Below are 72089 nucleotides of genomic sequence, written 5' to 3'. Positions count from 1 at the left end.
TCACCGATTGCCCTTAAACCTCCATAAATTAAGGAACCCTTATGGCATCACAACAAATTGGCATATAAGGCAAAAAAAAAAAAAAAAAAACTATAATGAGAATTCAACATAAATCTGCACAAAAATCCACAATCAACAAAACATAAAGGTGTTCATAGATATAGATCCAAGCATAAATCTCATATAATTAACCCAAAAAAGAATACGACTCAACTATCGGTCATAAGGTCACTTAACTGCAACAATTTGTAATCCTTAAAATATGAACATTAAATGAAAAAAATATAGCATTAAATGCTTATTGCTTTCTTACGGATACATCGGCCAACTAGCTTAATTAGACCTGGCATTAATCGGCCAACAAGCATTAAATGCTTATTGCTTTCTTACGAATACATCGGCCAACTAGCTTAATCAGACCTGGCAAAATAAATACATACTAACCGAATACGGAATTTGTGTCGGGTTACCGGATAAATAACGCGTTTACACAGATTAGTCGTGGACAGAGTTTGAGCCCACTCAGTGTTTCAAGATTAGGTAAAAATTAAATCTAGTTATACTAAAATGCTTAAACGTTTCAAATCACCGATTGCCCTTAGACCTCCATAAACTGAAGAACCCTTATGGCATCACAACAAATTGTCAAATAAGGCCAAAAAAAGAAAAGAAAAACTCAATGGCTTTGACTAGAACAAGATTAAAGAAAGAGAATTCAACTTAAATCTGCACAAAAATCCACAATCGACAAAACATAAAGGTGTTCATAGACACATATCCAAGCATAAATCCCATATAATTAACCAAAGAAAATCATAAATTCTCACTTGTATACCTTTAGATCTGAGCTTTCTTGTAACACCGTGAGAGCACTAGAGCTTTAACGAGTGCAGTGCAGGTGCGGTATGATATCACGCGATCTAACAGGTCCAAAGGATTCGACTAGACTTCTAAGGCTAGAAAACCGTGGAACTATCAGAAAGGGGTCGTTGGATGCACTCTATTCCCTCAAAACCTCAACCCACTATACTACAACTAGCACAGGGAAGTAAAGGATCGATCCCACGAGGATGAAGGTGCTACGAAACTGCATTTGAGGATGTTTTGGAAAAGAAAGGGGTTGGCTGCTGCCACGCAAATTATGGGTTGAGTACTAAAACTACTGGGTCTGAGAGACTTAAACTACTTTACTCTACCTACTGGGTCTAAGAAACAAGAACGTACGGAACATCCATTACTTTAAGAAATAAAATATTTGGGAATTAAAGAAAACAACTGGAGTTAAGTAACTAGACAGACTTTCCTAATTTAGACAAACAAAGGAGAAACAAACAGTGGGGACCAATTTCCTTAAACGACCAGGGTCTGGAAAAGCAGCTGAAAAGCAGAAGTACATGCAGAAAAGTAAAAGGTCTTGCAGAAAGGTGCTAACATAAAGCAGATCTGATTCTAACTACCACCAAACATCATCTTCTTCAGGAATCAAATGAGAATAACAGAGAAAACAGAGCATTTAACATCATGAAAACAGAGTAAACTTCGGATCCAAACTAAAAACGAGAAATTAAAGTCGCAACTAACAGACCTACGCTACTGGACCTAAGAAATGGAGAAACAGAACGTAAATAGCCATGATCATGCAGAAACGTAAATAGAAACACCAGATCTGCCAAACTCCAACTCAAATCCAACATAACTCAACAAATCCAAACAACTCCATACAAAAATCCACAGCCTCCAGCAACCAATACACAAATCTCAGCTCCGAATATTCCAACAATAATTCAACAACGCAAAATAAAAACAACCGAACAAGCTCGACCGAACAAAATCCAACAAAAGCAAAGGTAAACTTCCATAAATGCAGAGATAGGTTCAAATCCAGTAGATCCAAGTCAACAACTAAGAGTTACGAAACTAAAACGAACAAGTACTTAAAACCGAAAACAAACTAAACAAAGCAAAATAAATATTGTTTCTTCGCCTTCACAAGGCGGTGTTACACAGCAGCAAAATAACGACGATGAACCACCACGGTAGCCGGAATCACCCCATCTCCAAGTGCGCAGCAAGTGAAATGAGAATTTTTGAAGTGTGGAACTAAGGAAAATCGAACTCTCCCTTCAAAAGTGAGCGAGGAGCCTTTTATATAGGTGAGGCTCTGATCCCTAGGGCATCCCTCTGGTAATTTGACGCTTTTGCCCTTGAATAAGACTCTTAAAAAGGAATCTGCTCATGCTCTATTCTGTTCCTGCCGCCAGCTTCTAATTCTCCCAGGTCCGGGCGACGACTTCTGATTTTCACTTCAATTCCATCTCTTTTGCATTTGCCTGGTCAGGTAACAGCAATTCCTGGGTCCGGCAGATTTACTACGCACCTGAACTTATATAACGCACATTAGCGCCCCAAATGCACAGATTTTTACCCTAAACCGATGCATGAAACGGGCCTTATCACACCGCCACCATGAGAAGAAGACATATTGAAATTGAAGTATAATAATTCATAAATGGTGAACAACTTAAGTAAATAATGAGATTATGAGCACAACAAGTAGACATGACATCAACACTTGAGCAAATTGGAGAAAATGAGGGCATAGAACAAAGAAAATTGAGATTGATAAGAGAAATATTTGTCAACACGGAATGAGGTGAGTAGAAATGAAGGCGAAGTAGATTATTTATAGATGTAAAATAGAGAGAAGCTTTTTTTAAAGAAAAAATAATAATTCAAATCTGGTCGGTCCACGGTTTCTGGCAGAAAACCGACAATTTACGGTTTTCATTAAATCTCGATCTTTTATATTTTCGTCCAATGAATAAGATGTGTTTTATAAATACTCCATTCTGCACTCGTTTTATAAGTATGATAATAAATAGTTAAAGTGGGAAAATGATAAAGTAAGAAGGAGAATAATGTTGAAGAGACTCTTATACAGAAAAGTGACCGAGACTCATAAAGTGGAACAGAGGTAGTACAAAATTTGAGAAATACTGAAAGTGGAAAAATGCAATTGTATTTATTTTGATCTTATCTTCTGGTTTTCTAATAACTATGATTTTTAATATGCACATGTTTTGAACATGAGGGAGACGTGTAGCTAATAAACTATTTTATAAGCATAAATTAATTAAATTAGTCTTATGCAATGCTCTAATCAAAACTAAAATTGAAAATAAAATTAAGAACTAACAAAAAATATATTGTATGTGTGTGTGCGCAGTGTGTGCGACTGTGAGTATGCACAATGTGTGCTGTGTTTATATAGTGAATATAAATTAACCCAAAAATTCACGATCAACAAATGATAAAGGTGTGTATAGGCATGGATCCAAGCACAATTTACATATAATTAACAAAAGGAAATCATAAATTCTAACTTGTATATCCTTAGATTTGAGCTTTCGTGAAACAACCTATTCCTTGTTATCTACTTGCACCACATTCTTCGTCCTTCTCTTCTTCTTTTGTTGTAAGCAAATATATTAAATTAAATTTAATTGCGTTTCTTTTTGTGCGGGATTTTAAAAATTGATATTTAAATGTCAAGTGATAAGAGAATAATAATGTAGGAAAATGAATTAAAAAAAGACCGAAAAAGAAAAAATAAAGTAAGAAAGAATAAAGTTTTTGCCAAATATAAAAACAAAACCGCCCCAAAAAAATACAACTCAACTATCAGCCATAAGGTCACTTAATTGCTACAATTCGTAAGCGTTGATATTAGAGCATTAAATGAGTATTGCCTTCTTACGGATACATTGCCAAACTTGCTTAATACGACCAGCCACAATAAATACAAACGGAATCTATACCAGGTTACCCGGGTAAATAACACTTTTAAACAACTAAAACGTGAAATGAGTTTAAACCCACTCAACGATTCAAAATTAGGGAAAAATTGAATCTAGTTACACGAGAACCCATAAACATTTCAAATCGCCGATTACCCTTAGACCTCTAGATCTGGGAACCGAACGAACCCTTTCACAACAAATTGGCATTTGAGACAAAAAAAAGGAAAAAAAACTCAATGGCATTAATTGGAACAAGATTAAACAAAGAGAATTCAACGAAAATCTACCCAAAAATTCACAATCAACAAAACATAATGGTGCATATAGACATGGATCCAAGCATAAATCACATGTAATAAACCAAAGTAATCATAAATTCTCACGTATATATCTTTAGATTTGAGCTAGGTAATCATAAATTCTCACGTATATATCTTTAGATTTGAGCTTTCTTGAAATACCTTTCTCCTTGTTATCTACTTGCACCACATCTTCTCTTCTTTTGCTGTAAGCACAATATATCAAATTAACATGAAAAGGCCATCTAAGGGCATCCACTATAGGGGCGGCGCGCCGGCCGCCCCGGAGGCGGCTTAGCCGCGGCGGTCTATAGGGGAGGACGCGTCCGCCCCGGGGGCGGACGAAAATGTTGGGGCGGAAGGGCCATCGCCCCGAAGTCGGCGAGGACGGGCCGGATGAGAGAGAAGCGCGGCGGCCGCCGCGCCTATCTATTGCGCGGCGAAACCGCCGCGGCGGTCGCCGGCTTTTACTTTTTTTTTTTAAATTCGAATTTGTAATTATTTTTTTGGGCTTATTTAAATACCCCACCAATTTGTTTTTCACTCCACTCCCAATTTCACAACCCTAGATTTTATAACAAATGCACGGGAGAGACGAAGATTCACCCGGCACGGAAGAATCGGGATACGGATACTATCCTTCTTCCCAGCCATCTCAGCTGTGGGGATCGAGTCCCACCCCCCGGGGATCGAGTCCCAGTCCCCCTCCATTCCAGTTGTGGTCACCGACATCCCCGCCATGGCAACAAAGCCAATATCGGGGTCAATCTTCTCATCAGAGGAATTTGGGCCGTTCGGCATTTGGAGATTATCGACCGACTATGGACTTGCCCAACCATCCGCGGCCGGATACCCCTTCTCACTCTTTCCAGCGCACCCAGACTCCTTTGTCTGATTTCGATAGGTTCACACTGGAGCAGATGATGGGGCTGATGAGTCCGGGCCTACCGGAGACCCCGCCGACGAGATCTTCCGGCGACGGCGGTGGTGGGAGAGGCGGCGGCGACGACGGTGGTGGGAGAGGCGGCGGCAACAAGCATGGTGGTGGGAGGGCCGGCGGCAACGGCGGTGGGGGGAGGGCCGGCGGCGACGGCGGTGGGGGGAGAGGCGGCGGCGGTGGGGGGGGCGGGCGGCGGCGACGGCGACGGGGATGGCAGCGGCAGCGGCGGTAGTAGTGAGTCGGGGCGGGCACTACACCAAAGACGAGTCGATTCCTGTGGCGAGGGCATGGGATGCCGTCACATCAGACCCCTGTGTTGGCACCGATCAGACCGAGATGGGCTTTTGGAAGCGCGTCTTGTTGACCTATAATGAGTTCAAGCCGAGAGGCGCCAAACCGCGTGACGCGGAACAGCTCCGGAAAAAGTTTGGGAGGATTCTGACACCCACCAGGAACGGGCATCTACGACAACAACCTTCTCAACGCTGAGAGTGGCCGCAACGAAGCCGACGTGAAGGCTCTGTCCGTGTCCCAATACAACGCGCTATATAAGCCTAAGTTCACCCAGTGGGAGGAGTTTCTCGTTCTCGAGAACTGCCCGAAATTCAAGTCCATCTGTGCAGAGGAGACTGAAGGTCACGGGGCGAAGCGCAATAGACGGAACAGAGCCGGGAACTACAGCAGCAACAACGGCGGACACTCAATCGACCTCAACGACGCCCAAACGGAGGAGCCCTCTGATACACACACTAGGCGTTCACGCCCTCCGGGGTAGAAGGCTAGTATCCGCAGCGCCCGAATGTCTGCAGGTTCCTCCCGCTACTCGGCGCCCGGGTTTGAATCGCGCAGCGCGCACGCGCCTTCTAGAGCTCAGTCCGTGGACCATGGGGCCCATGTGGTCTTGAACAGGAACCTGAATGTGCAGTTGATGAAACAACTGCAAGATAACTGCCGTTTCTACGAGTTGGCCACCGACCCACCATCACCAAGGCGATATACTATGAGCTCATGTGTAGGATCAGAGAGGATTTGGGGCTGACGGGTCCAGGGGCGCGCCGGGGGCGGCGGGGGCAGGGGCGGCGGCGGGGAGTGGGCGACGAAGAAGAGGCAGAGGATTCCGACTCCGCCACCGAGTAGATGGTGGCGGTGTTTTTATTTGTTTTTAAATGTTTTTTTTATAAAATGTTCGTTGTGTAATTTTCCGGTATCCATTAATACAACGAATATTTGGTCTCATCGCACTTTTTAATTTTATTATTATCTCGTTCTCTAATTATTTATAGTCCGATAATTTTAATTGTAATTGAATTAAAATATACAACAAATAAAATAAAGTAAAATTTGTCCACCAAAAAGCGTCCACTAATATTGCGAATACTTTTTTTTGTGGCTGTTGACAAATAAAATGGAGCTATGGATAAAAAAAAAGTTGTCCACCAAAAAGTGTCCGGTGAATGCTCTAACTTCAAATTCCACTGCTGTCGACTGTCGTGTAGTTTGTAGTAATTCGGAGAGATATGTGTGGTTAGGGATGTCAATCGGGCCAGCCCACCGGGTTTCGGGCCAACCCTATTCGGGTTGCGGGTTAATCGGGCTGTGATTTTTTCGGGTTATAAAAGTTCAACCCTAACCCTAAAAGCTCGGGTTTCGGGCTAGCCCAGCGGGCTAATCGGGTTGCTACCGATAAAATTAGCGCGCGTTCAATCCAATAAATAATGGTGAAAATTAGTTACATTTATAAAATGTAAAATATTTAATTATGATAAATTTGAGATATATGCTTAAACTCAAATATAAACATGATCAAATACTAATATTTTATATTTATGCAAAATAAAACATAAACATCAAAGAAATTTTAAAGCATGTTTTAGAAATTTAAATATATTTTTCAGTGAATTTGAAGTTTCTAATTTGTATATCCATTATTATGTTAATATATAATTTATATATTTAATATATAAAATTGAAAGTTATTTTTTTAGTAATCTATATATTATAAAATAATCAATGAAGTGTCGAATTAGAGTCAAACAAATAGCATGATAGAAATTTTATCGGGTTTTCGGGCCAGCCCATCGGGTTTTCGGGTCTGGCCCTAATGGGTTGCGGGTTAATCGGGTGCGGGCTAATCGGGCTGTAATTTTATCGGGCTAGAAATTTTCAGCCCTAACCCTATAAATTTGGCGGGCTATTCGGGTTGGCCCACGGGTTGCGGGCTACGTTGACGTCCCTATGTGTGGTTGGCAACAAATTGGCATTTCAGGTTTGTTTTGTAATGATGATAATGGCAGTTGTCGACTACCTATAATTACTGTCGGTTGAATATAATTTTAAATGATGTTACCACCCATATAATAGTATTCCAATAAAACTATAATTCACGCGATTTCTTTAAATCCTGATCTTTTATATCTTTCGTTCTATAAATAAGATGCGGTCTTATAAATAATAAAGTGAAGAAATTCCAAAAGTGAAAAAGTGCTAATGTATTTATTTTTATCATATCTTTTGGTTTTTTAGGGTACTTTTGTTGGGAATATACTGAAAATTCATGTTCCTGAGAATATCATAGAATGATTTTAAAAAATACTTAAATTAATTTCACGATATAACATTTGACAATAGATCAATAAAAAGATTCTAGGTATATTACTACATAATACGGAATACCTTTTATTGTTAGTCTTCTTTTTGTAAATAAGGGCATGCTACTCTTGTCATTCCATCAACTGTATTTGACCTCAAATCTTCTAACTAGTTATTCATATTCATGAGTTTGAATATTGCAAGAGCAATAATCTATCAAACTCTTTTATAGAAGGGATAAATCATCATAGTTTGGGTAATTCGGAGAGCTATGTGTAGCATGTCATTCTCATGTAAAACATCCAATAGACCAATGCACAAATAATGTGATCTTGTTCTCGTCAAAATTGAAGAGTTCTTAATGAGTATTGACTAGGGATCCAAGTAAATTTGGATAGACCTTATTGTAATAGACATCTGCTTAATCAAATAAAACCTGATTTAATTAAAGTATGTAAGGAGTATCTAGATTACATAATCTGGGCTTGTTTTCAATTTATTCATTTCCCATGGTTTTATATATTCCATGTCCATTAATTAATCGAACAAGCTACTAGATCAATTTAATTAATTTATTTTCAAAATAGCCATATAAATTGATTTTAAACTCGATCAAAAGATGATTAGGAAAGGAAATAGAAATAGGTAGATATTGCGTTGCAATTATGCCATGAGAATTGTAGGGAGTATTATTCTCTTTTGTATGAATGAAAGTACACCTATGTAATTACACTTCATCTATCGAAGCCAAAAAAAGATCGAAGCATATAGAAGATGACACTTTTGATAAGACACTTGAAATTTAAGGGTCTACGCGTAGGACTTAGGATATGAGATTTCCTTTTATTAACCTTACATAATCAATTATAATTAATTCATTTTCAATTCTACAACTAGGGTTCGACTAAATATACTGAAATATCGCACTTATCGTATCGAAAAAATGCCGAAAATATCGAATTTGCAGTATACCGTAAGTTGCGGTACGGTATGATACCTTACCAATAGATTTCGGTACGGTAAAGGTATAGATTTTCCTATACCGCGGTATCCGCAATATAACACATTTACGATATTTGCCAAAATTTCAATATATGTTGTATTTAAAATTTATATAAAAAATAGTTAATATGTTAAAATCTCTAACCCTACTTCCATATTTTAATTCAACCGCCCCCAACCCCAAACACACTCACGCAGAGATGCAAATCAAGTCCACTGTATAAATTTGATTGTGGTGTAGGTTTAATCTTTTGGATATTATTTAAATAGGTGAAATTTTATTTTAAATATTTGACTATAATAGAATTTTTTGGTATGAAACACAAATATAACGGTATGTCATACCTTATTTTGGTATACCGTACTCGGTATGTCATACCTTATTTCGGTATAACGTAAAAGTACGGTATACCGTAATACGATATGATAACAGAAATAATCACAATGCGGTAACCGAAAAATTTTGTAAGATAAATGTCATACCGCAATTTGCAGTTATGCGGTATGACATTCTCAATGCGCTATACCGCACCGTGCCACCTCTAACTGCAACATTGCGGAATGCCAACAAAATGTCCTCATAATTCTATATGCGCTCGCATTCACCAAATATGGGCCTACAAGCCCATACATATTAAACCTTCTAGCAGGAGTAATGTTTATATACTCCAATGATAGAATAATTTAAATAATTTATAAATTATATTTAGATAGTACTGAACTGTAAAAAAGATATTACTGTAATATTTAGATAATTTATATGTCGACTTTAAAACAAAAATTTATTCAAACACAAGAACAGTAAAATTATATAAATTACTAGGTCTGTTTTATGTAAGTACTAGTGTTAACACCTCTGCTACGCACAAGATAAAATATTTTTAAATAATGAAGATATATTAACTTAAAATAAAGAATATGGAGCAAAAAAAGTATAAAAATATATTTACAGTAAGAACTAATTAAAATAAGTATTTATAATATTATAAACAACAATAAAAAAATATTTGTACAATTATACTTCTCTCAACCCATTCTTAACAACATTTCATATTTTAGTAGATGATTATATACTATTTTAATATTTGATATGAGTGTAGTATAAAATAAAAGTTTTAACAAAAGAGAAAATGTGTGGATGAAATAGAATAAGACATACAAATAAAGAAAAATATAATACTACTATTTACAAAAGAATAAAAAAAGCAAACTATTTGAACGAATAAATAGTAGTAGTCAAATAAAAGTACACAACAACAATTAATGTTATGCAATATTGTTCTTTGTTTGATAATAATATTAATTTAGTACACATTTGGATTCAATATAAACATATTTCAAATTTTTGAGAAGTAAAAAGAATAGAAATACCCCCCCCCCTCTCGTCTCAGATAATTCGACCCAGTATTCCATTTCGGGTCGTCCCATCATAATTTGTCTCATTTCACTTTACCATTTTTGGTAGTGGACCCCATATCTCACTAACTCATTTCTACTCACATTTTATTATAAAACTAATACTTTAAAAGTAGGACCCACATTTCACCAACTTTTTCAACCCACTTTCCATTAGATTTCTTAAAACTCGTGTCAGGTCAAAGTGTCCCAAATTATTTGGGACGGAGGGAGTATATATTAGTAAATCTAAAAAGAGAAATAGGAGTAATCAAAGTTAATTCAATTCTAACATCAAGAAAGAGAAATATAAGTATATACTATGAATTCAATTCTAAATCTAAAAAGAGAAATATAAGTATATACTATGAATTTAATTACTTTAGTAAAAAGACTTAAAAAATATATTTCCCCTCGAGTAGAAGTAACACCAAGTGTAAGATCTAACATCAAGAAACTAACACATAGTAAATCAAAGTTAACTCAATATTAACTATATATAAACTTAATTACTTATTGGAAAAAATAATTTAAAATATATATATATTATACAAAATCCAATAAATTAAAAATTCAATTAAAAACTATATTTAATCAAGAAAGATGTACTACAATAAATTGATTACATAGTTTTACAATACTACTATTTGAAATCTAAATTATACTCCAAAATCCAACACATTAGAAGCCCACTAAATATTACACAAAAATTCCAAACAATATACAATAAATTCAAAAAAGCCCACTAAATATTAAACAAAAATTCCAAACAATATTGAAATATACTATCAAGAGAAATAAAGAAATATTAAATAACTTAATATTTAAATTTCATTTATTTAATAAAAAACTTCTAAAATAAATATCATAAATTACTATATTTCAATATTTTAAAAATTCTAAAGCAATGTTAATATTTCAAACCAATGTTAAGAATTAAAAAAAAAAACAAAAATGTACTTATCTTGTCTCATTCTAATGAATAAAACATTTTTACAATTTTAATTTATAATTTAAGTGGAGTAAAAATAATATAAAATTAATGACAAAAAAAAGATGTGTGACTAAAGATTAACGAATATGCGTTAATTAAAATAGAATAATTAAGTAGAAATAAGATATAATATCATTATTTACACTTAAAAATAAAAAATAATGTAAGGTCCCAATCTAAGTAGAGTGTTTCCTATTCAATAGGGAATTTAATTTTTTATTTTGCGAGTTTTTGCATAATTTAATTGAATCTGAAGAGGAAAGAAAGAAGAAAATTGAATATTAACAAAAAAACAGTTCCTAAAAAGAATTAAAGATGCAATGCTAAATACGAAATAAAATAAAGAATTAAATTGAACAAAATGTAAGTTAGTTTCATTTTAACATAATTTTGAAACTAATCAATAGTGTGGTGCACGTTTAAAAAGTTACTGGAACAATGATAGTAAAAGTATATTATTATGGTTTTATCAGTCTTCATCATCATCTTCTTCACACCCAGTCGTTTCTTGCTATTTCTGTGTAATTTAAGATTAATCTTCAATTAAATTGAGAAATCAGGCCAACTCATTAATTGCATAAGTGGCCCAAATTTGAGCCCAATTTCATTCTATTCCTCTAAAAATGATCCCTAACCCTAGAGAAAAGGAAAGCAGGCGGCGCACCATCTTCATCTCCTCTCCTTCCGTCGACTATACCTCCAGCCGGCACCACCAGGTCGACGTCAACTCACACCAGCGCGGCGAAATGCAGCACCCTTTCCCTCTCTCTCACTGTGCCCCCCCTTTCTTTCTCACGGCGGCTACTGCTCCTTCAGCCATGACCATCTCGCCGCTTCCTCCTCATCTCCGACATCTTTCTCTTGATCCCTCACTTTATCTCAACAGCCGTCTCAACAGCCGCCGCTGCTGCTTCCAGTACGCGCCGCCTTCGACCGCCTTAGTGCCCCGTCGCGCCGCCTGCCTCGCCGCTGCCCAGCGCCGTCTTTCCACATGCCCTCATTCTCTTTATTCCGCTTCCGCCGCCGTCGGCCCTCCTGCACCGCCACCGCCGCAGTACCTGCACAACAGCAGCGTCGCCGCTTCCTCTTCATCTCCGGCATCTCTCTCGTCGCCTCACCCGCCAACTGTCGCCGGATACCTGCTATACTGCAATCACAAAATCAGTCCATAAAATGCAGATTCTAGCCCATCTATTTAATAAAAGTGTTTTAAATTTTCTTCAAGAAATTTGCATTTGATTGGACTCAATTTACCTCAATAGGAGCTGCCTTTATTTTATCCAATGGTTGCTATTTCTTAAAATAACTAAAAGGATAAACAAAAATAGCTTTAAATTTTCCTTCCAAAAAGGGTAAAAATGTTTTTCCATTTAGATTAGGATAGAGGATAGATAGATTATGTGAGCACCACTGTAATCCATATTATCGTATATTCGTATTTATGTTTGGTGTATATATGTATTTTAATTTATATTTTATAAATTTTATTAAATTTAAAAATTTTAGTAAAATTCTTAAATGGATTGTACATTGCTAGCTGAAATAATATGTTAGAAACGGAATACATACATATACCATATGCGTGGGTAGTAATTGTTTGGGAGTTTAGCGTTTGAACAAAATTCAAATTTAAAATAAGGCCGAGAATCAACCAAATCGTCCAATATTGGCCAGAAAAATTGCTGGCAATTCTAAAATAACAATAATACCCCTTGTAGTGTAGCTATGTAAAAATTAAGTAAATAAAATTTTAAAACATTATGTATGTAATATTGAAATTTAAGATTCTTTTTAGATAGTATAATAAATTAATTTATTAAACTAGCTAAAAATTAATCTGATGATTAACTGGTATTCCCTCGTCTCATATAACATGTTTATATAGGGTTTAGGAGTATGTTTTTCTGATTTGTCGTGATTAAATTCACATCTTTCTAGAATAAAATTTATCTTTTCTGTAGTTAAATTAACCCCAATATGTTTGTATTTTATCACATCTTTCTAGAATAAAATTTATCTTTTCTGTAGTTAAATTAACCCCAATATGTTTGTATTCCACTCTGCATAATTTATTACACCGCCATTTCCACAAATTCAAGAAAGTGAAATAATAGATTAGTTCCCCAAGAAAGCACCACAGATTTCTGATATTTATCATTTTCCATAAAATTCATTACTATTATAAAAACAAAAGTAGTAGAATTCACATTTCTTAATTCTTATTGCCCAAGAAAGCAAGTCAAATTTGTGATATTTATCATTTTGCTCTATAATTTACTAACTAAACAGTAGATATATCATTTCATTTCTTCTTCTCATCTTGTATTTGAGCTCTCTCAATTCTCCGCCGTTTTCCCCCTTTTATCATACCTTCAATGGAGCGAGCGGTGCTCCTCCGCTCATTCTCCTCCTCATCCCCCGCCTCCACCGTGCTCGCCTCCACCAGATTCTTCTCCCGCTCCGCTCACCGCCTCGCGCGCCTCCCCAGACGACACCGTCTGCTCCCCGCCTCCCGCCGCTCCTCCCTCCTCGGGCGGCACATCGGTCTCATCTCACCGGCCTGCCGTCCTTCTATTCACCTGAAAGGACAGTTCTGCCCGCTCTCCGTCCGCGCCGTTGCTACCTCGTCCGCCCAGCCTTCGTCTGGTAACTCAGCGATTAATCCGTGAAACCTAAAGGAACTTTGATGTTCTAGCTGATTTTTTTGTTCAATTTTTGCAGATACTTTGGGAGCGGACGATGAAGTGGCGGAGAAGCTCGGCTTTGAGAAAGTAACGGAGGAATTTATTGACGAGTGTAAATCTAAAGCTGTGCTGTATAAGCACAAGAAGACTGGCGCTGAGATCATGTCTGTTTCCAATGACGACGAGAACAAAGTATTCGGCATTGTTTTCCGCACTCCTCCGTAAGCCTTCAATTCATGCCGTTATGACTTTGATATCTCATCCCTGCCGAGTGATTGTTCAGTTTAACGTTGTTAATTTATACTCCATATATCATGCGTTATAGGAAGTTTCCTATTATTTTATGTTTCAGTCCTCTACAAAAGTACTTTGGATTGTGTGTGAGAGCTCTTACTTAGTTACATGTACCGAACTGGAATTGGAAGAAAAACAAGCAGTATAACTTTTGCCTATAATATTTGTTTTAAGTTCGGATAAATACATCTGTATGTCGATAGAACATAGAAGAGTACTGGAATCTGATATTGTACACTGATCTTTTATGGTTGCTACTGAATGGTTGTGGCTCATTAGAGGTTAGGATAGTAGTATAATAGTGATGAACTTGTTTAATTTTGTCATCCAGTGATAGGATTATTGTCATTACATATCATGCAAAAGAGTGGAAATCCTGCCTCAACAAACTTGTAAGTCACAATATGCAATTGAGTCTTCACTTGTGGATGTTTGATCTTTTTTCATTACTTCCCCTGGACTTCCTTATTAACGAGAATCAATAATGTTACAAGAACTGGTTTCTTTTATTAATAAGTAATACTCCCTCCGTCCCACATTAGGAGTCCCGTTGACTTTTCTGCACTCGTTTTTATAAAAATGATAATAAATAGTTAAAGTGGAGAAATGGTAAAGTAAGAGAGAAATAATGTAGAGAAGAGTCTTCTAAGAAGTAGAATGAACAGAAAAGATACGTGTAAAACTCAATGATAGACTTTCATGATGAAGACAACAAATGCAGAATTATGCTGCAGTTAGTTACATCCAATGATTATCTGTTCTATCACATCTTGAGGACTTCATTAACAATAAGGAGGACAAATGATAGACTTTCATGATGAAGACAACAAATGCAGAATTATGCTGCAGTTAGTTACATCCAATGATTATCTGTTCTATCACATCTTGAGGACTTCATTAACAATAAGGAGGACCAGATGTTGTTGGGTTTACTATAAAGAAATAGAACAATTTTTGAGGTTAATGAAGAAATGTTGGAGGATGTGTGGTATGGTGGCTTGGTGCTTTTTGAATCATCAAAAGTTTGAGGGTCTATTATTATTATCTTTTTGTCCAGAGTTAGCTAGATACTGGAGCTGCATAATTAATATGACGCTCTCATTAGTTTGGGACTGACTATTCCCCTTGTTAGTTTTACTTCTTCTAATAACATTCCATCTTCCTTCCACCCCATAATAAAGGGAAACTATTGAGGAATGCTTTAGCAAGCAGTCTTTTAAATTACTTCTTCTCACCAAACTAATTTTCCATTTATCTTTGGAATTAATAAGGATTACTGAATTAGGTATCTATTTGTCAATTTGTTGATACAGAAAAGATTCGACCGGAATTCCTCACATTCTAGAGCACAGTGTGCTATGTGGTTCGAGAAAGTATCCGTTGAAAGAGCCTTTTGTTGAGTTGTTAAAAGGGAGCTTGCATACATTTCTGAATGCTTTCACATATCCTGATAGGACTTGCTACCCCGTTGCTTCCACAAATACAAAGGTCTGGCTCCTTTATCCAACTAAAGACACATAATAAGTTCCTCAAACTCAAAGGCCTATATAACGAACATATGGTTCCAATTTGCGTGCAGGATTTCTATAACTTAGTAGATGTGTACCTAGATGCAGTCTTTTTCCCCAAATGTGTTGAAGATGTTAAAACATTTCAACAAGAAGGTTGGCATTATGAACTGAATGACCCTTCAGAGGATATCACTTATAAAGGTCGGTGTTTACTTCTAATAATTTAACTATCCACTGTTACTGTTTGAGTACAATGTTCCTTGAATGATCACTCATACATAGCTTGCAGATCCATGGCATCCTGATTTTTTTATTTGATAATGGTATATTCCAGGTGTTGTTTTCAATGAGATGAAAGGTGTCTATTCTCAGCCGGATAGCATACTAGGCCGAGCTTCCCAACAGGTAAGCTTCCCGAGATCATGGATTCAATAGTCTGTGAATTTATTTTAGTGAAAGTTTGTGGACCATATTGTTAATTCAGCTTATGTGTCATATACTCACAGTAACTGATTTGTTTGATACTGATATTAGATGTACTTATATATTCTGTTCTTGACTATATATTATATTGATGGGCTTTTTTAACTGTGATTGTTTTTCTACAGGCCCTTTTTCCTGATAATACATATGGTGTTGATAGTGGCGGTGATCCGCAAGCTATTCCTAATTTAACCTTTGAGGAATTCAAGGTCGGTTTCCCATCAATTGGCATATAATGATAGTTTTGATGCTTATGTATATACTTGTATTTTAGTACAACTGCAAGCCTTTTGTATGAGATATGATTTCCTGGCTACATTGTATTTCAAATATGGAATAATAAATGACTGGAAGTTATATGTTGAAAGTAACCAGTCTTTGCTCTCCTGTCATTCTGTTGTAGGATTTTTTATGAAACGTATGTATGCATCAGATCTTTATTTTCTTCTGTTAAATTCTGGAGTCTTTGCCATTATCCTTTCACATTTGGAATATTTGAAATCTCAAGAAATCTTTTTACATCATATTCTGTTTATGACTTTAGGTTGAAATTGATGTAGTGTACGTGGGCCTTAGTCCTTACCCAATGCTTGTTTATTGATATTAACTGTGCACTACTCTTATGGAAATTCTACTGGTACTCAGTCATTTAGTATTATGCATATTATTATAATACACCATCAACTTTCATTATATCTAGAATTTTTCTGGCTACAGAACAAATATGATTGCCTAATATTTTGCTCTAATCCAAAGGGTTTCTTTATTTTTTGACTATGTACAGGAGTTCCACCGTAAATACTATCATCCTAGCAATGCCAGGATATGGTTTTATGGAGATGATGATGCAAATGAAAGGCTACGCATTTTAAGCGGTATGTAATTATCACTGTGTGATTATTGGTGTTTTACTATTCAATCGTTTATGGAAACCTTACATAAAACTTATTACGCCTCATCTTTCCCCCCCATACTTTTGCAGAATATCTAGACATGTTTGAAGCGAACTCAGCTCCTGAGGAATCAAAAGTGAACTATCAGAAACTGTTTGCAGAACCGGTTAGAATTGTTGAGAAATATCCTGCTACTGATGGGGATGACATGAAAAAGAAGCACATGGTGTGCCTTAATTGGCTCCTCTCAGAAAAGCCTCTAGACTTAGAAACAGAGCTAGCCCTGGGATTTTTGGACCATTTAATGACTGGAACTCCTGCTTCTCCTTTGAGAAAAATCCTGCTAGAGAGTGGTCTAGGGGATGCAATTGTTGGTGGGGGTATTGAAGATGAGCTTCTTCAGCCTCAGTTTAGTCTTGGGCTGAAAGGTGTATCAGAAGATGATATTCATAAAGTAGAAGAATTAATCTTGAATACACTAAGAAAGCTGGCAGATGAAGGCTTCCCTTCTGAAGCTGTAGAAGCATCAATGAATACAATTGAGTTCTCTCTAAGAGAAAACAATACTGGATCATTTCCTCGTGGCCTAGCGCTCATGCTTCGCTCCATGGTAAGTAGGAATTTGTTTTCTATTATTATTCTTCATCCTTCAAGTTGGAAATAGTCTTATAAGTTTTTTTATCTGACAGGGGAAGTGGATTTATGACATGGATCCGTTTGTGCCATTAAAGTATCAAGAACCTTTACAGGCATTGAAAGTTAGAATAGCTGAGGAAGGCTCAAAAGCAATATTTGCTCCCTTAATAGAAAAATTCATTTTGAATAACCCACATCGTGTAACTATTGAAATGCAGGTAGATGTTGCTACTTTTGATGTTGGTAAATTGACACTTTTGAAATACTAACTCACGGTCATTGGCAGCCTGATCCAGAGATGGCTTCTCGTGATGAAGCAGCTGAAAAAGAAAATCTGGAAAAAGTGAAAGGTAGAATGACCGAAGAGGATCTTGCTGAACTAGCTCGTGCTACTCATGAACTTAAGTTGAAACAGGAGACTCCTGATCCACCAGAAGCTCTGAAATGTGTACCGAGCCTCTCTTTAAAAGATATTCCTAAAAAGCCTATACAAATTCCTATCGAGGTGATGAGATGCTGTAAATAGTAATTCTATAAAACTAACTGTCCAATTCTTCTTAAATCTTACTTTAAGATCAATTCTTATATAGGTGGGTGATATCAATGGGGTAAAGGTGTTGCAGCATGACCTTTTCACAAATGATGTTCTATATGCTGAACTTGTATTCAATATGAGAGCATTGAAGCAAGAGCTTCTTCCATTGGTACCATTATTCTGGTGAGACAGCAACCAGTAATCTTTCTTTTGGAATTTAATGGTTCTAGTCATGAGAGCTGAATGTCATAAACTGCAAGTTGTCTTGTTTTTTTAGTATATTCAAGATATGACTGAGGAAAAATCATATTCCATCATCAGATCAAATAAAAGAATGCATATCTGAGTCTCTAACACTAGATTTGAATTCTACAAATTCTAATGTCGGATTAATACCTCGTAAATGTTATTCCCTCCGGCCTTTAAACATAGCAACTATTTCTGTATCCACTACTGCTGCACTACATTGGTCTTCCAACCTCCTGTTACAAAATATAGCTGTGTATTCAACGTTTACAGTTTCATGATATTTAAATGTCCCAGTTGTAAAATTGATGATTTCAATTGATTAATAGTCTTGTGGCAACTCTGTTTGCATCAAATTAATTTGTTATGTCAACAGTCAATCTTTGCTGGAAATGGGTACCAAAGACTTGGACTTCGTACAGCTGAACCAGTTAATTGGAAGAAAAACTGGTGGGATATCAGTATATCCTTTCACGTCATCAGTCCGAGGGAAAGAGGACCCATGCAGCCATATAATTGTCCGAGGCAAAGCCATGTCTGATCGTGCTGAAGATTTGTTTGATTTGGTAAATACTCATAATCGTTCTTCATATATGATGAGTTATTCATAACTGATGAAGCATGTGAATTGATTATCCTCATGAACGTCACTAATCAAGTTGTTAGCAAGGTTGTTTATTGTTTGAATGAGAATCAGAAAGAAAAAATAGGCTGCTTGTTACTTGTCTGAGTTCGACTCCCAATATGTTTAGATCCTATTTCACATTATTAGGAGGAAACTTTTTATTCAAATTGTAAAGTTAGTATTGGGTTTCTGCACTGTCGTTTTTCTTGAACTGCTGGAGATGATTAATGAAGTTGTGAATTTGTTAATCATAGGTCAACCGTGTTATGCAAGATGTTGAGTTAACAGACCAAAAGCGTTTTAAGCAGTTTGTTTCCCAAAGCAAAGCAAGAATGGAGGTATTTGTAAAATCTAGTGAAATAAGAGTATTATTTTTTTAACCTTTATACATTGCTGACTGTTGATTACATTTTTCAGAACCGATTAAGAGGCAGTGGACATGGCATTGCAGCTGCAAGAATGGATGGAAAGCTCAATGTCGCTGGTTGGATCTCTGAGCAAATGGGTGGTGTCAGGTTGGTCATAGTAATTAGGAGTCTTAACTCTAACCTACGTGTTGCAGTTTCAGGAACTTGAAAATGTTTTTACTTTCAAAATATGATAGAGAATTTGCACTCACTATTTCAGGAATATGCTTTCAAAATATGATAGAGAAGTTTGTCTTGCTATTTTCTACTTTTTATTGGGTTATTTCTGTTGGCATGGCGCTTCTGCCAGATGTTCTATTTTGGTTTGAAGCTGTAAAATAAAAGCCTTCATGCTCCAATACTGCCATTTCCCCTAGTTTCTTTGGCCCCAATTATTGATTGCATATTTTGATTGCAGTTACCTGGAATTTTTACGATCTCTTGAAAGTAAAGTTGATGACGACTGGGCTGGAATAGCTTCTTCTCTTGAGGAGATACGAAGAACGCTGTTTACAAAAAATGACTGCCTAGTAAATCTTACAGCTGATGGACAAAATCTTAAGAACACACAGAAGTATGTTGGTAAATTTGTTGATATGCTTCCTAGCAGCTCTCCTGCTGGATCAACAGCTTGGAATGCTAGACTCCCTCCCACAAATGAAGCTATTGTGATACCGACTCAGGTTGGTAGAAAATAAATTTTTGGTTTTGCTTGTTTGTCTCTATTTGCTCAAAACACTAGTAATCTGCTGGGCAAATTAACTTAACCATGTACTAATATCTATACACAGGTAAACTATGTAGGAAAAGCAGCAAACCTTTTTGAGACTGGCTATCAACTTAAAGGTAGTGCATATGTCATCTCAAAATACATAAGCAATACATGGCTGTGGGACCGTGTGCGAGTCAGTGGTGGAGCTTATGGAGGGTTTTGTGATTTTGACACTCACTCAGGTGCAACTGATACAGCCAAACTGTTATAGTACTTATGCCTTGCTTACTTCCTATTTTCCTAACCATCGGAGTCTTTGTTCAGGTGTCTTCTCATTCTTATCGTATAGAGATCCTAATTTATTGAAGACACTTGATATCTATGATGGAACAAGCAACTTTCTGAGAGAACTTGAAATGGATGATGATGCTCTCACAAAGGCAATTATTGGGACTATTGGGGATGTTGATTCCTATCAGCTACCTGATGCCAAGGGATATAGTAGGTAAGAAAATTATTGGACTTGATTTTGGTTAAGCATCATTTTGTGTGAGAATATTACGCAAGCACAATCATCACTTCCCATAAACATTGGGAGAAATTATAACCTCGAAAAGGTAAGTTGTTTGGGTGCACATTTATTCTAGGATATGGAAACCAAGGTAACTTGGAACTTTTGCATTTACACAATATTCTATCTGTCACTTGAGGCATCCACTGAGTTTTCTTTTTCTTTTCTTTTTATAATTTTGAAATCAATGGCGTTTTCTTGAAAACTTAGTTTGACCACTAGTGTTCAGCATTTCTTCAACCCTGCTTTGTTGCAATTGCACATCTTGCAACGCTGTTGAAATTTTTTAATCTTTCTGGTGGGGGCTGGCCGCTGGGGTCGTGCATGTGTGTGTTTTCTTTCGATTACCTATCCATATTTATGTGAAATGTCAAATGCTACATATTATTAGAGGGAATGTAATTGATACTTTTTTTATTTTATGTTCAGTTTGATGAGGTACTTGTTAGGAGTCACCGAGGAAGAGAGGCAGATTAGAAGGGAAGAAATTTTGTCAACGAGGTACTTCTATTTCTCTGGCTATATATCATGTTAATATGTACAATATCTCTGAATTTCTTTGTCCACATTTCCATTGGAAATGACCCTCGTGAACCTTTTAATCTCTGTAAAACTGGCTGTGATGTCCAAAGTATATGAACCTTGAAATCATGAAGGGTGTCAAATCCCAAAACTGCTAACAAGAAGCTTCTACCTTTCACTAGTCAACTTGCCCATTTTTAATAGTCACTGCAAACAACCTTTTGTGATCATGGGACTGTTTTGTTTTTGATATTTCCCTAGAAAACTACGATTTGAAAGGTTTGGATACATATCTATCCATTTAAAAGCAGTAACCTTGATGTAGCCATAACTTTATATGACTGGGTGAGTAAGAGCCTAACTTTTCTAGCTACCTGTTTCGCAAGTCAATTGTCTTTTACCATGAACACTCCCTCTCACCGTCTCAATCACGTTATGAGCTGATACTTGGCTTGAAGCTCCTATTTGTAAATTTGTAATCATCTATGTCACTGTATTCCTCAGTACTCAGTAGTAGAGAAAACGAGGTAAATGCGTCAGGCATGTTTTGTTAACCATTTTTTCCCATCTCTGTAGGTTGAATGACTTCAAAGAGTTCGCTGATGTTATCGAGGCAGTTAAGGACAAAGGTGTCTCGGTTGCTGTTGCGTCCTCTGACGATGTTGATGCTGCTCACAAGACATGCCCCGACTTCTTCCAAGTGAAGAAAGCTCTCTAAGATCTTAAAGTGAGTGTCAAGAAATTCACGTGATGCACCCTTTTCTTGCACTCGCTTCCCCCACGATATTGGTCAGCCAAACAAATGAAAAGGAGTTATACTACCTGGCATTTCAGGAAAAATAAACAGATTCATATCATCCAGGCTTTGAGCGCTGTCAAATTGAAGCTGGAGTTCCATTACAAATACAGATAGCAAAAGATGTTGAATCTGTTTGAACAGTATTTCCCAGAGCCATTTGTGCCCACCTAGCATTGATCTATTACATTTACATTACATTCCCTCAATTTTCAAATTAAGGAATGCAATCATAAGATAAATATGGCCTCAGTTTTATTTTGTCTTTGTTCACATTTTTATAACTTCAAAGAATGTTAGGTTTTGATGCCCATTTCCGAAGGGCCAAAATTCAGAGTCTTGCGCTTGTGGTTTGCATCTCTTTACCAGCCTACCAGGTAATCTACTCATACATGAATTCAGTTTCTATTTCACTTTTAACCTTATTTTGTGTGTTCACGTTATCAATGCGTCGTGTGTGGCGTACATTTATAAAGCGAAACACAAAATGCAGTAACAATGTAACATAAAGAATCAGAATGATTTAGAAGTCTGGTTTGCGAGGCATATACAAGGCAGGTATATAGCTCACTCATAAAACTTAATATCGAATATCGAAAATAGGAGGTAAAAATTGAATAGGGAAAAGCTGCAGATGAGCGTGAGTGCCGTCCGATTTATAAATGATGCGACACACCATTGGCGAAATTGGCCGTCTTCATCAAATTCACAGTGCTTATGATTATTATCCAAAATCCTTGAGTACTAAATACTTCATTTATACGAGTATTGTTTATGGATCCTTTCAAGTTATCTTATTTTGTTTATTTTTTTAGTTATAGTATATTTCAGTTAAATTGATTTATGAAAAGCTGTTGGGTAGTTAATTTTTTTAATCTGATTTTTGGATTAACAATAATATTTTATAAATAATACGACGCGGCACCCTGGGATTAACCGAAGGTGAATGATGTAGTATTCGAGCTAAGCACGAGGCAGCCTGTTTTTCGGGTGTTCTTCGACATTTTAGCATGCGTGCTCGTGCTCAACGAAGGTCACCGTGCATGGGTTTGTTGTTATGTTGTTACAAAAACTGATTTGCTGATGACTGTCACAAGTCACATCCATTCAAATATATTTTGCGTGTCATATACGGATAGGGATAACAGCCCTTGAATTTAGGGGGGAAGGGGAAATTGGAGGTTTCTACTGGTGGCCAATTTTTATGTTTACCTTTTCTTGTGGGCCATTCGTTTTTTGCCTTTTCTAAGGGAATCCAATGTTTACAGCTACTCTCAAACTTCCCCATTTTTACGTTTGCTGAGATGTGGGCTTCTCACCTCTTTTTTATGCCAGTTTTAGTCACAGCCACGTGTTAGGTATTTAATTAAAGAGGCATGTTTCGTTGTATTGGGATGCACGGTGCATCTGTTTTAATTATATTTTAATCAATTGATTAAATAAATTATAATTGGGAATTGATGATCTGTAACAAGTTAGAATGTTCCATAAGTATTTTTATTTTTTTTTATTTTTAAAAAAAATTATACAACGTATGTTGTAGTTTACCTTCGTTTTTTTTAATGTTGGAAGACTTTTATTGGGAGTAGGATATTGCGCAATCTTGCTATTTAAATCAATACTTTCTAGAACAGGAGTTTTATTTAAAGTGTAGGGAAACAGGTAGTTCAATAATATCTTAATATTTGATTTAAAGTGAAGTCAACAATTCGTGGGTGAAACGAAGTCATTTTGTAGTATACACTAATACAAATTTGACAAAGAGCATTGTTTATGATGAATTGGTAAATCTTGGAGCATAAATCATTATTATATTACTCAGAATTTTAATTTTATATTTAGTAAATCTTTGACTATTTTGACGTAACCTTAAAAAAAAGATGAAATTAACAAACGTGACAAAGCCTTCTATACTTTTGGTTTTCGCTGGTTGGCCTTTTTCTCTCTTCTAACTTCTTTGTCAGCTAACGTTTCTTTCTTCCAAACGCTGTTAAAATTCTGCAGTAAATTTAGTAGAGTAACTAATTTTGTATTTTCCTGGCAAAAATGTTATTTGAAGATCTACTTTACGTCATTTTTCATTGTTTCTGATTGGAAATTGGGTGGTATCCATATAGATTTGAAGGCCATCAGCAACATAAACTCATTGTGCTCGTATCCGAAATCCTTAAATCAAGCCATAATATATTTTTTAAATTGTCACGTTAGCATTTTATCCAAATTTTAAGTCTAAAATCCGGCCAATAACAAACCCTTTCTTGTGAAACAAGAGTGAATTCAAATGCATCGGTATGCCGAATATAGCTTGTACTAGTACTTTATTTTTATATGTCATTCCATTGATTTATTTATAAAAAGAGAGAGTGGATTCAATTCTAAATCTAAAACTTTTTTACTTCAAAAAAATAGAACTGAACTGCCAAATTGTGTGTTCCTTGTCCTAATCTACCACACGATTCTTGAAAAAATCTCGAAACTTGGTTATTTTTGTGTTGAGACTGAATCATGAAAAATAAATTAATTTGTGCGATGTGATTAATACTAGAAGTTGTGCATTCTACATGATTACATATAAATAAAACTAGTTGAGACATTAGCCAGACAATCTACTATATAGGACTCTATGTCTTCTAAATAAATGCTTTTCTCTAGTTGATTTGGCATGTCTGTCTATTTGTGGAAGTATCTAACGTGGATATCAGTAAATTAATTGAAGCATAACTTATAAAAATAGTTTTGCAGTTGTGTTTCCTATAATTAGAGTCCATGTTTGCATTATTAGGGCATTCACAATAGAGTTGCAATGCACATCACGTCGCGTCTCTATTGCAAACGAAGAAAAAGCCATACGGCGGCCAGAAAAACAACTGCTCTCAAGGTTCAATGCTCTTGCAAGTGTCGCAGCAATTTGAGTTTTTATTTTTATTTTTATGTAAAATTACAAAATTCATAATGGTTCATACTTAAATTAAGCTGGTGAATTCATAGAAGAGTGTATTTTAAAAGATGACTTGATGATTTTCTTTTGTATAAGCCAAGCTTTATTTCATGTAACACTTGGTATATATATAGAGAGAGATAGATATTGTGTAACACTTAGTATACAGTATTGAATCTCTTCCATCCATTTCATGTACGCATTATTTGTTTTTTTTTTTTTTTTTTTTTTTGCATTTTTAAGTTGGTAAATGCTATTTTTATAGTTGCAGCTCAGTTCGAACGTAGCAATCTTCACCATTTCACTCATTTTCAATTATCAATTAGTTCCAATTTGGTAATTAATTCCAACAACTCTAATTTCGTTAATGCTCGATTACCCGACTCACAAACAAAATGAATTAATTGAAAACATGTAACATGCATTAATATAAATTCGGGGACACAGGGTCACCCAAACTCAATAAATCAAGAAATGAATTTCAAAATCAATAATTTCCAAATAAATCTGACTGAGGTGACACTCTCGTTTATGGCATCAGCTATAAATTAATTTGTTGGCATTTCATTTATTTGGACGTAAATAATTGCATGAATGATGATGAGGTATACATGGCCTAGTACATTTTTTCGTTACAAGATTACTCCTACATTAATACTATCCTTCTAACATTAATTAATACATATCTATGAAACTATGATAATGGCGACATTTCAACGATATCTTTGTTTCACATTATTTAATTCTTAGTGAAAGCAAATACATTTGGTGCAAAAGTCATTAATTCTTACCCTTTGTGGTCCTAAATTAAATGACCATTTTTTTGTCCAATAATTTTCATCTGTAATATGCATAATAGTAAATCTTGATTACCTATAAAATCTGTGTTTCTTGAATATTGCATTAATTTGAAATTCATCTACTATCACTGCTCCCAGTAGTCATGGTAGATGCCCTAATTTATTACATGTACTAAGTGTTTTCTCCAATTATGTCTTACAAGGGATGGTGAAATTTTATTTCATTCACACCCACTGCCATTTATTTTTATGGGCTTAATTATTTTATTTTCCCTATCTCTTTCATATTGGAAAAATTTTTCACCGTCATGATAAATTGAGCTTGTCATGTGCAAATTAAACATATCTATGATGAGTCTTTAAATATATTTTGGATAGAATATAAAACGTTGTGATCGGTTACATGTTATTTAAAGTGAAGTCTATTTTGTTCTTAAGATTTTGAGGTTGGAATTTAATTCTAGGACTAGTGTAGTTGTTTATATATTAATTATTGACGATATTAAATAGTTGCCGTTTTCTCTTGTTTCAGTTCGAGATGTTATTGTCACACCAAGAAATAGTATATTATTCTTCCCCGACTTAACTTAGGAAAATTTAGAAATAAAGAATAAAAGTCGTTGTGGTTGTTTTCCATATTTAATATAAATATATTTTCCCCCTCTAAGGCTGTAACACAACTTATTATAACTTTATGAATTAATATTTGTGGAAGTATTCTAGTTAAAATTTTGTATAATTAATCATGAAAAACGAACGTACTTTATTTAGATAAGGAGCTCAACAATAATATCATATGCACTATTTAGACTAATATATATCTACATCATATATAGTTATTAATTAATAAGTTTTTCCGACATCTACAATCTAAATTAATGAAACAACATATGTATATCATTGATTGATCCGAGAAAGAGATGTGGCGTATAAATGGATAAGGAATGTTGATTAAATACTCAATCAGTTTATAGTTTGTAGCTCACCAAACTAAATAAATATCATAATAATAACTATAATTCTTTGTTGTTGGTAGTATTTTAGTAAGAAAAAATAGAATTATAGAAGTAACACAGAAAAGGAAAGGAGCAGTGATTTTGTTCGAAAATTAGTGATTAATGTATGGTGTTGGGCAAAGGAACAGTGATTAATTAAATGCATGGGTTTTGTTTGAAAATTAATAATGCAGTCCTATATATGTATATTTTGGATTTGTATAGTACATAAAACATTATAGAATTTAATTATTTAATTTTGTTCCAAATTCCAATTGAAAAAATAAAAAATATATTTATTTATACTAGCACTCTAGTCTCTAGCTAGTTTATAACTTCACATATTTAACTCTATACGTCCATATACCCATCAAAACACCAACGTTACCCTCTATAAAATTATTTTTAATAGTAGAAAATTATCATTTCTTTGTAAGCGAAAAAGTTTCATTTTGTTGTGAGATGGCTCAAACTATTAATTAAGCCCAATTGTAACACGCCACATAATTTGAATTTGACTTTAATTTACTCATCCGAGTAAATAATATTGGAAGCCCAGTTAATAATAATAATATACTATAAATAAAATTAATAATAATCTATTCTCCCCAACCACCACCCAAAAAAGGATTTTGATTAATCAAAGGAAGAGATGGAACGTAATTTGCTGAATTGGGAATGTTAGATCGCCAAACAGAATGAATAAAAAATCTTATAAATAAATTAATCATAATCAATATTACAAACAATTAATTTGGAGACGAAATCGGAAAGGAATACGGAAAACTTTCGAAAGATGCAAAAATTGTCTCGAGAAGAAGAGGATCATATGATTTCAATATTAATTAACCAAAAATTTAATTTTAAGGCGTTACTATCTTATAATTAAAGCAATCCAGCTACTCTGTATTAACTGCAACCTTATGCATCTGGACAAATTTAATTTGACACATACATGTCTCACCTAGTAAATATACGTTATAATTATGCTACATGCGTTATCTTTATTTATTTGTAGTAGTACTACTTTTTTTTTGAGCGGGAAGATTCATCGTGTTTCAAAAAAATTTATTATTTTATAATGAACATGAAAACATAATCAATGGAAGGAGATCGACTATATGATAAATTCTACAGTCACACAACCTTGTTGTGTACAATAGACTGATTTACTATATGATAAATTATACTAGTAACAAGTGAAAAAAATACGAGACCGAAAAATTTCGTATTTGTATTTCTAGTTGAACTTGACCTACCTCTTAGAGCGTTGTATACACTAGATTAACTTAACAAATTAATAGTTGATTTACAATTTCAACATGCCAAATTGATTCCTTTATATGAATTTTTCATCTTAATTATATAGCCGTCCAACAAGAGATACCAAGATATTTCTCAAGAAATCAAATATAATAGTAATCTCTCGATCACATAAAAACTTCTGTTTAAGAAATTTTATTCTCTTTAGTGAAGTGAACTTCATTTTTCACTGACAATACTCCAGCGATATCAAATGATTCTGCCTTTTCATTGATTCCTAGGATCCGTACGAACTTTGGTATTGATTCACTTAATTGTCATTTCATATTTTACGATGACCAAATAGATGTTTCTTTTTTGAGGTCTCATTTGAGTCAACTTATTGGAAAATGTTTGTTTTTTTGAATGTCTTAGATGGTTCGCGTAATGACATTGAACATAAAAATCTAAAGTTTCTTGACAAATCTTCAGAATGGTCATTTTCCATCCAAGGAAGCATATTTTCTATATTTCAAATTCGAAATTTGAAAAGGAGAAAAGTTTTACTACTCCTATTATTTGTCTAAGATAACTATACATATATGTTCCTACACAATGATGTTTGAACCTTTTTGGCATATCATAAAAATAAATATCACTGAAAGTTTCTGAATAAAACTTTATTTCAGAGACTTTTTTCATTGTTTTCAAACTTTTTTCTTCCTTTTTTCCTTAAAGGTTATTTTAGTGAATAACTCTCTATATTTATTTAATTTGATGATAATGTTAATAAACAATAATTTTACTTTATTTCGCCCCTACTTTACTATTTTTTTATTATTTATTTTACTTCTTTAGTTATTTATTTTATTCTTTTTCCTCTTATTTTTTTTTCTCTTTCTTAACTTATTCTTACTACCACTTACTGCAATAAATATTTATTTTTCAATTTTTATGCTAAAAATAAATAACTCACTTTAATGAGACACGGAAAGAGAGTAATATATTATTAAACTGCATTTATTAATTATTTTATTTACCGTTTAACTTTTCTAACAGATAGTTAAAGACTATACAATTATTACTACTTTTCTAACAGATAGTTAAAGATTTTACAATTATTACTAATTACAGTGAATAACTATACATATAACAATCTAGTTAATGGTAGAAAGTGTTTTATTTTGAGTTATAGTATATAGAATTGATTGATAAAAAATAAGTGATTCGTAGTACCCGAACTCATAAAATTTAGACTAGTTTACCGTGTTATGTTTACAAAATTAGGACATTAAATACAAACCTAAGCTCTTTCACATTTACCATTATATATTTCTTTTCTTTAACATTTCATGTTTCAAAAAAAAACTTTAGGTTGACAAGCCCGACGCAGCTTATTTTATCCCTCTCTATATGTATATTAGGGCATCCACAATGGGGCGGACTAAGCCCCGTCCTATGCATCGCCACGTCAGCATTTTATCCTCCGTCCCTTCCACTTGCAATGGGGTGGACTATAGCCCGCCCTAAGCCCCGCCCTAAGCATTTTACTTCTATTTTGTATTTATATAATTTATGCAAATATATCAAGCAAAATAAATAAATAAAAACAACAAAATTAAGACAAATCCTACATTTACTTAATTAAAAAAAAAAGTTACAAAACAAGAAATAAAAAAAAATGTGCACTACATATAAAAAAATCCCGGCTAGTCTAGAGTAGTCCCAACCTGCGGCTGAGGCCATCGATCATCCCCTGGATGCCTTCGATTTGAGCCGGGTTGGTCGCCTGCATCAGGGCGTTGTGCGCGTCCAACAACGTCATGTAGTCGGAGGAAGCCACCAAATCTGTGTAGGCATGTGACGCAGCCGAAGTTGCGCTCGGGGTTGCGCTCGGGGTCAGGCTTGGGGCCTGGTCAGGCGGCGCCGCGGCGGAGGAGGTCGCCTTGCCCTTGTCCTTGGCAGCCTTGATGCCAGGGGGACGCCGGGACATTGGTGTGCCGGAACTCTCATCCTCGAACACGGGATTGTTTATGTCCATTGGAGATGCGCCGCTTTCGCTGCTTGTATAATCAGTGAAGGTGCGCTTCGACGCCCTCTTCTTCGCCGCCGTCGATTGGGGAATCACACCACCAACGAACTTCTGTTTCTCCTTCAAGAGCGTCCAGGACTGGTAGTGCTTGAACTCGCCGTACAATGACATGTACGGTTGGATTGCTTTGTCGCGCGCATCCATGAGACTCTCGCCGATGTCCTGCTCCCTCTCGCACTTGTCGTACTCCCCCGCGAACAGATTGACCTGCTTCTGTATTTGATCCCAATGCTTGCAGAGCGGCTCCCTTTGGCGCTTGTAGGCGGTTGGCGGCTTGGCCTCGTTGTATTTTTCGGCGATGTGCTCCCAATACGCAGTAACCTTGTGGTTGTTGGCGAACACCGGATTCTCTGAAACATCAATCCAACATCTCGTCAAGACGATGGATTCTTCCGGGGCGTAGTTCGTCCTTCCCGGGGCGAACTCTTCACACACCGCCGTTTGCGGCAACTTCTGGGCTCGTGCCTTGGTCCGCTTCTTCTTGGTGGCGGAGCCCGATGCGGCGGCGACGACGGAGGGATCGGCGGCGGATCGGCCGCGAGGTGCGGCTGCGGCGGGTGTGCGGTTGGGAGAAGGCTCCATGTCTGACAGCCCGTACGAGTCCGTGCTGAACTCGGGATCGTACTGTGCGTTGGTGTCGAATGGCCGGTATTCATCGGGTTCTGTACCCGACCATCGTGCACTTTCGAACATCGGACTATTCGGACTTGGGTAATCTCCGAAATTCATCGTCCGCCCCATTATGGATGCTCTTATATATATGTGTGTGTGTGTGTGGGAAAATCACTTGTAGAGACTATTGTGAATAGGTTCAATACTTGTTATCTGTTTCAATTGTCAATGCAAACTTATTTTTAAAGAAATAAAAAATACATGGACGCACTAACCAACTAAGTGATTTTTCATTTTCCAAAAAAAAAGACTTTTATGTTTACAAGTCTATGATTCTTAGTAGTATAAATATGGATATACGTACGGATACCGATTTAATTCATACAGTATTATATATATTATTAAGATGACAACCCTCTTTATTGTGACACCATATTATTATTTTAGGTCATTAGATTGAAAAATCGTGTGCTTATCATGCTGCCGCGTGTAAAAATACAGAGGGATAAAATAGGAAATTTCTAATTTTACGTTACCAGATTGCAATGCTGTTCATTGAATATTGCAGTCTTACCACAAAAATATTGCAGTTTACCACGACTGCAATATCTAATACAGTAGACTGCAATATCTATTACAGTAGACAGCAAACCCATGTTTTTTACGAAACTTAATCCTAGGCGTCCATAAATGAGATCTAACGGACTATATTGGTGGTATGGTGTTATCCTATCTATGGTGGCACCATAGTGCACCCCTTAACACATTTATACAAATATATTGTGACAAAATAATACTCCCTCCGTTCCATAGTAATAGAGTCATTTTGTCATTTTGGTATTTTCCATAATAATAGAGTCATTTCCCTTTTTAGTAAAAGTCAACACATTTCTTCTCACTTACTTTACTCACTCTTACTTTTTTCTCTCTTCATCTCTTTACCTTTTTCATTTTTTACTCTATTCTCCCTTTACATAACTCACCTAACATAATTTTTCTTAATCTCCGTGTCGAAAAGAAACACCTCCATTACTATGGAACGGAAGGAGTATATAACTTGATCTACTTAACTATACAAAAACAACAAATCTATGTGACCAAATTTTATACAACCAAAAACTAGTTTATTTAGAAAAAATATAGGCTTATTTATGCATTTAATTAAAGTATATGGATGCATATATAGTACATAGAAAGTGCATAATATTGTGGTCATATATTTATGATTTGTGTATAATTTTTTTTTTGTTTTTTTGGAACCATAAATGTAATTAGTGCATATTCTTATTCAAATTTTAAAAAAAATAGGAAGGAAATTCAAATATAAAAATAAAAAATGTGGTTAAAGACAAATAAGTATTTTTAACTTGTCCACTTACTATATTTATTATTTCAATATATAATTAATACATCAAATTATTAATATAGTCTTATTTTACTTGTATAAAATTAAAATTTGATTGTTTATTATCACTCTGATAAAAATGATGTACTTAACGTCCACTAATTTTGATTTAGATCAAGTCCATCGACTTGTATTGTCATGTCGGATTTGATATTTTTATGTAATTCTCCGACAGTTAGTTATGATGTCTATTTTATTTTACCTTTTCAACTAAAAAACTGCACTTAATATTGATAATCTGTCGTACCACCAAAATATGCTTACTACCTTCGCTATATTTATATGAGATATCAATCTTAAAATTATAAATTATTCATTTTTTAAAGTTCGCAGTTAATACCGGAATTCACATAATATTTATTATTTTTAAGATTAATATCTCTGTATATACATTGTTTTGACTAGGATGGTGTTCGATTTAGATTAGTTAGAAGCTTCATATAACAAGACACAAGTTATAAGTTGTTTAGAAAATTATAAGCTCTTTACAAAGTGATTGACACAATTAGATCCAATAGCAAATAATCGCCTAAAGAATTCCTTAACCTCAAATTCTCTTTCAATAATCTCATAAAAAATAATCAATGTACAAAAATAAATGTACTATGCTTACTATTTTCAACATTTCGATTCCTTCCTTTATTCTTCTCAAAATATGAATTTTATTTGAGTAACTTGCAAATTTCTAACTTATAAAGTTAATCATCCATACACTTTGACAAACTATATCTTATAATTTCTTCGAACTTAGTCAAACCTCCTATAACCAATCACTACTAGTATTATTAAATTTGAGTTTATCTTCGTATCTCTTCCGTCATTAATTGAGTTTATAATATAACTTAATTAAGATTTCGACCCCACCAACGGTAAAAAATTGACTTGACCGGCTGAATCATGAATCGATAAATCACATATTCGAATACGGGTTTCAGTCGCGATCTGACCGGCTGAATCATGAATCGATAATTTTGCAAATTGGAATATGGGCCCGGGTTTTTAGAAGATCACAAGTAAGCGTGTTTAGGCAATTTGGGAATAACAACCGGCATGGAAACTATTGTGGCAGTGAATTTTCAGTTATGCGGCAACAAAATCCCAGTCATAACCAAGATTCCCGGTGAGGAAACAGGTTATAACCGGTTGTCCTCCCCTTCCACGTGTCGCTCCGCTACTGGTCTCTTTAATCCATAATCATTCTTATACGATCCCAATCTCTCTCTTAACGGCATCGCCATGTGCCTGTCACCGTTAACAGAGTCAGGACCACATGCTACGGTAACCGCTTCCTTTCATCTCAGCCGTCCGATCAAATCGCACCTTTTCCTGTTTCTTCTCTCTCCTCGCCTCTGATTTTTATAGCACCGGATGTGGTGCGCTCAAAAGAAATTGAGCTTTTTTATGCCTTTGCAGCTGTGTGTGTTGATTGATCACACACACATATATATATATACACACACACACACACACCCACACACATAAAATAATTTACACACACAATCACACATTCTTCTCGGATTATAGCAGAATGTATGCGTAGAGGTGGAGAGAGATGGGGGAATTCAGCGTGAGAATAAAGTGTAGAGCGATGGAGGAAGATATGCGGTTGAATTTCAACAAAAAGAGGAAGGTTTACTCTGAGCTTGAGAATGAGAGCTGCGGCGAGGCGGAATTGGCGGAGGATTCGCCGTCGCCGGCGGCGTCGAGGACTTCCAGCTGCTCTAAGCGTGAGGACTCAAACGACGTCGTGAAGATGAGTCCGACTTCGCCAGATCTGGAGGTGAGAATTTGAAATTTGAATGCAGAATCGGATTCAGTGCTACTTTGTGGAATTGTGTGCGTTGTGTGTACGTTTTCGCAGCTGAAATTACGTCCTTTCTCGAAGAATTTCTCTGAATTTGTTCCTTCCCTTTCTCTCTTCTCTCTCTCTAGAATGCTGATTCGCACTCCGAGGGTTTCGTAACGGAAATTTCCGCCTCCACCGGTCGCGTTTTCAGGTGAATTTAATGGAAATAATTGCAGTCATTATGCTTTTGTTCTTTTTCTGTTTTCAGTTTTCCGAAACGTCGTGATGAAATCAATTACTCTCTCAATTTTCACAATTGTTCGATTTCAGTAGAGAGGCGACTCCAACCAGCGAGCTTTGCGGAGACTCGGAGCATGTTTCGCCGCCGCCTACGTCAAGGAAAAAATCAACGAATCTCCGCCGTAAAACACCAAATTCCGCGGCGGACAGCATGCCATCGGCGGCGGAGCTGGAGGCATTTTTCGCAGCGGCGGAAAAGTACGAGCAGAAACGATTCTCTGAAAAGTGCGTAAAACTTTTTAAAATCTCGCATATGCATACAATGATTACGAATTTGTTCGCAGTAGTGTGTTTACGATAAGCGCTGAAAATGCTCATTTTAGCGTGGGCCAATTGATTATTCCCGCAACGGAAAAGGAAAGGGGAAATGATTTTGATTGAATTGGGTTTGTATTATTTTCAGGTACAACTATGATATTGTAAAGGACGTGCCATTGGAGGGCAAGTATCAGTGGGTTCGTTTACTGCCTTAAATGAAACCACAACCAAAACAAGAAACAAGGCATCTTATGATTTCCTCTTCTCTATTTTTGTGGGGTTAGATTGAATTAATTTGAGAGGGGATTCGACATTTTCTAACACCGAAATCATTCTGGCTGGATATGTATAGCAATTTCCCAAAATCATGTAAAGAAGCTAGAGTTCTCTTAATGAAAAATCGAGTACGATAATAGCCTTTCCATTTTTCTATTTTTCCCAAGTGGCGAAATTTGGGATGATTTCTTTTGTCAGAGTTTGATGATACTGATGTGGTGGGTAGGACGGTATTAATTAATTTGGTTTTGTTATCTTGCATTTCATTTGAAAAGGGAGTTTCTGTTTTGTGTATATTTTGGATGCATTCTTGATTGCTGTCACTTTGTGTGTGAACTTTCTTGTACCCATCATTTGGCAGAATTGCAATTCTAAATAATTAGTTAGATGTAAAAGTAAAAAAAGGGAAATTGGCTGCATGGCTTTGTACATGGCCAAGAAAATGCACCCACCCACCCACATGTGTGTGTCTTGAGAGTGGAGCTCTAATGCTACATGTATGTGTATATATGAAACGTGTGAGTGGGTTCAGTGTGTGTAAAGTGGGCCATCTGAATTGCTTTTGAAGTTTGATTGAAAGGTTTGTCCTTTAGCATATGGAGAGTGGGAAAATGATGAAAGGAAAAAAAAAAGAAGCTGGCTGAAAAAGAATTTGTATTTTTCGAGATAGATCTGGTCCCCAAACGGCTGATAAATTTACACTAATAAAATACATCTATTGCTCTACCTCTATAACTATAACAACTAGTTTGGATAAGACATTGTGTAGGTGATAATGAGTTTGTTAAAATGATTCATAAAGAATTATTGTTATGTTACTTTTCCAAATTTTGTAATGGTAAGGGAATGCAAAATGGGAACTATTTGAAAAAAAATAAATTTAAATGAGAATATAATACTAGAGCATATGTTTTTCTTATGCGACTGATTAGCAGAGAAAATGAGTCAGATAACAGTGGTAGTGATGATTGTTGAAGGGACAGATACATATGAAATCCTCAAAAAACAGAGTTGTGGGGCTCTCTCTGTGTCAATTAAGAAATAGTTGCACATGTTTAAAATATGTGCTCCACCACCTGTGTGTGTGAGATCGAAATTATAGTAATACTACTATGTAATAAAGCTGAAATTTTGTATTCAAATTAATTTTCCTATGATGTTGTTATATAATATAATGTGAAACAGCAAGACGACATAGATTTGAGCAGAGATACAAATGAGTGGGAACTATGAGGAAGCAATGCAGAGTATTTGTTTATCATTAATGGGCACGGTGCATTAATAAAATATTCATTTTTTATTAAAAAAAAAATTATAATGATATACTCCTATTCTCCATTCCATTCCCTTAATATAGAACTTTTAAAACGACACGAGTTTGAATGTAAAATTGATACAGTAAGAGCAATCTAGAAAGAAAAGTGTGTTAGTGAAAAATGATTATCACCTCATTAGAGAGAGAAATTTCTTGACATAGAAATTTCTATTTTCAGGGGATGGACCAAAAAAGAAAGAGTTTTCATTTTTAGGGGACAGAGGGAGTATTGTATATAAGATTAGATTGACATCAAAACAAATTTCATTTGGGTACAAATGTGTGGACACTGCACTGAATATATGAGAGATGTTCGGTTTGCAAGATTATATCTTATGATTGAATATTGTAATGTGTTTAATTCATAAGGTTGAATTCCACAACTTAATCCTAAACTGATCATCTTAAGATAATTAGTCATAGTCACCATCTCCAACTAAAATAATTCCACAACTTAATATTAGGTAGATAATCATATGAAATAAGTCACGACAATCGAACGACACTATAACATGTTTAATTCACTGCATTCTTTACTAATTTAACCGTATTAAAAATATACTAGTGCGAAATTTTAGTCATTCTAGTATCGAACTGAAAAACTGTATCCATTCATTAAGAAGATGCATCTACCACAGATGTTCACGACCCATGAGATGAAAACAGTTCTCACATTAATAACTGTAGTTGGCAGTGCGGAGCTGTGGTGATCTTGAGGTCACGGGTTCAAACCCCTTCACCTGTTGGGAGACTTTCCGCAAGTCCGGTCGTGCAGGATTAGTCGGATTCTGCCAAAGGCGGATCTGGTACACCTGTGATTAAAAAAAAAGACGTTTTACTATTAATTTTAAATTAATAAAAATATGGTTTTAACTATCGAACTCGTTGTGTCATCTATATACTGAGGGCATCCGCAATGGGGCGGACGATGCGACGGACGATGCATCGTCCGTCGCATCGTCCACCACCGGCATCGCGGACGATGGGTTACCCATCGTCCGCGCCGATACATCGTCTGCGGACGACGCGCGGAGGATACCCATCGTTCGTCGCATCGTCCGCCACTGTGGACGACGCGGACGACGCGACGGACGATGGTCACGCGTTTTGTTTTGTTTTCTTGAATTTTTTGAATTTTTTTTATTTAATCACTACAATTCTCTACCATTTCACACACTCCAATTTCACATCTCTTCAATTTCTCTTCAATTATTCTCTCTCATCGTCTCAAAAATGAATCCCGACGACTACGATTTGAGTACATCGGATGGCTGCAGACGGGCCTTGACTCGAGCCTTGTTCGATGCCGTTAATGAAGCCAAGGCGGAATGCTTGGCACAAATGCAGCGGGAGGAGGCGGCGGCGGAGGCGCGGGTCCCTCGGACGTTTGTCCCCCACGAGCACGACGTAACGCACGAACGTCTGTTCGCAGATTATTTTGCCGAGAATCCAATGTGGGGCCCGAATATTTTTCACCGACGTTTTAGAATGAGCCGAGGTCTTTTTCTCCGCATTGTGCACACGTTGGAGGGACGTGATGAGTACTTCCAGTATCGGGAAGACGCGACCGGCAGACCCGGACTTACGCCGTTGCAGAAGTGCACGGTTGCGATCCCAGTTGGCCTACGGCACAACAGCGGATATGTTCGACGAGTACCTTCACGTCGGGGATACAACTGGCCGCGAATGTCTCAAGAAATTTTGTAAGTTAGTTGTGGAGGCTTTTGGCGACACATATTTGCGACGCCCGACTGCTGATGATTGCCAGAGCCTGATGCGGATGCACGAGACGTTGCACGGCTTCCCTAGGATACTAGGGAGCATTGACTGTATGCACTGGCCGTGGAAGAACTGCCCGACGGCCTGGAGAGGCCAATTTACTAGCGGCTACAAGGGCAACCACCCGACGATGATCTTAGAAGCCGTCGCTGACCACCGCCTCTGGATCTGGCATGCCTACTTTGGTGTAGCTGGGTCGAACAACGACATCAACGTCCTCAACTCGTCCACCCTATTCGCCGATCAGTGCAGGGGTCGCGGTCCGGCCATTCAGTTCACTGCCAACGGCCTCACACATCATATGGGGTACTACTTGGCCGATGGTATATACCCAAGGTGGCCTGTTTTTTTGAAGACGATCAACTGCCCAATTGGTGAGAGGAGAGTCTTGTTTGCGGCAAAGTAGGAGTCCGCGCGGAAGGATGTGGAGCGGGCTTTTGGGGTGCTCTAATCGCGGTGGGAAATCGTGAAAGGTCCGACGCGTTTCTGGTGTTAGGAAGTCATCGTCGACGTCATGTATGTGTGCATCATCATGCATAACATGATAGTCGAACAAGAACGTGGACATGTCACCAATTGGGTGGATGATGAAGCCGGATCTAGCTCCAGCACGACGACCTCGCCTGTCACTCGAGGATTACCGACTGGCTTCGGTGCGGTTCTACAGCGACAGGCCTCAATGCGCAACCAACAAGACCATACTCAGGTCATGACCGACATTGAAGAAGTTTGAAACCGCCGCCGTTGAGAAATTGTAGTTTTTTTATTTCGTATTGTAATGTTTGAATTTTGATGAAATGAAGTTATTTTTCCAAATTTTGAAGTATTTAAATATTCAAATAATAGATAAAATGCTTAGGGCGGGTTATAGTTCGCCCCACTGCAGGTGGAATAGGAGGAGGATAAAATGCTAACGTGGCGATACATAGGGCGTCGCTTAGGGCGTCCCATTGTGGATGCCGTGATTTTGCATTGTCATTTTTTGTGGCACATTAGTTTGACTTTCCCGTAATTTGGATTCAAGGGATATTTCTACACGAAATTTGTATTTATAGAAAATTTTAAGATATAGTAATTCAAGTTATTTTAGACACCAATTTTATAAATTATGGAAAAATCTCAATTTGATTGTAATCGATGGATTTACGACCATTAATCCTTAGTAAAATGAGACACAAAATGAAACATATAGGAGTACTACTATTGAAATGTTCATTGTCATGCGCATGAAGCCTTGTCAGATTTTCAAACGGTGTAAGTACATATGCTGTTTAGCTTTGAATTAACATTGTACTTTTAGTAAAAGTTGCCTTTTCGTACACTACATTATTATTTCTCATGTATTTCGGCATGAAATTCATAATAGTGTTGTTATGCTTTTATTTTTGGATAAGAGTATAGTTTTGATTCTATTTGTTTATAGTAATCCACATAGTACAAGAGAGAAAATAGGAAACATTTCACATGTGTCGGAAGGTGTACATACAAATGTAATTAATTTTTACCTTTATTCCGATAATGATAACACTACATTTTAAGTTTCAAAAAATAAATAGAAATGGTATTTTACATTTTATTAATAAATCAATTAATTATATCATGCTACAACAAAAATGATCTTTTTATACCAGAAAATTGGTGGGAAAAACAAACCATATTCTCTAAATTATTTATCATACTAATGGGCTCATTAACTTAGTTTGAGGGCATCCGCACTAGCCCTCAACATTAATTTTTAAATATTAAGATTTTAGGATTCATTTTAATGCTCGAGATTATTCGATTGAAACTTCATATTTAAGTTTTAATATTATCTGTTAAGTCTGTTTGCACAAATTATTACACCATTCACTCTCCATTATCTCGATTCCCTTTCATTCTCTATTTTTCATTGGTGATGTGGAGTCAAACGCCAACAATATAAAATATTATGAAAAATTTATTTGTTAATTCTATTTGCACAAAATTATCACACCATTCACTGTCCATTATCTCGATTCCCATTCATTCTCTATTTTCATTGTTGATGTGGAGTCAAACGCCAACAATATAAAAATATTGATCAAGCTTCTGGAGAAAAATTTAGAAATTTAGATTATAGTATATTTTTTAATGGAAATAAATTTTATGGCAAATGAGATTTGCTAACAAGAGTTACATGAAAACTTAAAGATGAAATTGTGGCTAAGATAAAGCTATACCCTCGTACCTCCAGTTAATGTATTGGTTTGAACAAAATTATACTTATATAAGATCTTATTGGGATTTGTATTCCGTGAATCTACATTTCTAATGCAGATTCTTAATCTATTTAAGAATACCTTTTCATTTGTTTAATCTCATATTTATTCAATTTAGTACATTTCTCCCACACCTAACATATAGTACTATTATTAATTATAGTTGAAGTGAAGAGCAAATGGTAATTTCGCCGTTGCTTCGGTTATGATTTTTTTTTCTCCGTTCCTAAAAATTTATCACTTATTTTCTTTTTCTTTCATTCTTAAAAATTTATCACTTTGCACTTTTACCATTTTAGGTAGTAGACCCCACATTCCACTAACTCATTTCTACTCATATTTTATTTTAAAACTAATATATAAAAATAGGATCCACGTGCCACTAACTTTTTCAACCCACTTTCTACTACTCCCTCCGTCCCGCTTAAGATGACACGTTTTCCTTTTTAGTTTGTCCCAATTAAGATGATACATTTCATTTTTTGGAAACTTTCTCTCTCCAATTAATACATTCAACCACTTTTTCTCACTCCTATTAAAATATTCACCTTTCTTTGTCTCTCTATTTTAATACTTTCACCCACCTTTTCTCTCTCCAATTAAACACATAACCAATTACTCCTAAATGCCCGTATCGACTAATAAATGTGTCATTTTAGTCAGGACGGAGGAAGTATATTTTTTTAAACTTATGTCGGGTCCAATGGTACCAAATTTTAAATTTTAAGGGAGTATAGCTACTATAGTAGTAGTATTTCTTATTTCTCGAAAATGGAAAAAAGAGAAAGCAGAAAAAGTGTAGCATTGATAACTAGACCACAGGAGTAGATATGCACGTGCCGTGTAGGAGTGGTCGGCAACTGACTTGCACGTGCTTTGGATCTGATGCATAATAATTTAATTTAAATTAAATAATACAATAATAGTAACTCTTTTTAGAGGTGAAGAAGAAAGAATGTTGAGAAAGAAGGTTGGTTGTGTTTCTTGATTTCAACAACACACTCCAATTTCTATGCATTGGATCACTGATTATGATGATTCAAAATCACACTTTCTTCTAATTTCAGATTATTGATTTCTGCGCCATCCACCACCAAAAATTATTAAGGGACCAGATTAATTAGCATGACCTAATTAATAAAAAATGGTGGTTGGGTAATTGGACCACAATTGCTTTTGCCTTTTTACTAATCTGTGATCTGCTTCGTTATTTTTTTATATATATTGATACCATTGACATTTTCTCCCTTTTGAAATTGTTTTACTGTAATAAGCATGACAGCATGATGCATTTTGCTTTTCCTGCTGAGAGATTTTAAAAGTAGTGGTTTTTCAATTGTTTATTTTAATAAATTTGACGGTTATTTTGGAGATGACTTGGAATTATCATATTGAATGCAATACTCAAATATATCATTGAGAAATTACTGTGAACAAAATTTGTTTAAATACATGATGATATACTGAAAGTTAGATCTCAAAACTAAAATCAAACCATGTCATTATTAATGAGCTTATACTATTTAAAATTTGACTTAGATGGCTAGAAAATATTTCTTTCTCTACTCTTTGCTTTTAGATTTTAGAGATAAGTTTATGCCATGTCCATTCATACTCACAGCTCAAAATCTCAATATAATCAGGATGAAAATCGTGGCAGAAGTTATCAAGAATTGAATGATTGATTGTATTTTTTGGTTTTAATTTTCAAATATTCCGAATTTCATTTTGAAATCGAAATACAAAATGCCATCCAAAAATATTGTCACTGAAATATATCCACCAAACTTGTTCTGTCCTCATATATATTTTAATGACAAACAAAAAATACTGGTGGAGGAACAACCGCGATGGCGCCAGCCCAACTGCTTTCTAGTACCACAACTTATTTTTTTTACTCACATACACAGTTGAAAACAAATATAAATAAAGGGGAGTTATCGATTACTAACTCATCATTTAATTCCTAACTACAACTAATTTAAGGCCATAGGATTTTAGAAAACGTTTGGTCTACAATTTGCCACGTGTAATTTTCGTTTTTATTAATAAAATCAAAAAAGATAAAAAAAAAACGCCAAATTAGGGTTTTAGATGAAAATGTCAATATAGTGTTTCGGAAATATCAACACAATGCTTTGAGAATGTCAACACGATGCTTTAAGAATGTTAACACATTGTTTATATTGACATTCTACATGTATTATATTGACATATTTTATATAGTATGTTGACATTTCTGCTTTACCAAAAAATTGCAAAAATTTCGATTTTTTTTTCAAATTTTGACGTCGGAACATAGGCATATATGATATCGTTGGAATCCTTATAAAATTATCTTTAATTTGATATATGTTATATGAATTTAAAGTTTTGGTATTTCTTTTAAAAATTAGTTATAACTAAACATGTAGTTAATTGACATTAATACCCCTTTTGATATTTTATGGAATTAATCCTATGGCTTTATTGATGTTTTTTTTAGATCGTATTGATATTTCTTAGTTGATGATCTAGGCCCTTAATTTGAAAATTTAATGACTATTATTTAGTTGTAGTTAGCAATTAGGTATTGAGTTTACAATATAACACTCCCCTATAAATATATATACTAAAGAAAATTTAAACTAGTCGTTTGATAATCATATTATTACAATGTTGACTCCAAGAAAACATTAGCACAACTGGTGGTGTATTTTTGACCAAATGTCACATAAATACGTATGAATTTACTGTATATACTCATTTTATACTCCCTCATACCCCAATAAATTTGAACAATTTCTTTTGCAGTTTGTCCTTAAATATTATAAATTTTTAAATTTTGGAAATGTAAACACTGTTAAATTCTCTAAATTCTGTCTCACATCGATTTGGTGATGATCCTATCTTGTCTATATAAGTGTGGATAACCCTCTCCTTTATATGACCTTTTAAGAAGTGAGTGGCCCATTTCTAATATGGTATCAGAGCGGGGCCCAAATCGATGATGGATTTTATCTCTTCTCTTGCCTACCCATTTGATGGAAGTCCGATGTGTCATTCTGATCCACACATGAGAGAGCGTGTTAAATTCTCTAAATTCTGTCCAAGGTTTTTTAAAGAGTGAGTGACCAATTTCTAATAAACACTATTAATAATATGAACCCACTAGCAACTAACATTAATTTCACAATCTTTTCCCCTCTTCTCTTTTATTTTTGAATTAAAATTGGTGTTACAGATGTATACGGAAGAGGGAATATGCATTACTAATCTACTTTATTTAGTTGGGCTTTATTTTGAAGACCCACTAAAGATTAGCCCAATAGCATTTTCTCAGAGTGGATCACATTGGCTGAGGACGTGGCGCAGGATTGCCGATAGAATATCCTAAAATGCGCCATGGTGCGCATGCGCATCGTCTGAGCTGTCAATACGCAATCCTAGTCGGCCATTCACCACCATCAACTCAACCATTTCCCAATTTCGGTTCACAGACCAAACCCTCAATTTTCTGCAAATTTTTACCAATAAAAATTGACAAATTGGAGGCTTTAGTGAGGATGAGCAGCGGCGGTAAATTGTATTGGGTGCGGAATCGCGGAGAAGAATGCAAAGTGAAGGGGATAGTCGTGGTTTTTGCGTGGGTTTCGCTTGGCGATGTTCAATTGAAGGATTTCCTAGCTCTCTACTCTTCTCTTGGATGGAATTGTCTCGTTTCCCGCGCCGATTATCTCAATCCGTAAAATTTTTTCATTATAAACATCTATTTGTCTTTTAAAATAAAATTAATGTGTTTTGCAGTTCGTTAGATAATTGTGGTTGTGTTTGAAGCTTTGTGCCTTTACGGTTCACGAGCTTAATATTTTATTGGCTGAGTTGCGAATTGTAGCGTTCTGTAATCACTTCAGTTGTGTTTGTGTTGCTGTGCGAAGTGATTGCAGCAGGTTGAAGATGTGTATCTCGGATATAACTGTAAATGAAATTGCTAGTTCCTGAGGTGTTTAGTCATTACATTTGAGTATGCAGTAGAATGAATTAGTGGTGATTAGAGAATTTCTAAGAGTAATTTTGTTATAGTGGTTAGCTAGCTGGCTAGTGTATGAATTTTATGGCCGACACAACTTCAGAGTTGAGCTGTACCTTCCATGGGTACCAAATTGAAATTTTAGCTCCAAATTTTTTGTGTTTTGTCCCCGTGATTGATTAATACTATTAAAGTAGTTCAGATATGTGGCTGCAGGATGCTTAATAGAATCGATACTTACTCCGTTGTTCTTTGTGATCTGTGACTGGTATTTCCATTGATACCGTCTGCTATCTTTCTACAGGTTTATTCCAGATAGAGCTACATCACTGGCGTTTTCTGTCCTTGATGAGCTTGTTAAGGTTTGTGTTACCCTATCATCTTTCTTCACGCAGCTTTAAAGAAAAAAGTAAATAAAAGATGATCCTAAGCAATGCCCTTTTCTTCGAGTTGAGACAAGTGGTATTGTGATTCTTACCCTGGTTTCTCACTCTAACAAAGGCAGAGGTATTACCAATATGCTGCACGGCTTGAGAGTTCCGAAGCAATGCTCTTATTCTTATTTCAGAGTGTGGGATCTGTATTAGTATGATTAGATGAAAAGAATTTGTTGTTAGATTGTAAAGTATGTCCGTGCTTATACAAATCATAATACGTTGTTCCATTTAGTAGTATGTACATTTGGGTTGCACTGCCTCATGCAATTTTTGTTGCTCATTTGATGATTATTCTCTGTTTTTACACACAGGAACTTAGGCGTGGAATATGTCCTGTTGTTCTTGCATCCTTTTCCGGTGGTTCAAAAGCTTGCTTGTATAAATTACTTCAGGTACTTAATAGAAAATCAAATCACATAAAGCACTGGTTAGGCACTTAGGCACCAGTATTATGTTATGCTTAGCATTTCTTAAAACTATGTTTGTGAGGAATGCAATGCATTTTCTTGATATAACAAGTTCTCTTCTTTATTTTGCAGATTATAGAAGGATGTTCTGATGTGGAGCTGAGCCTGGTAATTTTGCAACCAAACATCTAATAAATTTATTGTTACTGGTGGATAAGTAAACATTATACTGATGATTGTCTTTGTTATGTTTAGGAGGATAGTAGAATACTTGCAAACTGCATTTCAGGCCAGATCTATGATTCTGATCCTATTGAATTCACTAAGGACCTGGGTGCTCGATTTGCTTTGCACCGCTCTATCTTCAGAATGCCTGGATCGTCAAAACTAGTATCATTATTTGCAAAAGGTGTTACTTCAAGTTTGGATGCTTTATTTATAACCAGGTTTGGTTCACAGCGTGCAGAGTACTGGAAATCCCTGTATTCATCAGTTGTAAGTTTCAACTGTTCTCCCAATTAAGCGATCTTTTAGTTGTTTCAGTTTTTGTTTTAATGTCTCACAAATGCTTTTGATCCTCTTGTTCTTACCTCTGTTACTCATGTAGGGATTGGGAGCCCCTTTTCTCATTTTATTTTCACAAAATGATGATGTGGCTACATGTTCAACTTTGTCCAACTTTGCTCAGAATCTGCAGGATTTAGGGGCCGATGTGAAAGTTATGAAGTGCGATACATCTGTTCACATAGGTCAGTCTTAATCTTTCCCTTATGTTTAAAGTTTCGATTCCCTTCTACTGTTCTACATCTCCTATGCCATTACTTGAAAATGATAAGCTGGTATTCGTTTTAGTCGTGTCTATAAAAGTTTGAGATCAATTAAGGTTTATGTCCTTGGTTCTAGATATTAATTTGTGGTGTGGTATTTATTCGAGTTATTCTCCTTGTCTGTACACGATATTCCAATAAGTTTTCTTGTATCTGGAGAAGACATCCTATGCTCCCCAGTTTTTTATGTATGTTTAAAGCTGGTTTCTTACTACTAATCTCATCACTATAAACATTGTGGGGGTTATTCTGTTTGTAATTTTGTTATGGGTTCTGTCCTCATTATTGTTTGCCTCGTATCAGGTCGCTACAAGCATCAATCGGTACAATATACAACTGCTGTAACTGAGTTTCTTGAGCAGGCAGTTTCAATTTTCTCTGCAAAGCTTCAGAAACTTGGGGAGAGGTCCCATATGGATGATGGAATTTCTTACTTGATATGTGACCTCCAGAATGCAGCAGTTGACTCAAATCAAAGTTTCAGCAGAGTTGCTGTGGGACCGAATGACCACTTTTTCTTGCCGAGTTCATCAGGTTACCAAAACAGCAGAGAGTTTGGTTCTACAGCGCAGGAAACCAGAGATAGATTACCTCATCGATCAAGTCCCCCTTGTCTGAGTGCTAATAGTGTCCTTGGCCAAGCTCTTTTTGATGCCTGTGTTCCAAAGAACGTAGAAGGCTGGGATATCAAATTCTCTGGCTCCTTAAATGGAGAGCCATTTGCTTCTGTTCGTAGGAGGTCACCACTTCGTAACATGAAGCATAGATCGAGATTATGAAGGATCGGATCTTGAGGAAAGCTTCTTGTACTTGGGCAGTGCATAACTTGCTGGTTAAATGTGCATACTTGTGATTTTGACACCAACTTTTCAGCTTGTAAAGTGAAGTTATTATAGATTAAAGCAGCAGCAGAGGTTGAGGAGTCGAGAGAGGTGCTTAAGAGTTGGTTTGTTTTGTCGTTGCACCCTCAATGTGCAAGCTTTGCCTTAATGGTTTCAGGTTGTGCCAATAAGAGGATGAGGTTTGGTAGGTTGCCTGTATCTTGCAGTATGTAAGTATATATCTCCGTGATCTCTTTGGTTGTGGTAATACTTTACTTGATACATGTATATATGAATGTATAATAACTAACTCTTGTAATATACTTTTATGAATAAGCAATTGTGCAAATTTTGTAATCGCGATCTTTATGCGCGGCTTGATGTTTAACCAGTTATCGAACCACATTTCATCGAACACCTTGCATATAGGTTAAAGTGGGCTCAAATTGCAAATGTTCAATGTCGACTTTGATTAGGCCTGGTATGGATGATTGGACTATGTTTCTTCAAGCCCGTCTTCCAACAAAAGATGTCGATTGACCTAGAAATTAAACTTAGAGACAAGAAAAGGCGAATTGCCAAAGCCCACACTCTCACATCCCTACATCGATTCACAAGAAGCAAACGATCTCCAGCTAAGTCTCTTCCTTTGCAAAGAGATTTTTTCTCCATTGAAGCTTCCATCAAATAAAAAAAGAGAGTTAACTATGTATATTGAGAAGCCCAGCCCTCTTTGAATAGCTCTTCATTTACACCTGTGCTCTATACACCTTTTGATTTTCGATGTGGATTTTTGTGCATAGAGGGTGTAGTATGATTTGTTTAACATGAAGCCGGGAATATTTTTATGTAGATTTTAAGTTCTAAAATGAGATATCACATCGAGTTTATTTTAATAATAATTGATGAAGACAAGTGTCATATATTTAATGACGATGAATATGCTACATACCTTATGCGGGCTCCTTATGTGAGCACCACTCTCGTTTGATACACGTTTCGCATTGTTCGTTTCGATTTATATCTTTAGTTTGACTCTAATACATTAAAAAATGTAATTGCAATTTTTAATTTCACAAAATTCATAAAAATCAAAGCTCGATTTGCTCGTTTTCTCTATAATATAAAATAAATGAATAGAATAATAAATCAAGCTTTGATTTTGATGAATTTTATAAAATTAAAAATTTCAATAACATTTTTAATGTATTAGAATCAAACTAAATATATAAATCGAAACGAAGAATGCTAAACGAGTATCAAACGAGAGTGATGCTCACATAAGGAGCCCACGTAAGATATGTAACATATCATTTCTCAGTTCTACCAAATTGTTTATTTGAAGCTATACCATCCCTCCACGTCCATGCGATACGCACCAAATATTATTAACTTAAATTAATAGTAATAAAATCATGTGACACGAAGTGATTGAGTAGAGATATGGTTGCGTCAACTGTGGTGAGGATCCACCAAATAACTATATAAAAATGCTTTGCATTTCTTTATGCGACAATGAACTCTGTTGAGCAACAAAATTGGCAAAATGTCAATCTCCAACCTATTTCAGAGTGTTACGTTACCAAAATCTCCCCCTATAAGTTATTATTACTGTACTAACTTGTTGCTATAAACTTCACCAGTTTTAATTAATACAAAAAGAGATTTGGATTTAACAATATTTTAGCAATAGAAGAGTGATCTAGATGAGGTCAACTGATTAGCTGAGGTATCTAAACGTGTTGCTCGAACTGTAAAACAATTTCTTCCCCTGAATCTGGAAGGCAGCATTTATTATTATTATTATTGTTATTATTATTATTATTATTATTATTATTATTATTATTATTATTATTATTATTATTATTATTATTATTATTATTATTATTATTGTTTGCGATGTAAAAAACTGTTAATTTATTTAGTAGCTATCAGTTTTCTACCATAATTAAAGCCGTCGAAAGTCCAATGGGATTGTTAATCGTGCACATCAGCCTCCTATATGTATTGGTAAGACAATAATCTATCTTTTTGTTTTGTTTGGGGGAGTGGAATAATCGTGGGAAAATTTCGTCTAAATATATAATTATAACCTATTATAAAATTGTAATCTCATATAAGAAATATATAGATAACACGAAATAAAATGAATACAATAATATTACAGTTAAAATTAAGGTTCTTAATGATTTCAACCATATTTTCATGAACTAAAATAACACGATTTAAAATTTTTAAGTTAGAATGAATATAACTAAATTAATATAGGAAGTTTATAACAGAAAAAAAAAATTGTATCATTATAAAAGAAATTTACGAAGCGTAACGCAGTAATACATTTCACTTATGATTGTTTTTTAGGAGAAACAAATCAAAAAAATCATATCAATATGAATAGAAAAACAAGAAAAACACAACTAAATTAAATTTCCTACCGATCCTATCAGTCTATGAATATAACTAAATCACTTACAAACCATATGAATTTAAACACGCAATAATCTATTAATGAATTAATCCCAACCTACTTTCACTCCTTAATTACAATTAAAGACATAGCATACCCATTAGCACCACAAATGCGATTAATTAATAATGATAATTACCAGCAACCATAGAAAAATACAAGTGATGCACACGATACAAACAAGATTGATTTATTACACATTCACTCTCTAGAATCTCAATCCCTAGTTGAACTTTTCTTTATCATTGAGAAACAATGCAAAATGTTGCAACATTTCTCTTGAATCTTTACTGTTGGGTGAGTTTAGATTGAAAACATGATCAGCTCCCTTCACCTCCACAGCCTTCACCTCTCCTTCCCACTTGCTCTTCTCCAAAGCCTTCTTATATTGCAATCCCCTATCTCTCAATATGTCATTTTCAGCAACATAAACCACCACCTTCTTGCACCCGAGCTTCGAAAGATTCGGGTCGTAATCCGGGTTCAACTGCGGGTCATCAAACCCGGTGGAATTCGGGTATGCATGGATCCAAATACTCTCCTCCAGCGCCACCATTTTCGGGTCACTCGCTTCATTCCCAATCCGCTCCTTCCCCCAAAAATGCGGGCAATTCAAGAACAACCCGCGGATCCTAACACGACCCGTTGGTTCCAGCCCGGCCCGGATCACCACGTTGTGGGCTATGTTGGCTCCGGCGCTGTCTCCGCTCAAGTAAACGCGGTCGAAATCGACATTGTTTCGCAGCCACGCCTCGCCACCGCCTCCGCCCTGTTTGGAGTGGGAGAAGATCCATTCGAGGACGATCCATGAGTCTTGATAGGCGGCGGGGAGAGGGTGCTCGGGGGCTAAACGGTAATTGACGGAGACAGCGGCCACATTTGCTTTGGCGACGACGGAGATTAGGTAGTTGTGGTAGGTGGCAGCGAAGGGGGAACTGGTGCAAAACGCGCCGCCGTGGATGTAAACTAGAAGGGGAAGTTTGCGGATGGCGGAGCGAGGGAGATAGAGCCTAGCGGAGACGTTGAGAGATGGTTGGATGACGGTGTCTTTGGAGAGAACCTTGGATCTCGGATTGACAGACGGAGGAACCGTATCTGTTCCGATTAATCTCTCAACGCTGCCATTTTTGTAAACCCTAATGAATGGCTGGATTTCATAAGATAGGATGGTGGAGTTTACAGCAAAAGATTGTGCCGCGAGTAAGTGAATGATGACGAAGAAGAAGAAGAGGAAGAGCGGAGAACTCTTGTTACCGGACATGTTGGATGGAGAGTGAGAGAGGGCTGTGTAGTTAGCATTTAGCATGATTTTGTAGAATATATATACACCTTAAATGCGTGTGTATATAATAGTAGTGGTATATTGCATTGAATTAAAACAACCTACAGTTAACATATGTATAATGAGGTTATTGGTTTGCTAGTTTGTGACTTTTTCGGAGTACTCCCTCCGTCCTAAGATAAGTGAGCCAAAACTTTTTGACATGAAATTTAAAAAAATGAGGTTTTGTTAGTAAAGTGGAAAGTGAATACGAGAGAAAAAAAAGTTAAGAGACAGAATGACAAAGAAGGAAATGGCTGATCACTTATCTTGGAACGTCCCAAAAAGGAATGTGAGTCGCTTATCTTGGGACGGAAGGAGTATTAAACAACCATTTACTATGTACTCCCTCCATCCCAAGATAAACGAATCACTTCTTTTGAGCATGAGATTTACGGAATTGATATTTAAATAAGTTAAAGTGGAAAGAGTAAAGTATGAGAAACAAAAAAGTAGATGAGTGAAGAGAGAATAAAGTAGGTGGGAAATAAAGTAAAAGAAGTTTTTTTTTGTGAAAAATGGAAATGATTCACTTATAATGGGACATCCAAAAAAAAAATTATAATAGGGCATCCCGAAAAGAAATACGATTCGTTTATCTTGGAACGGAGTAAGTACCATTTTTAGCTCTTACACACATGGAAAACAAATAAGTTTATGTGGTGGACTCAAATTGGTTTGGATAAGGGAAGTGTGGACTCAAATTGGGTAATATTTGTGCGATTGATATATAAATGGGCCCACTCCCTTGTCGAACCTTTTGTACTGGAGTACTAGCTAATTTGAGGTGTGTGGACTCAAATTGGGCTAGAAATTCGTTATCCACTATTCAGCTACTATTTCCATTTATCATGCTTAAATTTTGCTTCAATTCTACCGACACAATCTTACAAAAATCTAAACTTTCGCCCACACAATAATTAAGCTGAAAATGCTGTGAAACAAATGGGCTTTGGATCCTCTGCAGTGGGGAGGAAACACAGCCCCATGTGCCTTGAAACGACGCCACTTTGCCTCTTTCTTACTTCCTCCGTTCTAAAATAATAGATCTTTTTCTTTTGGGCACAAGAATTTAGAAAATATTGTTTTGTAGTGTAAGTGGAATTAATAAAAAAGTAGATTTTTATCATAAATAAAAATGGCTCAAGTATATTGAAACACCCCAATATGGTATATAGATCTAATATCTCGGGACGGAGGAAGTACTACTTTTTCATCCTTTTTTTTGAATAAAATTAACTGCGCCGTCTTCTTTTCTTTATGCGTTTCTGTTCTTCCTTTTCTATATTTATATTTCTATAATAATTAAATATGTAAATTAGTTATTTTTTTATTTGCGTTTCTTCTTTTTTTATATTACTGTTCGATGTAAATTAAGTATACTAATAGTTAATTAGCGATTCTTAATTAGGTCTAAAAATTTAATCCGCGGGTTTCGAGTATTCCCGATCCAGTTCCAATACCCGACGGGTTTCGGGTACGGGTTTAGGTAGTTAATGTTAGGATTCTTCGGGTTTAGGGTACCCGAAACCCGTATTAGGGTACCCGACTAATACCCGATTAAACCCGATTAATTATGTATTTGTGATAAATATTTTTATTTAGTATAGGGTCTATGGCCCGTAGGGTAAATCTAGGGTAATTTTATTTAATCACATGTAGATTTAATACTTCTTTACATTCGTGTTCGGTTCATGTTGCGTTATTTATGTTCTTACTTGTTATCTTTTGAAAATATATAGTTAATTAGTTATTCTTTCTTCATTTTATTTACATGTTCATTTAATGTCTTAAAAAATTATTTTAATCTCTTTTATGTTTCAAATTATACCAATTTTTTTATTTATTTTAAACTTAAGTAGTGTCTATTTGTCTAATGTCTATGTCTATTTTATATAATATAGAATTATAGTCAATATATTGTATAAGTATTGTGTTATTTTTAATAATTTCTATTCTCATCACAATTTAATTATATAAAAGAATAAATTTTAAATATAATAATTATGGGTTTATGGGTACCCGATTAGTTGGGTTTGGGTACCCGAATTTACATACGGGTCGGGTATTGGGTATGATATTTTTTTAGATTTCGGGTTCGGGTACCCGAATTTACACCCCTATTCTTAATAACTGGAATACTCATTATTATATATACTCTCCTTCCTATAAAGATTTTCCATTTTTCTATTTTCGTCCGACCCACAAAATTTATCCTATTTCACTTTTTTACCATTTTTAGTAATGTATCTCATATTTCACTAACTCATTTCTACTCACATTTTATTATAAAATTAATATATAAAAGTAGGATCCACATTGTACTAACTTTTTCAACTCACTTTTCATTACATTTTTTAAATTAAACCCGTGTCCGATCAAAGTAAGACAATCTTTGTGGGATGGTGGGAGTATATGCTTACAATATTTATTTGATATCCTTCAAAGTGATACAACTAAATGAAATTGTGTTTAGTAAAAAATATAAATATTTGTTTGAGCAACTATACTAATAGTTAATTAACGATTCTTAATAACTGGAATACTCGTGATTATATATGTTCACAATATTTATTGAGATATCCTCTAAAGTGATATAACTAAATTAAATTAAGTGTTTAGTTAAAATAATATAACTATTTATTTGAGCAACTAAATAATGAACTGACTAATTATTTAATTCAGTCTTAATTCCATAATTACTCCTATTATTTTTATTCAAATTCAGTTTAGTTTAGTTTTTTTATAATGAAAAAAATACTACTCCATTGTGCAGATTAGAGTATTATTAACCAACTTTTGTTTCTTTGTTACAAACATGTAATAAAATAACTAATTTACGTATTTTAATTATTAAAGAAATAGAAATATGAAAAAGGAAGAACATAAACGCATAAAGAAAAGAAGGCTGCGTTGTTATTTTAATTCTAAAAAAAGGATGAAAAAGTAGTAAGAAAGAGGCAAAGCGGTCGTCGTTTCAAGGCATAACATGGTGTTGTATTTCCTCCCCACTGCAGAGGATCCAGTCCCGAAACGAATGACAAATAAGAATAGCAACAGAAGGTAAGTTTTCTTTCTTTCTATTTGGCAAAACATTGAAACTGTGAACAGGGGCGGACGCAAGAAAAAATATGAATATGAGCTATGATTTCTAAATTTAGTTCCAAAATTATATTTTTGGGTGTTTTAAATCATTTGTAAGGGCTTTTATACAATAATTTACGTTAAACTTAGATGAGTTTTAAAAATTTATAAAAGAAAAATGTGTAAAAAAATACTTTTATTAAGGCTTTTTGGCCCTACCCTACTTTCACATGGGTCCGCTACCCATGATAGTGAACAACACTAGCTACTGTATTTCCTCTCAGAACATTGATTGAAGGTGCGGCCATGGCTGATTCAAGGCGCAACGACGTTGGACATATATAATCTGTAGGGTGGTATCTGAGGTGAGAATGAATGTTCTGATACAGTCGATTTTTATTACAATATGGACTCGGGGGAGTACCTTCACCGTGGTGGAGGAGAGGGGATACTGGATGGTTAGTATTATTAACTTCATCAACGTTCGCATCACAAAAGACTTATCTTTTAGAGATATAGAAATTGAGACGCAATTACTAGTGATTGAATTTTTTTAAAAATAACCATAGTTTAGGATGCAAAAGAAAGCGTCCTTAAGTTGAGCTATAATTATCTTAATCTTTTGTTTTTTTAAGATGCATCTATTTGTGTCCTCTAATTTTAGTTTGGACACTAACAATAAGGACACTTTATGAAGCGTTGGTGGTGTAATTAGAGACACAAATTAGCGCCAGCATTAAAAAGTGTCCCCATCCAATTTTGTTGTTGTAGTGTCGGCACCTTCACTAGTTCACTTAGCTCCGTTTTCGACACCTTGGGTTGATTTCTTTGTGCACTTTGAATTATTATGTCTTTTTGGCTTGTTTTCACATGTTTTCTTGCGCATTACCAGCAAACTCATCAAATCCCTAAATTGATATACAATCGGTGCAAAATAATGAATCGAGCTATAAAACCCGATAATAGACACATCAAACAATCAACCAAACCAACAAAAATACGAGTTTATCACACGCTTTGGAGAATTACATGGACAAGTAAATGGTTGGGATCATTGATGCAGCATGCATTTGAGCGGTAGCACGATTGGTTGTGTTGTTTTGGGACGACCCTAATATGGTATGATTACATACAACATCTAATTCTTATACTTTTACGCAATTGAGGATCAAATATGTAACATTAGTAATACTGAGTTCACAAAAGAAGCTTCAAACCACGTCAATTTGACACAAACATATTTCCACTAAGGTTCCGAAAAACAACACAAGTAATGCACACAATACCATTCACATTGCAAATAATATTGATTTATTCATAGTGACTTTCTCTAATCTCAAACCCTAGTTAAGCTTTTCTTTATCATTGAGAAACAAAGCAAAATGTTTCAACATTTCTATTGAATCTTTACTTTTGGGAAAGATTAGATTAAAAACATGAACAGCTCCTTTCACATCCACAGCCTTCACCTCTCCTTTCCACTTGATCTTCTCCAACGCCTTCTTATATTGCAACCCCCTATCCCTCAAAATGTCATTTTCAGCAACATAAACCACCACCTTTTTGCACCCGAGCTTCGAAAGATTCGGGTCGTAATCCGGGTTCAACTGCGGGTCGTCTAACCCGGTCGAATTCGGATATGCATAGATCCATATATTGTCCTCCACCACCACCATTTTCGGGTCACTCGCTTCATTCCCAATTCTCTCCTTCCCCCAAAAATGCGGGCAATTCAAGAACAACCCGCGGATCTTAACACCCGATTCCAACCCGGCCCGGGCCACCAAGTTGTGGGCAATGTTGCCCCCGGCGCTGTCTCCACTCACGTAAACGCGGTCGAAATCGACGTTGTTTCGCAGCCACGCCTCGGTACCGCCTCCGCCCTGTTTAGAGTGGGAGAAGATCCATTTAAGGACGAGCCATGAGTCTTGATAGGCGGCGGGGAGAGGGTGCTCGGGGGCTAAGCGGTAATTGATGGAGACAGCGACGGCGTTGGCTTCGGCGACGATGGAGTTTAGGTAGCCGTGGTAGCCGGAAGTGAAAGAGGATCCGGTGAAGAAAGCGCCGCCGTGGATGTAGACTAGAAGGGGAAGTTTTCGGGTTGTGGAGGCGGAGCGAGGGAGAAAGAGCCTTGCGGAGATGTTGAGAGATGGCTCGATGATGATGTCTTTGGAGAGAACTTTGGATTTGGGATTCAGCGACGGCGGAACCGTATCTGTTCCGATTAATCTCTCAACGCTGCCATTTTTGTAAACCCTAATGAATGGTATGATTTCATACGATATGTCTGTGGAGTTTGCTGCGAGTGTATAAAAGATGAAGAAGAAGAAGAGGAAGAGCGGATAACTCTTGTTAATAGACATGGTCGAGTAAGAGAGATGGAGAGAGAGAGCTGTGTAGTTAGCACGATTTTGTAGAAAATATGTGTGTGCATGATATTGAGCGGAGGGACATTGCATTGAATTAAACAATCTATAATTAAAATAATGGAAAATTGCTAAATTAATCATTTATTCAAACAATCTATGATTAAAATTGGGGATATTGCTAAATTAATTATGGTCAAATTCTGACTGTTCAATTTTTCAATATCTGCAAATTAAATTACGAAATATGAATGCTTCGTAATTATCTCATGCACCTCATTTCTAGCGAAATATATGTTGATGTAATAATTGATTTTAAACACGTAGAAGTATTTTTTAGTGGAGAATATCTTATTTAGATATTTTTGTTAATTATAAATATTTCATATTAATATTAATATTAATATTAATATAATAATTATATACTAGTAATAAAATATCCTAAAAGTAAATCTCTTGAACATAAATTATTGGTACAAAGTTGCAATTACTACAAGAAAAAAGAATGTATAATAACCAAATAATTAATAAAATATTTTCAAATCTTATTAGCAAAAATATAATAGGAGTAATGTATATAAATTATTCAAGGAAATATGTATTATTTTTCAAATAGAAAAGAAAATTATAATAAATATAAATAAATATTAAAAGTTTCATATTCAAACAAAATACTACTCCCTCCGTCCTAAGGAAGAAGACCCTATCCTTAGGGTGGTAGTACAAGATTTTATGCATCTTTATTTTGTGTGTTAAATGGATAGAATAAAGTAAGAGAGAAGGAATAAAGTAGAGATAATAGTGTTTCCGTTTTCAATAATGGGTGATCTTGATTAGAATAAACCGAAAAGGAAAGTGGGTCATCTTTAGTGGGACGGAGAGAGTACAAAACAAATAGAAATATTAATAACTTCATATAGAATATAACTACAAAATACAAAGGAATAAAACAAATATACAGCAACAAAAACTTGAAAGTAGCCGCTAGGATTCAAACTTGGGTGATTAAGAAGAATAAAAGGTATCTTACCACTAGACCAATAGAGCTTTCTTTATAAAGGCTCGACAATATATCTCAAATTTTGGGGGTACAATTGTACCCTTTTTTCCTATACTAGATATGCCACTAGACTATGCGTCAGCCATTAGGGACGGATGTTGCCCGTCGATGATCTACGTATCTTGTTTTTGTTTGTCCTGAAGAAATTTTTAAATAAGTCTTTAATACTCAAAGTGGATTACAACCTATGATAAAAAAAAAAATACTATTAAGATTGGACTAGAAGGAGAGTTCATGAAGAAGGAGAAAGTTTGATCTTTCACAGATTAAGACTGAGAAGTGAAAATAAATTGTACAGTTATTCCACCAAAGAGTAAAAGAGCTTTAGATTGCATTAGTGTTTTTGTTACCAATATGGAGAGACTTTATATTTGATGTCTTGTGTTTTCCCAAATTTTTATTAAGTTATTAATTTTTATTTCAAACTTATGCTCATTCCTACTACTGATATTTGACGAGGCATATTTTGGTTGAAAAAATAATAGAAAGTAATAAAATGACCCTCAACTTCCCATGTTTCATGATTAAAAATCAAGATTCAATTTGTTTACTTTAAGATGAAGCCATAAGAAAGATAAATAGAGAGAAATATGATAAGAGATACTCCCTCCATTTCCGAAAAATGAAATGACACGAGTTTTAATATAAATTTAGTAAGCAAGAGAGAGGATGGGAAAAAATAGCTAAAGTAAAAGAAATGAAGAGAAAAAATAGTGAATAAATATTATTGGATTATGGAGTCAATTTATTAAAATAAAGAGTTTCTATTTTTGGAAAATGGATTAAAAAAAAGAAATTTCCTTTTTTTGGAAACGGATAAAATTTTCAATGAAGAATGCATATAGAAATACTACTGCAATTAGTGTTGGAATTTTACGAGAGAAAAAATTGTGATCTGGCTTAAATTTTAAATATACTCCACAGAAAACTTAAGTAAATTTCAAACATGATGGTTTTTCAGACAAAAATATTCATATCATTAATTCAATAGAGAATATAGAAACAAATCCCCAACACTAAATTACTTTGTGATGGTTTGTCACGGTTCCTTTGAGTGATTAACTTCTTGTGAGTGCCGGGGAAAGCAATCCTTTCGATTGCTTGAATTATGGAGAAACCTAGGGTTTGTGGTGATTGAGGGTTCTGCTTCGAGTTGTGTTTTGATTGAACTTGATCTGGTGTGAAGGGGCCTTGTGGTGAAGGCATCGGTGGTGTGAGGGTGAACTCTAACCGGTTCAGTTGTGTTCCCTTGGATCTTGTTCTGGTTGAATAGATCTGTGTGGTTTGGCGGGTTCTGAGCCAAGTTCTTTGATCTATTTGATGTTCTTGGTTTTTATTAGTAATTTCATTTAGATCCGAGAGGATCCTACTTGTTATTACTAATTTGTGTGTTAAGTGTGCAGATTAAGGAGCTTACAAGGAAGCCGGTTCCAATAGCTTTCAAGACCTTGTAATAGCTAGGATTTTGAATCTTGATTTCAATATGTATTATTTGTGTAAAATCAGCCGCGTGGGTGAGAGTTTGGCTGAGCTCTCTTGTACAAGAACAAAGAGGTCTCGGTAATTAGTGAATCCAGACTGATCTGATCCCTACAGTGGTATATCAGAGCCACGGGGGGATTGGTCTGGCACGCCGAGTCGCTTAAAGAGGTGGGCAAGTGGAATCCTCCTTCGAGTGGGGGTTCGCTCTGGTAAATTGGCTGAATCTCCTAGTTTTCTTTTTCTGTTTAGTGCTGCATATGGGCTTGGGATATTGTTTTCTCGTAGACAGCCTCTGACAAAGGCTTAGGACTCCTCTGTGTTTTCTTGTGTTCTTGCTTTTGCTGGTTCTTGCTCTCTGTGTTTTCTGATCTCTCATTACTTGACCACCAAGCATTTTGTACTGCCCAAGTGACCCCCTGCGCCCTCCACAAGTGAGTGATTGCGAGCTGGGATAGCCTTGGTCAATGTTGCTCGTGAGGTCTGTGCTTGTCTGTGTTTGTTAGCTTGAAGTGTTCTCTGTGTTGCTGTGTATGTCTTTGTGCTTTAAGGTGTGTAAGGCTTTGTGTTTCTGTCTTGCCTCCTGTGTTCTTGCAAAAATTATTGCTAAAATGGCCCAACCTGTTGGTTTGATTCCTTAAAATGGTAAAAATGATTTTGCTATTTGGAAACAGAAACTGAAGTGTGTTTTAATTCAACAAAAGGTTTTCAAAGTTGTTGATGGTTCTTTACCTTAGGATACTGCTCAAGACAAAAAAGGATGAAATGAATGAGTTGGCTAGGGATACTGTTGTGTTAAATTTGTCCGATTCTGAGATTAGGAAAGTTGATCATGTTGAATCTGCTGCTCAAATGTGGAAATTGCTTGATACTCTGTTCACTGAAACTTCTATAACATCAAGGATGTATCTGCTTGAAAAATTGTTTAAATTTAAGCTTGATCTTGCAAAAGATATTGATGACAACGTGGATAGGTTTCAGAAGCTTGTTCTGGACATTAAGAGACCATGTGATAAAACAATAGAAGAATACACTAGCATAGCTCTAATGAATGCCATACCTGATTCCTATAGTGATGTTAAGGTTGCCATTAAGTATGGTAAAGATTCTGCTGCTGCTGATAAGAATGCTTATAACAAAGTTTTAAATGTCAGAGGTAGATCTAAATCTAGAGGGGGCAATGAGCCCAGTGGGGGTTCTGGTAATAGCTCTAACTCTAGGAAAGAGTTTAGGTCTAGGTACTAGAAGTAAGGACCCTAAAACCTATAAGAAGTGTTTTAACTATGGGGAAGTTGACATTATAAGAAAGATTGTACTAAGCCTAAGAAGAATAAGTTTCCCAACAATAACTCCCAGGTTGAAACCCTTGTCAATGTGGCTACTTATGATGCTGTTAATGAATCTGTTATGGTGCATGATCTGCAATTTGTGAATACTTCTCCTGTCTGTCCTTTTACATCTAATGACTGGCTATGTGATTCTGGATGTACTTATTGTTAGAGTTTGCATACTAGGAATCACGTTTCGAGTGATTGAATACTATAAAACTCTTATTTTATTTTCCAAGTAATAAAACAGATTATTTTTTGTCATAGTGTTGTTATGTTTTACATTTAATGGATGTTAATTGCATGTTTAAATGTATAAGTTAACTTAACAAAGTCTAAGTCTTTGTTTTAGTAGACCGGTTGTGGGCCGTGTCCACTTTAAGGAACACGGTTAGTCCTAAACAAAGAAAAAGAAGAATTTCTCAACCTATATGGAATTAGACTATCCATCGTGAAAGGTTGCAATGTCAGTCCGCATATTTCTAAGCCTTACTGAAATAAGATGACATTGGTGTGGTATAACACTGAACGATCTAACAGACAAGACTTGTCCTTGGGCTATCTACTGAAAGGCGAGGTCTTGATAAATATTTGTTTCTTAATCAATGTAGGTTAGTATTGAGCATACGGTATTGATTATGCATTACTTTGACTTATCAAATGGTGCGGGTTTTTCGTAACCCAATAATCCCGATATATTGGGTAGTGGTGATTAATATCTAGCGGTCCTAGGATTGCTATTATATTGAGGTGAGTCTCGCTTGATAATGTCCTCAAGAGGAGCGCGAAACAAGGTTTTATTATTCGGAACCTAGATAGTTGGGGTTTGATCACTCTATGAATAATAAATAAGCGTTTCATGCTAAGTCCACTCTTGGAATTAATAAGAAATTAATTAATTAAGTCCATAGCAGACATTAATTAATTAATGGACATTTTTATCTTAAGCGCGGGAAATGAAAGTTAAAACGAAAATCCGGATTACTTATAATTTCGGATTTGGATGAGGAGAGTTCAATATTACTTCTGTACTGGCTGCTCGTAATATTCCAATTAAAGCTTATATTAAATTGCGGGTTCAATTTAATTAGTAAAAACTAAATTGGATGAGCCCATATCCAAAACCTTCCATAGATCCATGTTTGGGCCCAAAAGGAACTTAATATAAATAGGAGAATAAAGGAGACAGAAATCATAATTTTTTAATACACAAATTTTCGTCCCCCTCTATTCTAGAGGAGTTCGAAATTCTCTTCAATTAGGAAAATGATTTCTTCTGTCTTCTTTATTTAAGTCCTAGTATTCCGGTGAGATCAGCCCACACTGATATCGAAGTACAGTTCGGGCACCAAAGAGAAGATCTGTGGTCTAGTATTCAAAGCGTCACGTGGAGAAGCTGCTAGCCATCTTCAATTCTTTGGAGAATTAATTAGGTATTCCCTCCGTCCCACAAAAGATGTCACACTTGTGGGACAAAGACAAGATTTTAGGAGGTTTTGTTTTGTGTGTTAGGTGGAAAGAAAAAATAGTAATATTTATATTAATGTGAGAGAGAACTTTTTCCAAAAAAGGAAATGTGACATCTTTTGTGGGATAAACTAAAAAGGAAAGTGTGACATCTTTTGTGGGACGGAGGGAGTATTATTTCTACTCTGTAGAAAAGCATGTTTTAGGTTTCAATATTCTTAAAGCATGATTAATTCAAGTTATGAGCATGATACATGTGAGAATTACGCGAATAGATTTTGTCTAAATAATCTGCTAAATAGATCTGATTATTATGTGATTTATTTGCTCGATTAATAATTGTTAAATTATGTTAGTTCCGCGCAAAACGCTTCCGCTGACAATTCCTTCACTTATCATGTGAGTCCTTTCAAGGAAATGTTTTCTAAGTTGAAGCCTGTAACTAAAACTTTTGTGTCAATGGCTGATGACAAGAAGTGTGAAATTCTTGGGATTGGCACAGAGTGTTTGAAGTTTGATAATGGCTATGTGCTAAACTTGAAGGATGTTAGATATGTTCATGATCTTTGCTATAACTTGATGTCCTGTACTGCTCTTGAAACTGAGGGTATATGGGGAAGGCTCTATGAAGATTTCCAAAGGATCTATGTGTCTGTTTAAGGTCAAAAAGAAATGTGACAAAACAAGATTTTTTGAAACGACACGAGTTTGAACGCATAATATAATTGGTATAGTAAGAGTGAGATGGTAAAAAAAATCATTGAAGTATTATTAGTGAAAAATGAGTCTCACTTGATCATTAGAGAGAATTTTTTCCAAAAATAGAAATATTTCAATTTTCAAGAAACAAGCCAAAATGTAAATACGGAGTATTTTCTATTTTTAAAGGACATAAAGTAAATCATAATATATGGTAATATTCTGATCAATCTACTCCTTCCGTCTGTGAAATGTTATATTATCCACTTTTATTATTTTAATATGTCCGCAAAATATTGTCCACTTTTCTTTATTCCATTTTTAATAAATAAACCATACACACCACTAAATCATTACACTCAATTTTTTTTTTTCTTTTGAAAGTGGCGGCCCAAAACTCATTCCCAATCCATCTACTCCATTTTATTCAAGTCCCAAACCGCTCAAATCTGCAATTAAATAGCTGGCCCAAAACCAAAATGAGTCACACATTGATAATAGTTTCCTCTCTTCTCACTCTCTATCTGGACTAAATCCCCAAAAATTATTTTTATTTTCTAACAAGCTCTAGGCTAAACTTATCTCTCCTTTGCATATCAACAAGTTCCTTACGCCTCTAATTTTTTATTGGGTTTTTGGCTTTTTAAACCAAAACCTTTTCTCGAATTCCGGTTTTTCCCATGAACTATGAGATTTGTTTTTAAAATCACGAACTTTCATTTCGTTAGGATTTTCCCAACCCGACCCCAATAGCACATTTCCGACCCGAATAGCATAATTCAAAATGTTAAAGTTGTGTTTTGTTTATTCAAAAGTTGTCATTTGTTATGTAATAATTGTGATTGTATGTATTATTGTGCCAAATAGGATCCAAGTAATCAATTTAGTGACAAATAGGATTAAAATTGACATGTAGACAACCCGGGTTTCGTCGTTGACCCGCCGGGGGAAAATCCTAACGAAATGAAAGTTCGTGGTTTTAAAAACAAATCTCATAGTTTATGGAAAAAACCGGAATTCGGGGAAAGGTTTTAGTTTAAAAAGCCAAAAACCCTTTTTTATTTTCTTCTTCAAATTAAAGCTAGGATTCATAATAAGTATTTTTTTTCCCAAATTGAATCTTAACCAAATCAAACGAAAAGCTAATTCCTTAATTTTAACTGCTAATTGGAAAGGGTTCAAATTTTCTACATCGATTATATTTGCTTTCTTTATAATTCTATCTTTTAAACAATTCAAGCTCTAAATATAAATGCATATCAAGTACTCCCTCCGTCCCAGATAATTCGACCCAGTATTCCATTTCGGACCGTCCTACATAATTTGTCCCATTTCACTTTTATCATTTTTGGTAGTGGACCTTATATTCCACTAACTCAATCCTACTCACATTTTATTATAAAACTAATACTTTAAAAGTAGGACTCGCATTCCACTAACTTTTTCAACTCAATTTCCATTAGATTTCTTAAAACCCGTGCCAGGTCAAAGTGTCCCAAATTATGTGGGACGTAGGGAGTAATCAAATCAGACATCCGTACAGATATTCAAGCGTGGGGTCAATTTTGTAGTCTAACACAATTTATTGTCAAGTTTGCTCATGCTGCCTAAAAGAATGTATGGATAACTTTAGAGTAAAGACCAACGCTGGTCCTTAGAGTGTCCACAGTAGGGAAGCCCCGGCGGGCGGCGGTGGGGCGGACAGGCCACAGCCGAGTAGTTGGCGTGGACGGAGCAGGGGTTAGTAGCCGCGGTGGTGCACGTGGCGGGTTATTGCGCGGCCCGATGAGCCGCGGCCGCCGGGAATTTTTTTTTTTTTTGTAGCAACCATATTGACTAGCAGATGCACACCATATTTTTATTGCGCGGCCCGATGAGCCACAGCAGATGCACACCATATTTTTTTTTTTTTTTAGGGGTTTTCATAATTTAGGGATTTGAGAATTTCTGTTCGGTTTGGTGGTTGGTTGGTGCTGAGCTCGCCCGAATGCAGGTGGTAAGGATGTGATTCGAGATTTTGGGGATGGTTTCGAAAAGATTAGGAAGACAAAAGAAAATTTTAATTACTTTTGTTGATAATTAAGTTTTTGTTTTTATTTCCATTTATTTACTTTTGTTTTCATAAATTTAAATAAAAATAATAATTTTGTTTACCTACGTTGTTTTTGTAAATTTATGTAAAAAATAATTTAAAATAATGTAATGGTCGTTAATATAGTACCTTTAATATTTAACCTTATGCTTTTTATTTTTAAAAATTTATACTTTAATTTATTTAATTCATTTTCATTGAGTTTATTGTAAAAGATAAACAGAAAATGAGACAAATAAATTTAGCAAGGAAAAGGAAAATCATTTTATGCGATTGTTTAGTTGTCAAATGACTATACATTGATGCTTTCTCGATACTATTGGTTCTTTCAACGATGATGCTCCTTTAAATGATAGTTACCGTACATATATCTAGTTTCTATTAACAACCCTCTAATTATCCATATATCTCTCTCAACCCTTGTTGTTTGTTTATGTCATATCCACAATTGTTATGAATAATTCGGGCACCCAACATTAAAATCACGGTAGAAGTCAATGTAAATAACTGACTTAATTAATTGATAGTTATTAATATAGTTAATTACTTTTATCCTATTTATTAAGTCCTAAAAAATATAGTGCATATTTTCTCATTTAGAATGTCGTATAAAATATTCTTAAGTTTTTTTGAACATTTATCTTAAAAATTTAAACATCGACATCAGCAGCAATGTTAAACCTAAGAAAGGAATAAAGTGAGTGTATTTTATTAATAATGAAAAAACATAAGAAAAGAATAAAACGAGACTATTTAATGATAAATATATGAAAGGAATAAAGTGAGATAATTTTACGATAAACATAAGAAAAGAATAAAGCGAGATTATTATACTGCTCGTGAAATAATTTTGGACACAAACTTTAAGAAACAATATATGTTTTGCTTACACTTGATCTTTGATGATTCTACTTCTCAAATGAGACCATATGTGGCTGAGCATAATAGAAACCCAATTAATTGATTCAGCACGTTTCTTGGCCTTCCTTTGGGTTGATTACGGTTTTGGTTAAAAGAATTTGGATAACAATTACGACTAAAATCGCATAATTGTCACTGAAAATAACGAAATTTTAATATGTTTCAAATGCAAACAACTCTAAAAACACAACAATATTTTGTGATTATTTTAATATAGATAGAAATTGTGATTCCTTAACAAAAGATTCCCTCCATGCGCCACTAAATATTTTGTGTTATTTTTTCATTCTTCCTTATTACCTGTTCTATTTTACTTTTACTATTTTTATCAATAGATCTCACACTCCCCACTAAATATTTTGTGTTATTTTTTCATCCTTCCTTATCACATGTTCTTTTTATTTTTACTATTTTTATCAATAGATCTCACATTCCTCGATAACTCATTTCAATGATATTTTATTTTAAAATTTTATATAAAAATATAATACACGTTTCACTACTATTTACTTTACTTTTTAAAGTCACCCAAATTTTAAAACACATGTCAATCCAATATGAGATATATATTTTTGGATAAAATAATTACTCCCTCCGTCCCAAAGAAAATATCACACTTGGGAAATGACACGGGATTTTAGGAGATGTTATTTTGTGTGTTAAGTGGTAAGAGAAAATATAATTTTATAATTGATGTCAGAAGGAACTTTTTCCAAAAGAGGAAATATGACATTTTTTGTGGGACAAACTAAAAAGGAAAGTGTTACATCTTTTATGAGACAGAGGGAATATTAAAAAAGATATAGAATAAAAACAAAAATCAATATTTCATTCAATCATTCATTCTATCGTATATTAATATATTGTCCTGTGATAGGCCCTTCTCCTCCACAAAAACTGGACAAAAGTCTTGTAAACTTCCAACATCAATGTGGAGAAAAGTCTTGCAAGAAAAGTCTTGTAGGACCATCAAATTTATGTAACATTAATGTGCGAAAAGTATATTTTTTGTTTGCACTTGATCTTTGATTATTCTACTTCTAAGTGAGACCATATGTGGCTGAGCATAATTGATTCAGTACATTTTTTGGGTTGCTTACGGTTTTGATTAAAAGAATTTGGATAACAATTACGACTAAAATCACATACTTGTCACTGAAAATAACGATTTACTTATTTATTTATGTTTCAAATGCAAACAAATCTCAAAACACAACAAATAGAAGAAAGGCCAATCAAAGTTACATCACAACCAATTTATAGCTATAACCAATTAATTGGGGCTAGAATGAGTGTTTAAATCTTGAAGAGCCTTTGCATTGAACATCAAAGATTATACGTTGGCTACAATTAACGCAAACTGAATAATACTATGATTATTGAAGCTTGACATACGATTTAGTTATTAATAAAGGAAGCCACCTTCTTCATCATATCGATACCAGCCTGATTATCTGGACCATGCACACTGAACGCATGATCTTCCCCTGCAACCTCAATACACTCGATTTCACCCTTCCATCCACAATTGCTCATCACCTCCTTGTAATACCACCCTCTCACCTTCATAGCATCCTTCCCCGCAACATAAACCAGCACTTTCCCGCAACCCAAATCCGATATCTTCGGATCCTTACCCGGATTCACCCATCCCTCATCGGTATCCCTCAAGCTCGGGCAAACAAATTGCCACAATTTCTCTCAAATCTCCCTCCAACCCTTGAATTCCTCCGTTGTTTCTCTCCCAATCGGATCCACGCCCCCGAAGAAGGGGCAATTCAGGAAAATCCCTTGCAAATTGAAACGCTCCGGATTCTCCGACCCGACCCGCATGGCGATGTAGTGTGCTATAGTCGCGCCGGCGCTGTCCCCGCCTAAATACACACGCTTCAGATCGGCAAATTCGTTGATCCACTCCTCCTTTCCCTCGGCGCTCCATTTGAGAGCGCGCCATGAATCCTCGAACGCAGCCGGGAGCGGGAATTCGGGGGCTAACCGGTAATTAACCGAGACGGCGACGACGTTTGCTAGCGCGGCTAAGTGGTTGAGGTGCTTGTGGTACTGAGCGTTGAAGGCGGATTCGAGGACGAAGCCGCCGCCGTGGTAGTAGACGAGGAGCGGGAGCTTTTTGGTAGGATCGGCGTTGGGCGGGAGATAAATCCGAGCGGAGAGGTTGATCTCTGGCGCGATTTCGACGTCTTTGGATTGGACGCCGGTGGCTGGATCTAGAGATGGCGGAACGATATCTTCGCCAGTAAGCCTCTCAAGTCTTCCATTTTTGTAGACTCTGAACATAGGGGAGAAATCGTGGAGAATTTCGTCCGCCATTGATGAGAGAGAAAGATTGTGTTGTTCTTATTTTTTCAGTCACTGGATATTTAGGCAAGCTCTATTTAATATAGAATTCACTCTCAATTAATTACAAACATATATTCAGATGAAATTGGTCTAAAATATTTAATTTTTGAAAATCAAGTCTAAAACATTTGAAATTGTTATCATATTGGTCCTAAACGTTTAAAATCGTTGTCGAAGTGGTTCTTTTATGTTAAAAACTAACCTCAACGCCTAATTAATGATTTTTTTAACTTAATTAATATTCTAACACATAATTAATTAAACAAAATTAAATATAAAATTAATAAAATGCTAAGAAATTTCAAAATCGACTATTTTTCCCTCTTTTTCCTTCTCTTCCATCTCTCCTTCGTTTTTCCTAAATCGTCTTCTTCTCTCTAGTGCTCAACGTCGTCGCGTCTTTCTCTCGACTCACAACGAGCAGACAGAGGCGACGGAAGCGAAACCATCTTCTAGCAACAGCAACCGCATCGGCGGAGATAACAAAGCCGGACCACCGAGAAAGAAAATTGAGAGAGAGATGAGGAGGACCGAAAGAAATGGGGATGTTGGCGACAGCAATGGTGGACGGCGAGGTTTTGATCTTGGCCAGCAACAATGCGGAGAAACACACGATGACGACGATTTGTGGAGGAGCGAACAGAGAGACAAAGACGCGACGACGTTGAGTGCCGGAGAGAAGAAGAGAGAGATTCCGATTTATGAAGAGCGAAGGAGAGATGGAAGAGAAGGAAAAAGAGGGAGAAATAGTTGATTTTGAAATTTCTTAGCATTTATTAATTTTATATTTAATTTTGTTTAATTTTTTATGCATTAGAACATCTCCAAGGGCTTTAGGTAAACTAATATAACTACCATATTTACCTTTTTTTCATGAAAAATCATTCTCCAATGGGAAAGGTATTTGAGAAGGTATTATACATTTTCTCATTTTGAAGAGGTATCTTTACCTCTCCATCAATGGAGAGGTAAAATTTTATAACTACCATATTTGCCTTCTTTTCATGAAAAACCATTCTCCAAGGGAGAAGGTATTTGAGAAGGTATCACACTTTATGAATTTTTAATGCATATTGTACTATTATTTTATGTTTAAAAAATCATTTACCTTTCTATATACCTTTTTCCTTTGAAGTATGTTTCTTTTTGGAAGAGTATATTTCATTTTTTGAGGAGGTATATAGATGATATAACTTTTCTATATACCTTCTCCCCTTGGAGATGCTTTTAGTATATTAATTAAATTAAAAAATCATTAATTAGGCGTTGACCGTTATTTTTTGACGGAAAATGACCACTTCGACAACGATTTCAAATGTTTAGGACCACTTCGATAATGATTTCAAATGTTTTGGATCCAATTTTCAAAAGATAAATGTTTTGCACCAAATTCATATTTTGACTATATATTTAAGACCAATTTTGATCTTTAATCTTCATTTAATCGACAGGTTGTAATTTCTCAATTAATAAAAATACTACTACTACAAAATATCTTACAAAAACTTTACAAAGTGGAGTACTCTTTTATTTATTAAAGATGACGCCAACTTATAAACGACATTAAGTTTTAGATGAAATGGTTAAATGTAATCCTCCATTAAAAATATAAACATATGATATGACACAAAAATAAAATAAAATTAAGAAAGAAGAGAAAAATTGGTTGTTAACGTATTGTTATTAGATAATGAGACTCACATTATTATCAGTGTTTTAATGTGGTATAAGTTGTACTACCTCTGTCCCTGAAAATTTGATACATATTACCATTTCGGTCCGTCCCTGAAAATTTGATACACTTCACTTTTACCATTTTTGGTAGTGGACCCCATATTCCACTAACTCATTCCTACTCACATTTTATTATAAAACTAATACTTTAAAAGTAGGACCCACATCCCACCAACTTTTTCAACTCACTTTCCATTACATTTCTTAAAACCCGTGCCGGGTCAAAGTGTAGCAAATTTTAGGGGCCGGAGGTAGTAAATAACTTGATATATAAGAGTAATAAATTAAGAAAACTTTTCATAAATGGAAATGCACATATAAAACAGATGAATGAAAAGTGCATATATTTTATGGAACGAAAGGTATTAAACTAGAAATGGCAGTGTCTCATCGAAGTTGTGGTGTGTACTATTTATAAAGTTAGACAAGAAAATATGGATATTTGACATATTTTGTATGATATCTTGGTCTATTTGAGATATTAATAATAAGATCAATACAAAGCTTCAAACTAAACCAAGAGATAAGGAAAAAAGCTTATTGTAGCATCTTGGCATTTGGTTACGTGGATGGAGTCCAGACTTTCCCTTTCCACTGGTATAATTAGTTGAAAATTTGAACAACGTAATAAAATGACAAGACTCAGGAGTTATAAGGGTAAGAATGATAATATGAATACGTATCCTCATACCCAATTGAATTTTGTTGCAATACACTTTTCAATGGGTTCTAGCGTGGCGAGCGTGTCCTCACAAGTATGTTTTCTTCGTCTAGTGGCGTACGAGTCCAGGTTGTTATTTTGTATTTTTTGGCTAGTTTTAATTTGTTTGTTATTCCTTTATTGTTTTACTGTACATTTTTTCCTCTTCTTCATTTGAGTTTTTGGTTTTGTCAGGGAAATTGTGAAGTAAAGTTGTGGTATAGGGAGTATACTGTATACACCGTGGGGATTGTTTGGGATTAAATCGTATGATCAAATTCTGTAAACTTTTAGTAGAAATCAAGGGACTTGTATAATAATGGGAATTAAAAGATGAGTCAAAAAGGAATGGGCTTGAAGAAATAAGAAATAAAAAGTATTGGGTTCATTAGAATTTATTTGTGAAATGGCAATCTAAAGAAGATTAGGCTTAAAGTGTTGTTATTTGATTTGGTATCATTTTTAATAGACAAGTCTAACTAATAATAAAAAATTCTCATGCTCCAAAAGAAACAAGCATTAAATGAAAAAATTACGGCTTAATTTTTTTTTTTACGTCGGTTCAAGCTTGACGAAAAAGTAGAAAATATTGGGGGTGTAGGGGTGGCGAAACGGGTTACCCGTGGGTATCCGCACCCGACAAGTCAGGTACCCGCACCTATTTTAGTCAAATTTGTTGTCTCAATATCCGCCCCGCGGCATACCGAGATTACCCGATACCCGTGTCGGGTATCCCGTACCCGACATTGCGGGTACCCGTACCCGACCCAAAATCCTAATAAAAAATTTGAAAACCACAATAACCGTCAACGTTCCTTAATTTACTTTATTAATATCAATGGTAATGTTGAATAGACTGAGAATAAAAGTGAGGGGACACTTTATAGCTAATTCCGGTGAGTTTTCAATTGTATGTTCATTGGAATATAAAAATGTTTTAAAAGAACTCTTAGATTATATAAAGTACTTCCATTATTCCCCCTTAATAGAGGCATTTTAATTTCTTCACTCATTTTGGAAATATAATAATAGAAATACTCTTCTCTACATTATTATCTTTCTAACTTTTTTTTTCTCCGCTCTAACTATTTATTTTTAATTTTTCAAAATGAGTGCGTATATGCCTATTAAGTAAGTACTATTATTTAACTATTTACTTTTTTCTCGACTTTAACTATTTAAACACCTTTATTAATATGGAACGGAGAGAGTATTAAAAGATAGAATATGGCTAATACTAATAATAACGGGTATTATCGGGACTAACGGGTATACCCATGCGGGTAGTGGGTATACCCGTTACCCGCAAAACTCTAAAACACACTACCCGATCCGCCCCGTTTCTTGTTATCGTCTGGTAGCGGGTACCCAATACCCGGCGGGTAGCGGGTCGAGATGGGAATTACCCATTACCCGCTACCCATTTTGCCACCCCTAGGTGTAACAAGTCCAATTTTTCCATAGGGTTTCCACGAAAAATAATTACGACACTATTTCCTCACTATTCCATTTACTATTATTCACTATATTTAACGGACAGAAATTTTGTAAATTTAAAAAAATTACTTAAAATGCATTAGGATTCAATAATTAAATTAGAAGTAAGTTATTATTATACAAAATCTAAGTTCTGGGATTTTGAATTTTAGAAATAAATATGATTTGAAAAAGATTTAAGAAATGAATAAAAAGAAAAAAAGAGGAAAAAGTAAAAAGATACTACCTCCGTCCCACAATAAGTGTTACATTTTGCTATTTCGGTTCATCCCACAATAAGAGTCACATTTCACTTTTACCATAATTGGTAAGTAGACCCTACATTCCACCAACCAATTATACTTACATTTTATTATAAAACTAATATACATAAGTGAGACTCATAATCCACTAACTTATTCAACCCACTTTTATTTACATTTCTTAAAACATGTGCCCACACTAAATGTGACACTTAATGTGGGACGGAGGTAGTACTCCCTCCGTTTTTTAAAAATAGCATCTCTTTCCATTTTAGTCATTTTTAAAAAAATAACAACTTTCAAACTTTCTAGTTAGGAAATCTTAACACCCCTATACGTCAATTTATGTACCACTTATACCACTACAATTAACAACTTAAAGTGGACCCCATGATCCACTAACATTAATTCTATTACTACCTCCGTCCCTGAAAGTTTGACATAGTTTACCATTTCGGTCCGTCCCTGAAAGTTTGACACTCTTTACTTTTTACCATTTTTGGTAGTAGACCTCATAATCCACTAACTCATTCTTACTCACATTTTATTATAAAACTAATGCTTTAAAAGTAGGACCCACATCCCACCAACTTTTTCAACTCACTTTCCATTACATTTCTTAAAACCCGTATCGGGTAAAAGTATGACAATATTTGGGGGACGGAGGTAGTAATTTTTTCTCTCCTACTCTCTTAATTTACCAATTTTTCTCTCTATCTCTCTTACTTTACCAAATTTTCTCTCCCTCTCTCTTACTTAACCAAATAGTGCATTAAAACCCGTGCCGTTTCAAACCTCCGA

At 35.3% G+C, this 72089-nt stretch overlaps 6 protein-coding genes and 1 pseudogene across 7 annotated transcripts; 4 read left to right on the top strand and 3 right to left on the bottom strand.

Annotated features, from left to right (window-relative positions):
* The first annotated feature begins 13310 nt into the window (after nt 1-13310).
* Nucleotides 13311-22195, top strand: LOC125218289 (presequence protease 1, chloroplastic/mitochondrial). Its single transcript, XM_048119927.1, has 19 exons — nt 13311-13665; nt 13741-13924; nt 15311-15485; nt 15577-15709; nt 15843-15913; nt 16117-16200; nt 16776-16866; nt 16974-17494; nt 17574-17738; nt 17807-18025; nt 18111-18238; nt 18678-18867; nt 19181-19264; nt 19344-19441; nt 19752-20016; nt 20125-20287; nt 20370-20550; nt 21046-21117; nt 21715-22195. The coding sequence occupies exons 1-19, from the start codon at nt 13395-13397 to the stop codon at nt 21854-21856; spliced, it is 3237 nt and encodes a 1078-aa protein (XP_047975884.1). The 5' UTR covers nt 13311-13394; the 3' UTR covers nt 21857-22195.
* Nucleotides 22196-33404: 11209 nt separating this feature from the next.
* On the top strand, nt 33405-34892 carry LOC125219259 (cyclin-dependent kinase inhibitor 7-like). 2 transcript variants are annotated; one of them, XM_048121185.1, is made up of 4 exons: nt 33405-33798; nt 33951-34015; nt 34138-34329; nt 34508-34892. In XM_048121185.1, exons 1-4 carry the CDS (start codon nt 33571-33573, stop codon nt 34575-34577), a joined length of 555 nt encoding a protein of 184 aa, XP_047977142.1. In that variant the 5' UTR covers nt 33405-33570; the 3' UTR covers nt 34578-34892. The 2 variants fall into 2 exon arrangements, with proteins under 2 accessions (XP_047977142.1, XP_047977141.1); XM_048121184.1 differs by having other exon boundaries at nt 33407-33798; nt 34135-34329.
* A 2294-nt stretch (nt 34893-37186) lies between these two features.
* On the top strand, nt 37187-38138 carry LOC125220572. The gene is made up of 2 exons (XM_048122730.1): nt 37187-37407; nt 37505-38138. Exons 1-2 carry the CDS (start codon nt 37187-37189, stop codon nt 38136-38138), a joined length of 855 nt encoding a protein of 284 aa, XP_047978687.1.
* Nucleotides 38139-43375: 5237 nt separating this feature from the next.
* LOC125223894 lies at nt 43376-46830 on the top strand. Its single transcript, XM_048127203.1, has 7 exons — nt 43376-43696; nt 44286-44343; nt 44730-44810; nt 44958-44993; nt 45081-45320; nt 45433-45574; nt 45956-46830. Exons 1-7 carry the CDS (start codon nt 43518-43520, stop codon nt 46429-46431), a joined length of 1212 nt encoding a protein of 403 aa, XP_047983160.1. The 5' UTR covers nt 43376-43517; the 3' UTR covers nt 46432-46830.
* Nucleotides 46831-49040: 2210 nt separating this feature from the next.
* Nucleotides 49041-50267, bottom strand: LOC125217779 (probable carboxylesterase 5). The gene has a single exon (XM_048119314.1). It carries the CDS (start codon nt 50244-50246, stop codon nt 49164-49166), a length of 1083 nt encoding a protein of 360 aa, XP_047975271.1. The 5' UTR covers nt 50247-50267; the 3' UTR covers nt 49041-49163.
* Nucleotides 50268-54688: 4421 nt separating this feature from the next.
* Nucleotides 54689-55708, bottom strand: LOC125220571 (probable carboxylesterase 2). The gene has a single exon (XM_048122729.1). The coding sequence runs from the start codon at nt 55706-55708 to the stop codon at nt 54689-54691; it is 1020 nt and encodes a 339-aa protein (XP_047978686.1).
* Nucleotides 55709-66046: 10338 nt separating this feature from the next.
* LOC125220012 lies at nt 66047-67141 on the bottom strand (annotated as a pseudogene).
* Between the last annotated feature and the right edge of the window lie 4948 nt (nt 67142-72089).

Source organism: Salvia hispanica, chromosome 4 (genome assembly GCF_023119035.1).
Source record: "Salvia hispanica cultivar TCC Black 2014 chromosome 4, UniMelb_Shisp_WGS_1.0, whole genome shotgun sequence".
NCBI classification, from domain to species: domain Eukaryota; kingdom Viridiplantae; phylum Streptophyta; class Magnoliopsida; order Lamiales; family Lamiaceae; genus Salvia; species Salvia hispanica.
This window is presented reverse-complemented; position numbering and strand designations above follow the sequence as displayed.

Coding starts and splice junctions, on each gene's coding strand:
- LOC125218289 (XM_048119927.1), top strand. CDS start 13,395: ATGGAGCGAGCGGTGCTCCTCCGCTCATTCTCCTCCTCATCCCCCGCC. Junction 13,925..15,310: donor ATTGTTTTCCGCACTCCTCC/GTAAGCCTTCAA, acceptor TTGTTGATACAG/AAAAGATTCGACCGGAATTC. Junction 15,486..15,576: donor TTGCTTCCACAAATACAAAG/GTCTGGCTCCTT, acceptor ATTTGCGTGCAG/GATTTCTATAACTTAGTAGA.
- LOC125219259 (XM_048121184.1), top strand. CDS start 33,571: ATGGGGGAATTCAGCGTGAGAATAAAGTGTAGAGCGATGGAGGAAGAT. Junction 33,799..33,950: donor CGACTTCGCCAGATCTGGAG/GTGAGAATTTGA, acceptor CTCTCTCTCTAG/AATGCTGATTCGCACTCCGA. Junction 34,016..34,134: donor TCCACCGGTCGCGTTTTCAG/GTGAATTTAATG, acceptor GTTCGATTTCAG/TAGAGAGGCGACTCCAACCA.
- LOC125220572 (XM_048122730.1), top strand. CDS start 37,187: ATGAATCCCGACGACTACGATTTGAGTACATCGGATGGCTGCAGACGG. Junction 37,408..37,504: donor TATTTTGCCGAGAATCCAAT/GTGGGGCCCGAA, acceptor GAGTACTTCCAG/TATCGGGAAGACGCGACCGG.
- LOC125223894 (XM_048127203.1), top strand. CDS start 43,518: ATGAGCAGCGGCGGTAAATTGTATTGGGTGCGGAATCGCGGAGAAGAA. Junction 43,697..44,285: donor CGCGCCGATTATCTCAATCC/GTAAAATTTTTT, acceptor ATCTTTCTACAG/GTTTATTCCAGATAGAGCTA. Junction 44,994..45,080: donor CTGATGTGGAGCTGAGCCTG/GTAATTTTGCAA, acceptor TGTTATGTTTAG/GAGGATAGTAGAATACTTGC.
- LOC125217779 (XM_048119314.1), bottom strand. CDS start 50,246: ATGCTAAATGCTAACTACACAGCCCTCTCTCACTCTCCATCCAACATG.
- LOC125220571 (XM_048122729.1), bottom strand. CDS start 55,708: ATGTCTATTAACAAGAGTTATCCGCTCTTCCTCTTCTTCTTCTTCATC.